Source organism: Phalangium opilio, unplaced genomic scaffold (assembly GCF_054372755.1).
Source record: "Phalangium opilio isolate 3A_F unplaced genomic scaffold, DU_Popi_V2 ptg000390l_1, whole genome shotgun sequence".
Classification (NCBI taxonomy): domain Eukaryota; kingdom Metazoa; phylum Arthropoda; class Arachnida; order Opiliones; family Phalangiidae; genus Phalangium; species Phalangium opilio.
In genome coordinates this window covers 7,262,965-7,335,053 of record NW_028324234.1, presented here as the reverse complement: position 1 = coordinate 7,335,053, position 72,089 = coordinate 7,262,965, and the positions used below count along the sequence as shown (strand labels likewise).

Below are 72,089 nucleotides of genomic sequence, written 5' to 3'. Positions count from 1 at the left end.
TACATCTGAGCCCTCACAACACCGCTCCCGGATGGGCTCGAACCACCAACCTTTCGATTAACAGCCGAACGCGCTAACATTGAGCCACGGAAGCCCAAAAATTAAATGTTCGTCAGGACAATAAATAAAAATGTACCTCGATTTTTAATAACATTTTCAAAATCGACGTTTCACGGCCAAAGAAGCATATTTTGAGTATTTCTTCACTATTTTCAAATATAACCACTGAAACCATTATTTTTATACTTTTTGCTTTAATTCAAGCAATGTAACGATATTCATTCAAAAAACTGTTAAAATTCAATTTTCAATAAGAAATCGTATTCACGGATTTTGTGTCTTGAAGAAGAAAAACCTGCGATTTTTTCGGTACTTTTTTGAATGCATTTTTTTCTGGAGAAATTTTTGACCGAATTCAGCTTAATTCCCTATAAAACACGAATTAAAAGTGATTTCATCTCCAGAAAAAAAATTTCTCCAGAAAAAAATTCATTCAAAAAGTACCGAAAAAATCGCAGGTTTTTCTTCTTCAAGACACAAAATCCGTGAATACGATTTCTTATTGAAAATTGAATTTTAACAGTTTTTTGAATGAATATCGTTACATTGCTTGAATTAAAGCAAAAAGTATAAAAATAATGGTTTCAGTGGTTATATTTGAAAATAGTGAAGAAATACTCAAAATATGCTTCTTTGGCCGTGAAACGTCGATTTTGAAAATGTTATTAAAAATCGAGGTACATTTTTATTTATTGTTCAATCGAGATGAAATCACTTTTATTGAGTGTTTTATAGGGAATTAAGCTGAATTCGGTCAAAAATTTCTCCAGAAAAAAATGCATTCAAAAAAGTACCGAAAAAATCGCATGTTTTTCTTCTTCAAGATACAAAATCCGTGACAACGATTTCTTATTGAAAAATTTAATTTTAACAGTTTTTTGATTGAATATCGTTACATTTGCTTGAATTAAAGCAAAAAGTATAAAAATAATGGTTTCAGTGAACATATTTGAAAATAGTGAAGAAATACTCAAAGTAAGCTTCTTTGGCCGTGAAACGTCGATTTTGAAAATGTTATTAAAAATCGAGGTAAATTTTTAATTATTGTTCAATCGAGATGAAATCACTTTCAATGAGTGTTTTATAGGGAATTAAGCTGAATTCAGTCAAACATTTCTCCAGAAAAAAATGCATTCAAAAGTGTACCGAAAAAATCGCATGTTTTTTTTCTTCAAGATACAAAATCCGTGACAACGATTTCTTATTGAAAATTGAATTTTAACAGTTTGTTGAATGAATATCGTTACATTTGCTTGAATTAACGCAAAAATTACAAAAATAATGGTTTCAGTGGTTATATTTGAAAACAGTGAACAAATACTCAAAATTTTTTTCTTAGTCCGAGCTACGTCGATTTTGAAAATGTTATTAAAAATCGAGGTACATTTTTATTTATTGTTCAATCGAGATGAAATCACTTTTAATGAGTGTTTTATAGGGAATTAAGCTGAATTCGGTCAAAAATTTTTCCAGAAAAAAATTCATTCAAAAAAGTACCGAAAAAATCGCAGGTTTTTCTTCTTCAAGACACAAAATCCGTGAATACGATTTCTTACTGAAAATTGAATTTTAACAGTTTTTTGAATGAATATCGTTACATTGCTTGAATTAAAGCAAAAAGTATAAAAATAATGGTTTCAGTGGTTATATTTGAAAATAGTGAAGAAATACTCAAAATATGCTTCTTTGGCCGTGAAACGTCGATTTTGAAAATGTTATTAAAAATCGAGGTACATTTTTATTTATTGTTCAATCGAGATGAAATCACTTTTATTGAGTGTTTTATAGGGAATTAAGCTGAATTCGGTCAAAAATTTCTCCAGAAAAAAATGCATTCAAAAAAGTACCGAAAAAATCGCATGTTTTTCTTCTTCAAGATACAAAATCCGTGACAACGATTTCTTATTGAAAAATTGAATTTTAACAGTTTTTTGAATGAATATCGTTACATTTGCTTGAATTAAAGCAAAAAGTATAAAAATAATGGTTTCAGTGAATATATTTGTAAATAGTGAAGAAATACTCAAAGTAAGCTTCTTTGGCCGTGAAACGTCGATTTTGAAAATGTTATTAAAAATCGAGGTACATTTTTATTTATTGTTCAATCGAGATGAAATCACTTTTATTGAGTGTTTTATAGGGAATTAAGCTGAATTCGGTCAAAAATTTCTCCAGAAAAAAATGCATTCAAAAAAGTACCGAAAAAATCGCATGTTTTTCTTCTTCAAGATACAAAATCCGTGACAACGATTTCTTATTTAAAATTGAATTTTAACAGTTTGTTGAATGAATATCGTTACATTTGCTTGAATTAACGCAAAAATTACAAAAATAATGGTTTCAGTGGTTATATTTGAAAACAGTGAACAAATACTCAAAATGTTTTTCTTAGGCCGAGTTACGTCGATTTTGAAAATGTTATTAAAAATCGAGGTACATTTTTATTTATTGTTCAATCGAGATGAAATCACTTTTAATGAGTGTTTTATAGGGAATTAAGCTGAATTCGGTCAAAAATTTCTCCTGAAAAAAATGCATTCAAAAAAGTACCGAAAAAATCGCATGTTTTTCTTCTTCAAGATACAAAATCCGTGACAACGATTTCTTATTGAAAAATTTAATTTTAACAGTTTTTTGATTGAATATCGTTACATTTGCTTGAATTAAAGCAAAAAGTATAAAAATAATGGTTTCAGTGAACATATTTGAAAATAGTGAAGAAATACTCAAAGTAAGCTTCTTTGGCCGTGAAACGTCGATTTTGAAAATGTTATTAAAAATCGAGGTAAATTTTTAATTATTGTTCAATCGAGATGAAATCACTTTCAATGAGTGTTTTATAGGGAATTAAGCTGAATTCAGTCAAACATTTCTCCAGAAAAAAATGCATTCAAAAGTGTACCGAAAAAATCGCATGTTTTTTTTCTTCAAGATACAAAATCCGTGACAACGATTTCTTATTGAAAATTGAATTTTAACAGTTTGTTGAATGAATATCGTTACATTTGCTTGAATTAACGCAAAAATTACAAAAATAATGGTTTCAGTGGTTATATTTGAAAACAGTGAACAAATACTCAAAATGTTTTTCTTAGGCCGAGCTACGTCGATTTTGAAAATGTTATTAAAAATCGAGGTACATTTTTATTTATTGTTCAATCGAGATGAAATCACTTTTAATGAGTGTTTTATAGGGAATTAAGCTGAATTCGGTCAAAAATTTCTCCTGAAAAAAATGCATTCAAAAAAGTACCGAAAAAATCGCATGTTTTTCTTCTTCAAGATACAAAATCCGTGACAACGATTTCTTATTGAAAAATTTAATTTTAACAGTTTTTTGATTGAATATCGTTACATTTGCTTGAATTAAAGCAAAAAGTATAAAAATAATGGTTTCAGTGAACATATTTGAAAATAGTGAAGAAATACTCAAAGTAAGCTTCTTTGGCCGTGAAACGTCGATTTTGAAAATGTTATTAAAAATCGAGGTAAATTTTTAATTATTGTTCAATCGAGATGAAATCACTTTCAATGAGTGTTTTATAGGGAATTAAGCTGAATTCAGTCAAACATTTCTCCAGAAAAAAATGCATTCAAAAGTGTACCGAAAAAATCGCATGTTTTTTTTCTTCAAGATACAAAATCCGTGACAACGATTTCTTATTGAAAATTGAATTTTAACAGTTTGTTGAATGAATATCGTTACATTTGCTTGAATTAACGCAAAAATTACAAAAATAATGGTTTCAGTGGTTATATTTGAAAACAGTGAACAAATACTCAAAATGTTTTTCTTAGGCCGAGCTACGTCGATTTTGAAAATGTTATTAAAAATCGAGGTACATTTTTATTTATTGTTCAATCGAGATGAAATCACTTTTAATGAGTGTTTTATAGGGAATTAAGCTGAATTCGGTCAAAAATTTCTCCAGAAAAAAATTCATTCAAAAAAGTACCGAAAAAATCGCAGGTTTTTCTTCTTCAAGACACAAAATCCGTGAATACGATTTCTTACTGAAAATTGAATTTTAACAGTTTTTTGAATGAATATCGTTACATTTGCTTGAATTAAAGCAAAAAGTATAAAAATAATGGTTTCAGTGAACATATTTGAAAATAGTGAAGAAATACTCAAAGTAAGCTTCTTTGGCCGTGAAACGTCGATTTTGAAAATGTTATTAAAAATCGAGGTAAATTTTTAATTATTGTTCAATCGAGATGAAATCACTTTCAATGAGTGTTTTATAGGGAATTAAGCTGAATTCAGTCAAACATTTCTCCAGAAAAAAATGCATTCAAAAGTGTACCGAAAAAATCGCATGTTTTTTTTCTTCAAGATACAAAATCCGTGACAACGATTTCTTATTTAAAATTGAATTTTAACTGTTTGTTGAATGAATATCGTCACATTTGCTTGAATTAACGCAAAAATTACAAAAATAATGGTTTCATTGGTTATATTTGAAAACAGTGAACAAATACTCAAAATGTTTTTCTTAGGTCGAGTTACGTCGATTTTGAAAATGTTATTAAAAATCGAGGTACATTTTTGTTTATTGTTCAATCGAGATGAAATCACTTTTATTGAGTGTTTTATAGGCAATTAAGCTGAATTCGGTCAAAAATTTATCCAGAAAAAAATGCATTCAAAAAAGTTCCGAAAAAATCGCATGTTTTTCTTCTTCAAGATACAAAATCTGTGACAACGATTTCTTATTGAAAAATTTAATTTTAACAGTTTTTTGATTGAATATCGTTATATTTGCTTGAATTAAAGAAAAAAGTATAAAAATAATGGTTTCAGTGGTTATATTTGAAAATAGTGAAGAAATACTCAAAATATGCTTCGTTGGCGGTGAAACGTCGATTTTTAAAATGCTATTAAAAATCGAGGTACATTTTTAATTATTATTCAATCGAGATGAAATCACTTTTAATGAGTGTTTTATAGGGAATAAAGCTGAATTCGTTCAAACATTTCTCCAGAAAAAAATGCATTTAAAAGTGTACCGAAAAAATCGCATGTTTTTTTTCTTCAAGATACAAAATCCGTGACAACGATTTCTTATTTAAAATTGAATTTTAACAGTTTGTTGAATGAATATCGTTACATTTGCTTGAATTAACGCAAAAATTACAAAAATAATGGTTTCAGTGGTTATATTTGAAAATAGTGAACAAATACTCAAAATGTTTTTCTTAGGCCGAGTTACGTCGATTTTGAAAATGTTATTAAAAATCGAGGTACATTTTTATTTATTGTTCAATCGAGATGAAATCACTTTTAATGAGTGTTTTATAGGGAATTAAGCTGAATTCGGTCAAAAATTTCTCCAGAAAAAAATGCATTCAAAAAAGTACCGAAAAAATCGCATGTTTTTCTTCTTCAAGATACAAAATCCGTGACAACGATTTCATATTGAAAAATTGAATTTTAACATTTTTTTGAATGATTATCGTTACATTTGCTTGAATTAAAGCAAAAAGTATAAAAATAATGGTTTCAGTGGTTATATTTGAAAATAGTGAAGAAATACTCAAAATATGCTTCTTTGGCCGTGAAACGTCGATTTTGAAAATGTTATTAAAAATCGAGGTACATTTTTATTTATTGTTCAATCGAGATGAAATCACTTTTAATGAGTGTTTTATAGGGAATTAAGCTGAATTCGGTCAAAAATTTATCCAGAAAAAAATGCATTCAAAAAAGTTCCGAAAAAATCGCATGTTTTTCTTCTTCAAGATACAAAATCTGTGACAACGATTTCTTATTGAAAAATTTAATTTTAACAGTTTTTTGATTGAATATCGTTATATTTGCTTGAATTAAAGAAAAAAGTATAAAAATAATGGTTTCAGTGGTTATATTTGAAAATAGTGAAGAAATACTCAAAATATGCTTCGTTGGCGGTGAAACGTCGATTTTTAAAATGTTATTAAAAATCGAGGTACATTTTTAATTATTATTCAATCGAGATGAAATCACTTTTAATGAGTGTTTTATAGGGAATAAAGCTGAATTCGTTCAAACATTTCTCCAGAAAAAAATGCATTTAAAAGTGTACCGAAAAAATCGCATGTTTTTTTTCTTCAAGATACAAAATCCGTGACAACGATTTCTTATTTAAAATTGAATTTTAACAGTTTGTTGAATGAATATCGTTACATTTGCTTGAATTAACGCAAAAATTACAAAAATAATGGTTTCAGTGGTTATATTTGAAAATAGTGAACAAATACTCAAAATGTTTTTCTTAGGCCGAGTTACGTCGATTTTGAAAATGTTATTAAAAATCGAGGTACATTTTTATTTATTGTTCAATCGAGATGAAATCACTTTTAATGAGTGTTTTATAGGGAATTAAGCTGAATTCGGTCAAAAATTTCTCCAGAAAAAAATGCATTCAAAAAAGTACCGAAAAAATCGCATGTTTTTCTTCTTCAAGATACAAAATCCGTGACAACGATTTCATATTGAAAAATTGAATTTTAACAGTTTTTTGATTGAATATCGTTACATTTGCTTGAATTAAAGCAAAAAGTATAAAAATAATGGTTTCAGTGAACATATTTGAAAATAGTGAAGAAATACTCAAAGTATGCATCTTTGGCCGTGAAACGTCGATTTTGAAAATGTTATTAAAAATCGAGGTAAATTTTTAATTATTGTTCAATCGAGATGAAATCACTTTCAATGAGTGTTTTATAGGGAATTAACCTGAATTCGGTCAAAAAGTCCTCCAGAAAAAAATGAATTCAAAAAAGTACCGAAAAAATCGCATGTTTTTCTTCTTCAAGATACAAAATCCGTGACAACGATTTCTTATTGAAAATTGAATTTTAACAGTTTTTTGAATGAATATCGTTACATTGCTTGAATTAAAGCAAAAAGTATAAAAATAATGGTTTCAATGAATATATTTGAAAATAGTGAAGAAATACTCAAAGTATGCTTCTTTGGCCGTGAAACGTCGATTTTGAAAATGTTATTAAAAATCGAGGTAAATTTTTAATTATTGTTCAATCGAGATGAAATCACTTTCAATGAGTGTTTTATAGGGAATTAAGCTGAATTCGGTCAAAAATTTCTCCAGAAAAAAATGCATTCAAAAAAGTACCGAAAAAATCGCATGTTTTTCTTCTTCAAGATACAAAACCAGTGACAACGATTTCTTATTGAAAAATTGAATTTTAACAGTTTTTTGAATGAATATCGTTACATTTGCTTGAATTAAAGCAAAAAGTATCAAAATAATGGTTTCAGTGGTTATATTTGAAAATAGTGAAGAAATACTCAAAATATGCTTCTTTGGCCGTGAAACGTCGATTTTGAAAATGTTATTAAAAATCGAGGTACATTTTTATTTATTGTTCAATCGAGATGAAATCACTTTTAATGAGTGTTTTATAGGGAATTAAGCTGAATTCGGTCAAAAATTTCTCCTGAAAAAAATGCATTCAAAAAAGTACCGAAAAAATCGCATGTTTTTCTTCTTCAAGATACAAAATCCGTGACAACGATTTCATATTGAAAAATTTAATTTTAACAGTTTTTTGATTGAATATCGTTACATTTGCTTGAATTAAAGCAAAAAGTATTAAAATAATGGTTTCAGTGAACATATTTGAAAATAGTGAAGAAATACTCAAAGTATGCATCTTTGGCCGTGAAACGTCGATTTTGAAAATGTTATTAAAAATCGAGGTAAATTTTTAATTATTGTTCAATCGAGATGAAATCACTTTCAATGAGTGTTTTATAGGGAATTAAGCTGAATTCGGTCAAAAAGTTCTCCAGAAAAAAATGAATTCAAAAAAGTACCGAAAAAATCGCATGTTTTTCTTCTTCAAGATACAAAATCCGTGACAACGATTTCATATTGAAAAATTTAATTTTAACAGTTTTTTGATTGAATATCGTTACATTTGCTTGAAGTAAAACAAAAAGTATAAAAATAATGGTTTCAGTGAACATATTTGAAAATAGTGAAGAAATACTCAAAGTATGCATCTTTGGCCGTGAAACGTCGATTTTGAAAATGTTATTAAAAATCGAGGTAAATTTTTAATTATTGTTCAATCGAGATGAAATCACTTTCAATGAGTGTTTTATAGGGAATTAAGCTGAATTCGGTCAAAAAGTTCTCCAGAAAAAAATGAATTCAAAAAAGTACCGAAAAAATCGCATGTTTTTCTTCTTCAAGATACAAAATCCGTGACAACGATTTCTTATTTAAAATTGAATTTTAACAGTTTTTTGAATGATTATCGTTACATTTGCTTGAATTAAAGCAAAAAGTATAAAAATAATGGTTTCAGTGGTTATATTTGAAAATAGTGAAGAAATACTCAAAATATGCTTCTTTGGCCGTGAAACGTCGATTTTGAAAATGTTATTAAAAATCGAGGTACATTTTTATTTATTGTTCAATCGAGATGAAATCACTTTTAATGAGTGTTTTATAGGGAATTAAGCTGAATTCGGTCAAAAATTTATCCAGAAAAAAATGCATTCAAAAAAGTTCCGAAAAAATCGCATGTTTTTCTTCTTCAAGATACAAAATCTGTGACAACGATTTCTTATTGAAAAATTTAATTTTAACAGTTTTTTGATTGAATATCGTTATATTTGCTTGAATTAAAGAAAAAAGTATAAAAATAATGGTTTCAGTGGTTATATTTGAAAATAGTGAAGAAATACTCAAAATATGCTTCGTTGGCGGTGAAACGTCGATTTTTAAAATGTTATTAAAAATCGAGATACATTTTTAATTATTATTCAATCGAGATGAAATCACTTTTAATGAGTGTTTTATAGGGAATAAAGCTGAATTCGTTCAAACATTTCTCCAGAAAAAAATGCATTTAAAAGTGTACCGAAAAAATCGCATGTTTTTTTTCTTCAAGATACAAAATCCGTGACAACGATTTCTTATTTAAAATTGAATTTTAACAGTTTGTTGAATGAATATCGTTACATTTGCTTGAATTAACGCAAAAATTACAAAAATAATGGTTTCAGTGGTTATATTTGAAAATAGTGAACAAATACTCAAAATGTTTTTCTTAGGCCGAGTTACGTCGATTTTGAAAATGTTATTAAAAATCGAGGTACATTTTTATTTATTGTTCAATCGAGATGAAATCACTTTTAATGAGTGTTTTATAGGGAATTAAGCTGAATTCGGTCAAAAATTTCTCCAGAAAAAAATGCATTCAAAAAAGTACCGAAAAAATCGCATGTTTTTCTTCTTCAAGATACAAAATCCGTGACAACGATTTCATATTGAAAAATTGAATTTTAACAGTTTTTTGATTGAATATCGTTACATTTGCTTGAATTAAAGCAAAAAGTATAAAAATAATGGGTTCAGTGAACATATTTGAAAATAGTGAAGAAATACTCAAAGTATGCATCTTTGGCCGTGAAACGTCGATTTTGAAAATGTTATTAAAAATCGAGGTAAATTTTTAATTATTGTTCAATCGAGATGAAATCACTTTCAATGAGTGTTTTATAGGGAATTAACCTGAATTCGGTCAAAAAGTTCTCCAGAAAAAAATGAATTCAAAAAAGTACCGAAAAAATCGCATGTTTTTCTTCTTCAAGATACAAAATCCGTGACAACGATTTCTTATTGAAAATTGAATTTTAACAGTTTTTTGAATGAATATCGTTACATTGCTTGAATTAAAGCAAAAAGTATAAAAATAATGGTTTCAATGAATATATTTGAAAATAGTGAAGAAATACTCAAAATATGCTTCTTTGGCCGTGAAACGTCGATTTTGAAAATGTTATTAAAAATCGAGGTACATTTTTATTTATTGTTCAATCGAGATGAAATCACTTTTAATGAGTGTTTTATAGGGAATTAAGCTGAATTCGGTCAAAAATTTATCCAGAAAAAAATGCATTCAAAAAAGTACCGAAAAAATCGCATGTTTTTCTTCTTCAAGATACAAAATCCGTGACAACGATTTCATATTGAAAAATTGAATTTTAACAGTTTTTTGATTGAATATCGTTACATTTGCTTGAATTAAAGCAAAAAGTATAAAAATAATGGGTTCAGTGAACATATTTGAAAATAGTGAAGAAATACTCAAAGTATGCATCTTTGGCCGTGAAACGTCGATTTTGAAAATGTTATTAAAAATCGAGGTAAATTTTTAATTATTGTTCAATCGAGATGAAATCACTTTCAATGAGTGTTTTATAGGGAATTAACCTGAATTCGGTCAAAAAGTTCTCCAGAAAAAAATGAATTCAAAAAAGTACCGAAAAAATCGCATGTTTTTCTTCTTCAAGATACAAAATCCGTGACAACGATTTCTTATTGAAAATTGAATTTTAACAGTTTTTTGAATGAATATCGTTACATTGCTTGAATTAAAGCAAAAAGTATAAAAATAATGGTTTCAATGAATATATTTGAAAATAGTGAAGAAATACTCAAAGTATGCTTCTTTGGCCGTGAAACGTCGATTTTGAAAATGTTATTAAAAATCGAGGTAAATTTTTAATTATTGTTCAATCGAGATGAAATCACTTTCAATGAGTGTTTTATAGGGAATTAAGCTGAATTCGGTCAAAAATTTCTCCAGAAAAAAATGCATTCAAAAAAGTACCGAAAAAATCGCATGTTTTTCTTCTTCAAGATACAAAATCAGTGACAACGATTTCTTATTGAAAAATTGAATTTTAACAGTTTTTTGAATGAATATCGTTACATTTGCTTGAATTAAAGCAAAAAGTATCAAAATAATGGTTTCAGTGGATATATTTGAAAATAGTGAAGAAATACTCAAAATATGCTTCTTTGGCCGTGAAACGTCGATTTTGAAAATGTTATTAAAAATCGAGGTACATTTTTATTTATTGTTCAATCGAGATGAAATCACTTTTAATGAGTGTTTTATAGGGAATTAAGCTGAATTCGGTCAAAAATTTCTCCTGAAAAAAATGCATTCAAAAAAGTACCGAAAAAATCGCATGTTTTTCTTCTTCAAGATACAAAATCCGTGACAACGATTTCATATTGAAAAATTTAATTTTAACAGTTTTTTGATTGAATATCGTTACATTTGCTTGAATTAAAGCAAAAAGTATAAAAATAATGGTTTCAGTGAACATATTTGAAAATAGTGAAGAAATACTCAAAATATGCTTCGTTGGCGGTGAAACGTCGATTTTTAAAATGTTATTAAAAATCGAGGTACATTTTTAATTATTATTCAATCGAGATGAAATCACTTTTAATGAGTGTTTTATAGGGAATAAAGCTGAATTCGTTCAAACATTTCTCCAGAAAAAAATGCATTTAAAAGTGTACCGAAAAAATCGCATGTTTTTTTTCTTCAAGATACAAAATCCGTGACAACGATTTCTTATTTAAAATTGAATTTTAACAGTTTGTTGAATGAATATCGTTACATTTGCTTGAATTAACGCAAAAATTACAAAAATAATGGTTTCAGTGGTTATATTTGAAAATAGTGAACAAATACTCAAAATGTTTTTCTTAGGCCGAGTTACGTCGATTTTGAAAATGTTATTAAAAATCGAGGTACATTTTTATTTATTGTTCAATCGAGATGAAATCACTTTTAATGAGTGTTTTATAGGGAATTAAGCTGAATTCGGTCAAAAATTTCTCCAGAAAAAAATGCATTCAAAAAAGTACCGAAAAAATCGCATGTTTTTCTTCTTCAAGATACAAAATCCGTGACAACGATTTCATATTGAAAAATTGAATTTTAACAGTTTTTTGATTGAATATCGTTACATTTGCTTGAATTAAAGCAAAAAGTATAAAAATAATGGGTTCAGTGAACATATTTGAAAATAGTGAAGAAATACTCAAAGTATGCATCTTTGGCCGTGAAACGTCGATTTTGAAAATGTTATTAAAAATCGAGGTAAATTTTTAATTATTGTTCAATCGAGATGAAATCACTTTCAATGAGTGTTTTATAGGGAATTAACCTGAATTCGGTCAAAAAGTTCTCCAGAAAAAAATGAATTCAAAAAAGTACCGAAAAAATCGCATGTTTTTCTTCTTCAAGATACAAAATCCGTGACAACGATTTCTTATTGAAAATTGAATTTTAACAGTTTTTTGAATGAATATCGTTACATTGCTTGAATTAAAGCAAAAAGTATAAAAATAATGGTTTCAATGAATATATTTGAAAATAGTGAAGAAATACTCAAAGTATGCTTCTTTGGCCGTGAAACGTCGATTTTGAAAATGTTATTAAAAATCGAGGTAAATTTTTAATTATTGTTCAATCGAGATGAAATCACTTTCAATGAGTGTTTTATAGGGAATTAAGCTGAATTCGGTCAAAAATTTCTCCAGAAAAAAATGCATTCAAAAAAGTACCGAAAAAATCGCATGTTTTTCTTCTTCAAGATACAAAATCAGTGACAACGATTTCTTATTGAAAAATTGAATTTTAACAGTTTTTTGAATGAATATCGTTACATTTGCTTGAATTAAAGCAAAAAGTATCAAAATAATGGTTTCAGTGGATATATTTGAAAATAGTGAAGAAATACTCAAAATATGCTTCTTTGGCCGTGAAACGTCGATTTTGAAAATGTTATTAAAAATCGAGGTACATTTTTATTTATTGTTCAATCGAGATGAAATCACTTTTAATGAGTGTTTTATAGGGAATTAAGCTGAATTCGGTCAAAAATTTCTCCTGAAAAAAATGCATTCAAAAAAGTACCGAAAAAATCGCATGTTTTTCTTCTTCAAGATACAAAATCCGTGACAACGATTTCATATTGAAAAATTTAATTTTAACAGTTTTTTGATTGAATATCGTTACATTTGCTTGAATTAAAGCAAAAAGTATAAAAATAATGGGTTCAGTGAACATATTTGAAAATAGTGAAGAAATACTCAAAGTATGCATCTTTGGCCGTGAAACGTCGATTTTGAAAATGTTATTAAAAATCGAGGTAAATTTTTAATTATTGTTCAATCGAGATGAAATCACTTTCAATGAGTGTTTTATAGGGAATTAACCTGAATTCGGTCAAAAAGTTCTCCAGAAAAAAATGAATTCAAAAAAGTACCGAAAAAATCGCATGTTTTTCTTCTTCAAGATACAAAATCCGTGACAACGATTTCTTATTGAAAATTGAATTTTAACAGTTTTTTGAATGAATATCGTTACATTGCTTGAATTAAAGCAAAAAGTATAAAAATAATGGTTTCAATGAATATATTTGAAAATAGTGAAGAAATACTCAAAGTATGCTTCTTTGGCCGTGAAACGTCGATTTTGAAAATGTTATTAAAAATCGAGGTAAATTTTTAATTATTGTTCAATCGAGATGAAATCACTTTCAATGAGTGTTTTATAGGGAATTAAGCTGAATTCGGTCAAAAATTTCTCCAGAAAAAAATGCATTCAAAAAAGTACCGAAAAAATCGCATGTTTTTCTTCTTCAAGATACAAAATCAGTGACAACGATTTCTTATTGAAAAATTGAATTTTAACAGTTTTTTGAATGAATATCGTTACATTTGCTTGAATTAAAGCAAAAAGTATCAAAATAATGGTTTCAGTGGATATATTTGAAAATAGTGAAGAAATACTCAAAATATGCTTCTTTGGCCGTGAAACGTCGATTTTGAAAATGTTATTAAAAATCGAGGTACATTTTTATTTATTGTTCAATCGAGATGAAATCACTTTTAATGAGTGTTTTATAGGGAATTAAGCTGAATTCGGTCAAAAATTTCTCCTGAAAAAAATGCATTCAAAAAAGTACCGAAAAAATCGCATGTTTTTCTTCTTCAAGATACAAAATCCGTGACAACGATTTCATATTGAAAAATTTAATTTTAACAGTTTTTTGATTGAATATCGTTACATTTGCTTGAATTAAAGCAAAAAGTATAAAAATAATGGTTTCAGTGAACATATTTGAAAATAGTGAAGAAATACTCAAAGTATGCATCTTTGGCCGTGAAACGTCGATTTTGAAAATGTTATTAAAAATCGAGGTAAATTTTTAATTATTGTTCAATCGAGATGAAATCACTTTCAATGAGTGTTTTATAGGGAATTAAGCTGAATTCGGTCAAAAAGTTCTCCAGAAAAAAATGAATTCAAAAAAGTACCGAAAAAATCGCATGTTTTTCTTCTTCAAGATACAAAATCCGTGACAACGATTTCATATTGAAAAATTTAATTTTAACAGTTTTTTGATTGAATATCGTTACATTTGCTTGAAGTAAAACAAAAAGTATAAAAATAATGGTTTCAGTGAACATATTTGAAAATAGTGAAGAAATACTCAAAGTATGCATCTTTGGCCGTGAAACGTCGATTTTGAAAATGTTATTAAAAATCGAGGTAAATTTTTAATTATTGTTCAATCGAGATGAAATCACTTTCAATGAGTGTTTTATAGGGAATTAAGCTGAATTCGGTCAAAAAGTTCTCCAGAAAAAAATGAATTCAAAAAAGTACCGAAAAAATCGCATGTTTTTCTTCTTCAAGATACAAAATCCGTGACAACGATTTCTTATTTAAAATTGAATTTTAACTGTTTGTTGAATGAATATCGTCACATTTGCTTGAATTAACGCAAAAATTACAAAAATAATGGTTTCATTGGTTATATTTGAAAACAGTGAACAAATACTCAAAATGTTTTTCTTAGGTCGAGTTACGTCGATTTTGAAAATGTTATTAAAAATCGAGGTACATTTTTGTTTATTGTTCAATCGAGATGAAATCACTTTTATTGAGTGTTTTATAGGCAATTAAGCTGAATTCGGTCAAAAATTTATCCAGAAAAAAATGCATTCAAAAAAGTTCCGAAAAAATCGCATGTTTTTCTTCTTCAAGATACAAAATCTGTGACAACGATTTCTTATTGAAAAATTTAATTTTAACAGTTTTTTGATTGAATATCGTTATATTTGCTTGAATTAAAGAAAAAAGTATAAAAATAATGGTTTCAGTGGTTATATTTGAAAATAGTGAAGAAATACTCAAAATATGCTTCGTTGGCGGTGAAACGTCGATTTTTAAAATGTTATTAAAAATCGAGGTACATTTTTAATTATTATTCAATCGAGATGAAATCACTTTTAATGAGTGTTTTATAGGGAATAAAGCTGAATTCGTTCAAACATTTCTCCAGAAAAAAATGCATTTAAAAGTGTACCGAAAAAATCGCATGTTTTTTTTCTTCAAGATACAAAATCCGTGACAACGATTTCTTATTTAAAATTGAATTTTAACAGTTTGTTGAATGAATATCGTTACATTTGCTTGAATTAACGCAAAAATTACAAAAATAATGGTTTCAGTGGTTATATTTGAAAATAGTGAACAAATACTCAAAATGTTTTTCTTAGGCCGAGTTACGTCGATTTTGAAAATGTTATTAAAAATCGAGGTACATTTTTATTTATTGTTCAATCGAGATGAAATCACTTTTAATGAGTGTTTTATAGGGAATTAAGCTGAATTCGGTCAAAAATTTCTCCAGAAAAAAATGCATTCAAAAAAGTACCGAAAAAATCGCATGTTTTTCTTCTTCAAGATACAAAATCCGTGACAACGATTTCATATTGAAAAATTGAATTTTAACAGTTTTTTGATTGAATATCGTTACATTTGCTTGAATTAAAGCAAAAAGTATAAAAATAATGGGTTCAGTGAACATATTTGAAAATAGTGAAGAAATACTCAAAGTATGCATCTTTGGCCGTGAAACGTCGATTTTGAAAATGTTATTAAAAATCGAGGTAAATTTTTAATTATTGTTCAATCGAGATGAAATCACTTTCAATGAGTGTTTTATAGGGAATTAACCTGAATTCGGTCAAAAAGTTCTCCAGAAAAAAATGAATTCAAAAAAGTACCGAAAAAATCGCATGTTTTTCTTCTTCAAGATACAAAATCCGTGACAACGATTTCTTATTGAAAATTGAATTTTAACAGTTTTTTGAATGAATATCGTTACATTGCTTGAATTAAAGCAAAAAGTATAAAAATAATGGTTTCAATGAATATATTTGAAAATAGTGAAGAAATACTCAAAGTATGCTTCTTTGGCCGTGAAACGTCGATTTTGAAAATGTTATTAAAAATCGAGGTAAATTTTTAATTATTGTTCAATCGAGATGAAATCACTTTCAATGAGTGTTTTATAGGGAATTAAGCTGAATTCGGTCAAAAATTTCTCCAGAAAAAAATGCATTCAAAAAAGTACCGAAAAAATCGCATGTTTTTCTTCTTCAAGATACAAAATCAGTGACAACGATTTCTTATTGAAAAATTGAATTTTAACAGTTTTTTGAATGAATATCGTTACATTTGCTTGAATTAAAGCAAAAAGTATCAAAATAATGGTTTCAGTGGATATATTTGAAAATAGTGAAGAAATACTCAAAATATGCTTCTTTGGCCGTGAAACGTCGATTTTGAAAATGTTATTAAAAATCGAGGTACATTTTTATTTATTGTTCAATCGAGATGAAATCACTTTTAATGAGTGTTTTATAGGGAATTAAGCTGAATTCGGTCAAAAATTTCTCCTGAAAAAAATGCATTCAAAAAAGTACCGAAAAAATCGCATGTTTTTCTTCTTCAAGATACAAAACCCGTGACAACGATTTCATATTGAAAAATTTAATTTTAACAGTTTTTTGATTGAATATCGTTACATTTGCTTGAATTAAAGCAAAAAGTATAAAAATAATGGTTTCAGTGAACATATTTGAAAATAGTGAAGAAATACTCAAAGTATGCATCTTTGGCCGTGAAACGTCGATTTTGAAAATGTTATTAAAAATCGAGGTAAATTTTTAATTATTGTTCAATCGAGATGAAATCACTTTCAATGAGTGTTTTATAGGGAATTAAGCTGAATTCGGTCAAAAAGTTCTCCAGAAAAAAATGAATTCAAAAAAGTACCGAAAAAATCGCATGTTTTTCTTCTTCAAGATACAAAATCCGTGACAACGATTTCATATTGAAAAATTTAATTTTAACAGTTTTTTGATTGAATATCGTTACATTTGCTTGAAGTAAAACAAAAAGTATAAAAATAATGGTTTCAGTGAACATATTTGAAAATAGTGAAGAAATACTCAAAGTATGCATCTTTGGCCGTGAAACGTCGATTTTGAAAATGTTATTAAAAATCGAGGTAAATTTTTAATTATTGTTCAATCGAGATGAAATCACTTTCAATGAGTGTTTTATAGGGAATTAAGCTGAATTCGGTCAAAAAGTTCTCCAGAAAAAAATGAATTCAAAAAAGTACCGAAAAAATCGCATGTTTTTCTTCTTCAAGATACAAAATCCGTGACAACGATTTCTTATTTAAAATTGAATTTTAACTGTTTGTTGAATGAATATCGTCACATTTGCTTGAATTAACGCAAAAATTACAAAAATAATGGTTTCATTGGTTATATTTGAAAACAGTGAACAAATACTCAAAATGTTTTTCTTAGGTCGAGTTACGTCGATTTTGAAAATGTTATTAAAAATCGAGGTACATTTTTGTTTATTGTTCAATCGAGATGAAATCACTTTTATTGAGTGTTTTATAGGCAATTAAGCTGAATTCGGTCAAAAATTTATCCAGAAAAAAATGCATTCAAAAAAGTTCCGAAAAAATCGCATGTTTTTCTTCTTCAAGATACAAAATCTGTGACAACGATTTCTTATTGAAAAATTTAATTTTAACAGTTTTTTGATTGAATATCGTTATATTTGCTTGAATTAAAGAAAAAAGTATAAAAATAATGGTTTCAGTGGTTATATTTGAAAATAGTGAAGAAATACTCAAAATATGCTTCGTTGGCGGTGAAACGTCGATTTTTAAAATGTTATTAAAAATCGAGGTACATTTTTAATTATTATTCAATCGAGATGAAATCACTTTTAATGAGTGTTTTATAGGGAATAAAGCTGAATTCGTTCAAACATTTCTCCAGAAAAAAATGCATTTAAAAGTGTACCGAAAAAATCGCATGTTTTTTTTCTTCAAGATACAAAATCCGTGACAACGATTTCTTATTTAAAATTGAATTTTAACAGTTTGTTGAATGAATATCGTTACATTTGCTTGAATTAACGCAAAAATTACAAAAATAATGGTTTCAGTGGTTATATTTGAAAATAGTGAACAAATACTCAAAATGTTTTTCTTAGGCCGAGTTACGTCGATTTTGAAAATGTTATTAAAAATCGAGGTACATTTTTATTTATTGTTCAATCGAGATGAAATCACTTTTAATGAGTGTTTTATAGGGAATTAAGCTGAATTCGGTCAAAAATTTCTCCAGAAAAAAATGCATTCAAAAAAGTACCGAAAAAATCGCATGTTTTTCTTCTTCAAGATACAAAATCCGTGACAACGATTTCATATTGAAAAATTGAATTTTAACAGTTTTTTGATTGAATATCGTTACATTTGCTTGAATTAAAGCAAAAAGTATAAAAATAATGGTTTCAGTGTGGATAAACTTTGGGTTTTTACGTTACATTAGAGATCCCACAACACCGCTCCCGGGTGGGCTCGAACCACCAACCTTTCGGTTAACAGCCGAACGCGCTAACCATTGCGCAACGGAAGCCCAAATATTAAATGGTCGTCAGGTATTGTGGAAAAACTCTGACATTTTACGTAACATCTGAGACGTCACAACACTTCTCCCGGATGGGCTCGAACCACCAACCTATTGGTTAACAGCCGAACGCGCTAACCAGTGAGCCACAGTAGCTCAGAAATTAAATGGTTGTTAGGTATTGTGGATAAACTCTGACATTTTACGTTACATCTGAGACGTCACAACACCGCTCCCGGGAGGGCCCGAACCACCAACCTATTGGTTAACAGCCGAACGCTCTAACCATTGAGCCACGGAAGCCCAAAAATTAAATGTTCGTCAGGTATTGTGGAAAAACTCTGACATTTTACGTTACATCTGAGACGTCACAACACCGCTCCCGGGAGGGCCCGAACCACCAACCTATTGGTTAACAGCCGAACGCGCTAACCAGTGAGCCACAGAAGCTCAGAAATTAAATGGTTGTTAGGTATTGTGGATAAACTCTGACATTTTACGTTACATCTGAGACGTCACAACACCGCTCCCGGGAGGGCCCGAACCACCAACCTATTGGTTAACAGCCGAACGCGCTAACCATTGCGCCAAGGAAGCCCAAAAATTAAATGTTCGTCAGGTATTGTGGAAAAACTCTGACATTTTACGTTACATCTGAGACGTCACAACACTTCTCCCGGATGGGATCGAAGCACCAACCTATTGGTTAACAGCCGAACGCGCTAACCAGTGAGCCACAGAAGCTCAGAAATTAAATGGTTGTTAGGTATTGTGGATAAACTCTGACATTTTACGTTACATCTGAGACGTCACAACACCGCTCCCGGGAGGGCCCGAACCACCAACCTATTGGTTAACAGCCGAACGCTCTAACCATTGAGCCACGGAAGCCCAAAAATTAAATGTTCGTCAGGTATTGTGGAAAAACTCTGACATTTTACGTTACATCTGAGACGTCACAACACCGCTCCCGGGAGGGCCCGAAACACCAACCTATTGGTTAACAGCCGAACGCTCTAACCATTGAGCCACGGAAGCCCAAAAATTAAATGTTCGTCAGGTATTGTAGAAAAACTCTGACATTTTACGTTACATCTGAGACGTCACAACACCGCTCCCGGGAGGGCCCGAACCACCAACCTATTGGTTAACAGCCGAACGCTCTAACCATTGAGCCACGGAAGCCCAAAAATTAAATGTTCGTCAGGTATTGTGGAAAAACTCTGACATTTTACGTTACATCTGAGACGTCCCAACACTTCTCCCGGATGGGCTCGAACCACCAACCTATTGGTTAACAGCCGAACGCGCTAACCAGTGAGCCACAGAAGCTCAGAAATTAAATGGTTGTTAGGTATTGTGGATAAGTTATGACTTTTTACGTTACATCTGAGACCCTACAACACCTCTCCCAGGTGGGCTCGAACCACCAACCTTTCGGTCAACAGCCGAACGCGCTAACCATAGCGCAACGGAAGCCCAAATATTAAATGGTCGTCCGGTATTGAGGTAAAACTTTGACTTTTTACTTCACATCTGAGACCTCACAGCACCGCTCCCGGATGGGCTCGAACCACCAACCTTTCGGTTAACAGCCGAACGAGCTAACCATTGCGCCACGGACGCCCAAAAATTAAATGGTCGTCAGGTATTGTGGAAAAACTTTGGCTATTTACGTTACATTTGAGAACCCAAAACACTGCTCCCGGGTGGGCTCGAACCACCAACCTATTGGTTAACAGCCGAACGCGCTAACAATTGAGCCACGGAAGCTCAGAAAATAAATGGTTATCACGTATTATGGAAAAAGTTTGACTGTTCACGCTACATCTGAGACCTCACAACACCGCTCCCGGATGGGCTCGAACCACCAACCTTTCGATTAACAGCCGAACGCGCTAACCATTGAGCCACGGAAGCCCAAAAATTAAATGTTCGTCAGGTATTGTGGAAAAACTCTGACATTTTACGTTACATCTGAGACGTCCCAACACTTCTCCCGGATGGGCTCGAACCACCAACCTATTGGTTAACAGCCGAACGCGCTAACCAGTGAGCCACAGAAGCTCAGAAATTAAATGGTTGTTAGGTATTGTGGATAAGTTATGACTTTTTACGTTACATCTGAGACCCTACAACACCTCTCCCAGGTGGGCTCGAACCACCAACCTTTCGGTCAACAGCCGAACGCGCTAACCATAGCGCAACGGAAGCCCAAATATTAAATGGTCGTCCGGTATTGAGGTAAAACTTTGACTTTTTACTTCACATCTGAGACCTCACAGCACCGCTCCCGGATGGGCTCGAACCACCAACCTTTCGGTTAACAGCCGAACGAGCTAACCATTGCGCCACGGACGCCCAAAAATTAAATGGTCGTCAGGTATTGTGGAAAAACTTTGGCTATTTACGTTACATTTGAGAACCCAAAACACTGCTCCCGGGTGGGCTCGAACCACCAACCTATTGGTTAACAGCCGAACGCGCTAACAATTGAGCCACGGAAGCTCAGAAAATAAATGGTTATCACGTATTATGGAAAAAGTTTGACTGTTCACGCTACATCTGAGACCTCACAACACCGCTCCCGGATGGGCTCGAACCACCAACCTTTCGATTAACAGCCGAACGCGCTAACCATTGAGCCACGGAAGCCCAAAAATTAAATGTTCGTCAGGTATTGTGGAAAAACTCTGACATTTTACGTTACATCTGAGACGTCACAACACCTCTCCCGGATGGGCTCGAACCACCAACCTATTGGTTAACAGCCGAACGCGCTAACCATTGCACCACTGAAGCCCAAAAATTAAATTTTCGTCAGGTATTGAGGTAAAACTTTGACTTTTTACTTCACATCTGAGACCTCACAACACCGCTCCCGGATGGGCTCGAACCACCAACCTTTCGGTTAACAGCCGAACGCGCTAACCATTCGCCACGGACGCCCAAAAATTAAATGGTCGTCAGGTATTGTGGAAAAACTTTGGCTATTTACGTTACATTTGAGATCCAAAAACACCGCTCCCGGGTGGGCTCGAACCACCAACCTTTCGGTTAACAGCTGAACGCGCTGACCATTGCGCCACTGAAGCCCAAAAATAAAATTTTCGTCAGGTATTGAGGTAAAACTTTGACTTTTTACTTCACATCTGAGACCACACAACACCGCTCCCGGATGGGCTCGAACCACCAACCTTTCGGTTAACAGCCGAACGCGCTAACCATTGCGCCACGGACGCCCAAAAATTAAATGGTCGTCAGGTATTGTGGGAAAATTTGGGTTTTTACGTTACATTAGAGATCCCACAACACCGCTCCCGGGTGGGCTCGAACCACCAACCTTTCGGTTAACAGCCGAACGCGCTAACCATAGCGCAACGGAAGCCCAAATATTAAATGGTCGTCAGGTATTGAGGTAAAACTTCGACTTTTTACTTCACATCTGAGACTTCACAGCACCGCTCCCGGATGGGCTCGAACCACCAACCTTTCGGTTAACAGCCGGACGCGCTAACCATTGCGCCACGGACGCCCAAAAATTAAATGGTCGTCAGGTATTGTGGAAAAACTTTGGCTATTTACGTTACATTTGAGATCCCAAAACACCGCTCCCGGGTGGGCTCGAACCACCAACCTATTGGTTAACAGCTGAACGCGCTGAAAATTGCGCCACTGAAGCCCAAAAATTAAATTTTCGTCAGGTATTGAGGTAAAACTTTGACTTTTTACTTCACATCTGAGACCACACAACACCGCTCCCGGATGGGCTCGAACCACCAACCTTTCGATTAACAGCTGAACGCGCTAACCATTGCGCCACGGAAGCCCAAAAATTAAATGCTCGTCAGGTATTGTGGAAAAACCCTGACATTTTACGTTACATCTGAGACGTCACAACACCGCTCCCGGGAGGACTCGAACCACCAACCTATTGGTTAACAGCCGAACGCTCTAACCATTGAGCCACGGAAGCCCAAAAATTAAATGCTCGTCAGGTATTGTGGAAAAACTCTGACATTTTACGTTACATCTGAGACGTCACAACACTTCTCCCGGATGGGCTCGAACCACCAACCTATTGGTTAACAGCCGAACGCGCTAACCAGTGAGCCACAGAAGCTCAGAAATTAAATGGTTGTTAGGTATTGTGGATAAGGTAAGACTTTTTACGTTACATCTGAGACCCTGCAGCACCTCTCCAAGGTGGGCTCGAACCACCAACCTTTCGGTCAACAGCCGAACGCGCTAACCATTGCGCCAAGGAAGCCCAAAAATTAAATGGTAGTCAGGTTTTGTGGAAAAACTTTGGCTTTCTACGTTACATTTGAGATCCCACAACACCGCTCCCGGGTGGGCTCGAACCACCAACCTTTCGATTAATAGCTGGACGCGCTAATTATTGCGCCACGGAAGCCCAAAAATTAAATGTTCGTCAGGTATTGTGGAAAAACTCTGACATTTTACGTAACATTTGACACGTCACAACACGGCTCCCGGATGGGCTCGAACCACCAACCTTTCGGTTAACAGCCGAACGCGCTAACCATTGCGCCACGGACGCCCAAAAATTAAATGGTCGTCAGGTATTGTGGAAGAACTTTGGCTTTTTACGTTACATCAGAGATCCAACAAAAACGCTGCCGGGTGGGCTCGAACCACCAAACTTTCGGTTAACAGCCGAACGCGCTAACCATTGCGCAACGGAAGCCCAAATATTAAAAGGTCGTCAGATATTGTGGAAAATCCTTGACTTTTTACGTCACATTTGCGACCTCACAACACCGCTCCCGGGAGGGCTCAAACCACCAGTCTTTTGAATAACAGCTGAACGCGCTAACCATTGCGCCAAGGAAGCCCAAAATTTAAATGGTCGTCAGGTGCTGTGGAAAAACTTTGGCTTTCTACGTTACATTTGAGATCCCACAACACCGCTCCCGGATGGGCTCGAACCACCAACCTATTGGTTATCAGCCGAACGCGCTAACCATTGAGCCACGGAAGCTCAGTAATTAATTGGTTGTCAGGTATTGTGGAGAAACTCTGACTTTTTACATTATATCTGAGACCCCACAAAACGCTCCCGGAGGGGCTCGAACCACCAACCTTTTGAATAACAGCTGAGCACACTAACCATTGCGCCACGGAAGCCCAAATATTAATTGGTCGTCAGGTATTGTGGAAAAACCTCGACTTTTTACGTCACATCTGAGACATCACAACACCACTCCCGGGTACGCTCGAACCACCAACCTTTCGGTTAACAGCCGAACGCGCTAACCATAGCGCAACGGAAGCCCAAATATTAAATGGTCGTCAGGTATTGAGGTAAAACTTTGGCTATTTACGTTACATTTGAGATCCCAAAACACCGCTCCCGGGTGGGCTCGAACCACCAACCTATTGGTTAACAGCTGAACGCGCTGAACATTGCGCCACTGAAGCCCAAAAATTAAATTTTCGTCAGGTATTGAGGTAAAACTTTGACTTTTTACTTCACATCTGAGACCACACAACACCGCTCCCGGATGGGCTCGAACCACCAACCTTTCGATTAACAGCTGAACGCGATAACCATTGCCCCACGGAAGCCCAAAAATTAAATGCTCGTCAGGTATTGTGGAAAAACCCTGACATTTTACGTTACATCTGAGACGTCACAACACCGCTCCCGGGAGGACTCGAACCACCAACCTATTGGTTAACAGCCGAACGCTCTAACCATTGAGCCACGGAAGCCCAAAAATTAAATGCTCGTCAGGTATTGTGGAAAAACTCTGACATTTTACGTTACATCTGAGACGTCACAACACTTCTCCCGGATGGGCTCGAACCACCAACCTATTGGTTAACAGCCGAACGCGCTAACCAGTGAGCCACAGAAGCTCAGAAATTAAATGGTTGTTAGGTATTGTGGATAAGGTAAGACTTTTTACGTTACATCTGAGACCCTACAGCACCTCTCCAAGGTGGGCTCGAACCACCAACCTTTCGGTCAACAGCCGAACGCGCTAACCATTGCGCCAAGGAAGCCCAAAAATTAAATGGTAGTCAGGTTTTGTGGAAAAACTTTGGCTTTCTACGTTACATTTGAGATCCCACAACACCGCTCCCGGGTGGGCTCGAACCACCAACCTTTTGAATAACAGCTGAGCGCACTAACCATTGCGCCACGTAAGCCCAAATATTAAATGGTCGTCAGGTATTGTGGAAAAACTATGACATTTTACGTTACATCTGAGACCTCACAACACCGCTTTCGGGTGGGCTCGAACCACCAACCTTTCTGTTAACAGCCGAACGCGCTAACCATTGCGCCACGGAAGCCCAAATATTAAATGGTCGTCAGGTATTGTGGAAAAACCGCGACTTTTTACGTCACATCTGAGACATCACAACACCGCTCCCGGGTACGCTCGAACCACCAACCTTTTGAATAACAGTTGAGCGCGCTAACCATTGCGCCACGGAAGCCCAAAAATTAAATGTTCGTCAGGTATTGTGGAAAAACTTTGGTTTTTACGTTACATTTGAGATCCCACAACACCGGTCCCGGGTGGGCTCGAACCACCAACCTATTGGTTAACAGCCGAACGCGCTAACAATTAAGCCACGGAAGCTCAGAAATTAAATGGTTATCACGTATTGTGGAAAAGTTTTGAATTTTTATGCTACATCTGAGACCCCACAACACCGCTCCCGGGTGGGCTCGAACCACCAACCTATTGGTTAACAGCCGAACGCGCTAACCATTGAGCCACGGAAGCTCAGGAATTAAATGGTTGTCCCGTATTGTGGAAAAGTTTTGACTTTTTACGCTACATCTGAGACCCCACAACACCTCTCCCGGTTGGGCTCGAACCACCCACCTTTCGGTTAACTGCTGAACGCACTAACCATTGCGCCACGGAAGCCCAAAAATTAAATGTTCGTCAGTTATTGTGGAAAAACTCTGACATTTTACGTTACATCTGAGACCTCACAGCACCGCTCCCGGGAGGGCTCAAACCACCACTCTTTTGAATAACAGCTGAACGCGCTAACCATTGCGCCACGGAAGCCCAAAAATTGAATGGTCGTCAGGTATTGTGGAAAAACCTTGACTTTTTACGCCACATCTGAGACCTCACAACACCGATTTCGGGTGGGCTCGAACCACCAACTTACTGGTTAATAGCCGAACGCGCTAACCATTGAGCCACGGAAGTTCAGAAATTATATGGTTGTCTCGTATTGTGGAAAAACTCTGACTTTTTACGTCACATCTGAGACCTCACAACACCGCTCCCGGGAGAGCTTAAACCACCAGCTTTTGAATAACAGCTGAACGCGCTAACCATTGCGCCACGGAAGCCCAAATATTAAACGGTCGTCAGGTATTGTGGAAAACTCTTGACTTTTACGTCACATCTGAGACCTCACAACACCGCTCCCGGATGGGCTCGAACCACCAACCTTTCGGTTAACAGCCGAACGCGCCAAACATTGAGCCACGGAAGCTCAGTAATTAAATGGTTGTCAGGTATTGTGGAGAAACCTTGACTTTTTACGTTACATTTGAGATCCCACAACACCGGTCCCGGGTGGGCTCGAACCACCAACCTATTGGTTAACAGCCGAACGCGCTAACAATTAAGCCACGGAAGCTCAGAAATTAAATGGTTATCACGTATTGTGGAAAAGTTTTGAATTTTTATGCTACATCTGAGACCCCACAACACCGCTCCCGGGTGGGCTCGAACCACCAACCTATTGGTTAACAGCCGAACGCGCTAACCATTGAGCCACGGAAGCTCAGGAATTAAATGGTTGTCCCGTATTGTGGAAAAGTTTTGACTTTTTACGCTACATCTGAGACCCCACAACACCTCTCCCGGTTGGGCTCGAACCACCCACCTTTCGGTTAACTGCTGAACGCACTAACCATTGCGCCACGGAAGCCCAAAAATTAAATGTTCGTCAGTTATTGTGGAAAAACTCTGACATTTTACGTTACATCTGAGACCTCACAGCACCGCTCCCGGGAGGGCTCAAACCACCACTCTTTTGAATAACAGCTGAACGCGCTAACCATTGCGCCACGGAAGCCCAAAAATTGAATGGTCGTCAGGTATTGTGGAAAAACCTTGACTTTTTACGCCACATCTGAGACCTCACAACACCGATTTCGGGTGGGCTCGAACCACCAACTTACTGGTTAATAGCCGAACGCGCTAACCATTGAGCCACGGAAGTTCAGAAATTATATGGTTGTCTCGTATTGTGGAAAAACTCTGACTTTTTACGTCACATCTGAGACCTCACAACACCGCTCCCGGGAGAGCTTAAACCACCAGCTTTTGAATAACAGCTGAACGCGCTAACCATTGCGCCACGGAAGCCCAAATATTAAACGGTCGTCAGGTATTGTGGAAAACTCTTGACTTTTACGTCACATCTGAGACCTCACAACACCGCTCCCGGATGGGCTCGAACCACCAACCTTTCGGTTAACAGCCGAACGCGCCAAACATTGAGCCACGGAAGCTCAGTAATTAAATGGTTGTCAGGTATTGTGGAGAAACCTTGACTTTTTACGCCACATCTGAGACCTCACAACACCGGTTTCGGGTGGGCTCGAACCACCAACTTACTGGTTAACAGCCGAACGCGCTAACCATTGAGCCACGGAAGTTCAGAAATTATATGGTTGTCTCGTATTGTGGAAAAACTCTGACTTTTTACGTTACATCTGAGACCCCACAAAACGCTCCCGGAGGGGCTCGAACCACCAACCTTTTGAATAACAGCTGAGCGCACTAACCATTGCGCCACGGAAGCCCAAAAATTAAATGTTCGTCAGGTATTGTGGAAAAACTCTGACTTTTCACGTTACATCTGAGACACCACAAAACGCTCCCGGATGGGCTCGAACCACCAAACTTTCGGTTCGTCAGTTATTGTGGAAAACGTTTGACTTTTTACGTTACATCTGAGACCTCACAACACCGCTCCCAGATGGGCTCGAACCACCAACCTATTGGTTAACAGCCGAACGCGCTAACCATTGAGCCACGGAAGTTCAGAAATTAAATGTTCGTCAGTTATTGTGGAAAAACTATGACATTTTACGTTACATCTGAGACCTCACAACACCGCTTTCGGGTGGGCTCGAACCACCAACCTTTCTGTTAACAGCCGAACGCGCTAACCATTGCGCCACGGAAGCCCAAATATTAAATGGTCGTCAGGTATTGTGGAAAAACCGCGACTTTTTACGTCACATCTGAGACATCACAACACCGCTCCCGGGTACGCTCGAATAACCAACCTTTTGAATAACAGTTGAGCGCGCTAACCATTGCGCCACGGAAGCCCAAAAATTAAATGTTCGTCAGGTATTGTGGAAAAACTCTGACTTTTTACGTCCAATCTGAGACCTCACAACACCGCTCCCGGATGGGCACGAACCACCAACCTTTCGGTTCATAGCCGAACGCGCTAACCAATGCGCCACGGAAACCCAAAAATTCAATGGTCGTCAGGCATTGTGGAAAAACTTTGGTTTTTACGTTACATTTGAGATCCCACAACACCGGTCCCGGGTGGGCTCGAACCACCAACCTATTGGTTAACAGCCGAACGCGCTAACAATTAAGCCACGGAAGCTCAGAAATTAAATGGTTATCACGTATTGTGGAAAAGTTTTGAATTTTTATGCTACATCTGAGACCCCACAACACCGCTCCCGGGTGGGCTCGAACCACCAACCTATTGGTTAACAGCCGAACGCGCTAACCATTGAGCCACGGAAGCTCAGGAATTAAATGGTTGTCCCGTATTGTGGAAAAGTTTTGACTTTTTACGCTACATCTGAGACCCCACAACACCTCTCCCGGTTGGGCTCGAACCACCAACCTTTCGGTTAACTGCTGAACGCACTAACCATTGCGCCACGGAAGCCCAAAAATTAAATGTTCGTCAGTTATTGTGGAAAAACTCTGACATTTTACGTTACATCTGAGACCTCACAGCACCGCTCCCGGGAGGGCTCAAACCACCACTCTTTTGAATAACAGCTGAACGCGCTAACCATTGCGCCACGGAAGCCCAAAAATTGAATGGTTGTCAGGTATTGTGGAAAAACCTTGACTTTTTACGCCACATCTGAGACCTCACAACACCGATTTCGGGTGGGCTCGAACCACCAACTTACTGGTTAACAGCCGAACGCGCTAACCATTGAGCCACGGAAGTTCAGAAATTATATGGTTGTCTCGTATTTTGGAAAAACTCTGACTTTTTACGTCACATCTGAGACCTCACAACACCGCTCCCGGGAGGGCTTAAACCACCAGCTTTTGAATAACAGCTGAACGCGCTAACCATTGCGCCACGGAAGCCCAAATATTAAACGGTCGTCAGGTATTGTGGAAAACTCTTGACTTTTACGTCACATCTGAGACCTCACAACACCGCTCCCGGATGGGCTCGAACCACCAACCTTTCGGTTCGTCAGTTATTGTGGAAAACGTTTGACTTTTTACGTTACATCTGAGACCTCACAACACCGCTCCCAGATGGGCTCGAACCACCAACCTATTGGTTAACAGCCGAACGCGCTAACCATTGAGCCACGGAAGTTCAGAAATTAAATGTTCGTCAGTTATTGTGGAAAAACTATGACATTTTACGTTACATCTGAGACCTCACAACACCGCTTTCGGGTGGGCTCGAACCACCAACCTTTCTGTTAACAGCCGAACGCGCTAACCATTGCGCCACGGAAGCCCAAATATTAAATGGTCGTCAGGTATTGTGGAAAAACCGCGACTTTTTACGTCACATCTGAGACATCACAACACCGCTCCCGGGTACGCTCGAACCACCAACCTTTTGAATAACAGTTGAGCGCGCTAACCATTGCGCCACGGAAGCCCAAAAATTAAATGTTCGTCAGGTATTGTGGAAAAACTCTGACTTTTTACGTCACATCTGAGACCTCACAACACCGCTCCCGGATGGGCACGAACCACCAACCTTTCGGTTCATAGCCGAACGCGCTAACCAATGCGCCACGGAAACCCAAAAATTCAATGGTCGTCAGGTATTGTGGAAAAACTTTGGTTTTTACGTTACATTTGAGATCCCACAACACCGGTCCCGGGTGGGCTCGAACCACCAACCTATTGGTTAACAGCCGAACGCGCTAACAATTAAGCCACGAAAGCTCAGAAATTAAATGGTTATCACGTATTGTGGAAAAGTTTTGAATTTTTATGCTACATCTGAGACCCCACAACACCGCTCCCGGGTGGGCTCGAACCACAAACCTATTGGTTAACAGCCGAACGCGCTAACCATTGAGCCACGGAAGCTCAGGAATTAAATTGTTGTCCCGTATTGTGGAAAGGTTTTGACTTTTTACGCTACATCTGAGACCCCACAACACCTCTCCCGGGTGGGCTCGAACCACCAACCTTTCGGTTAACTGCTGAACGCACTAACAATTGCTCCACGGAAGCCCAAAAATTAAATGTTCTTCAGTTATTGTGGAAAAACTCTGACATTTTACGTTACATCTGAGACCTCACAGCACCGCTCCCGGGAGGGCTCAAACCACCACTCTTTTGAATAACAGCTGAACGCGCTAACCATTGCGCCACGGAAGCCCAAAAATTGAATGGTCGTCAGGTATTGTGGAAAACCTTGACTTTTTACGCCACATCTGAGACCTCACAACACCGGTTTCGGGTGGGCTAGAACCACCAACTTACTGGTTAACAGCCGAACGCGCTAACCATTGAGCCACGGAAGTTCAGAAATTATATGGTTGTCTCGTATTGTGGAAAAACTCTGACTTTTTACGTCACATCTGAGACCTCACAACACCGCTCCCGGGAGGGCTTAAACCACCAGCTTTTGAATAACAGCTGAACGCGCTAACCATTGCGCCACGGAAGCCCAAATATTAAACGGTCGTCAGGTATTGTGGAAAACTCTTGACTTTTACGTCACATCTGAGACCTCACAACACCGCTCCCGGATGGGCTCGAACCACCAACCTTTCGGTTCGTCAGTTATTGTGGAAAACGTTTGACTTTTTACGTTACATCTGAGACCTCACAACACCGCTCCCAGATGGGCTCGAACCACCAACCTATTGGTTAACAGCCGAACGCGCTAACCATTGAGCCACGGAAGTTCAGAAATTAAATGTTCGTCAGTTATTGTGGAAAAACTATGACATTTTACGTTACATCTGAGACCTCACAACACCGCTTTCGGGTGGGCTCGAACCACCAACCTTTCTGTTAACAGCCGAACGCGCTAACCATTGCGCCACGGAAGCCCAAATATTAAATGGTCGTCAGGTATTGTGGAAAAACCGCGACTTTTTACGTCACATCTGAGACATCACAACACCGCTCCCGGGTACGCTCGAACCACCAACCTTTTGAATAACAGTTGAGCGCGCTAACCATTGCGCCACGGAAGCCCAAAAATTAAATGTTCGTCAGGTATTGTGGAAAAACTCTGACTTTTTACGTCACATCTGAGACCTCACAACACCGCTCCCGGATGGGCACGAACCACCAACCTTTCGGTTCATAGCCGAACGCGCTAACCAATGCGCCACGGAAACCCAAAAATTCAATGGTCGTCAGGTATTGTGGAAAAACTTTGGTTTTTACGTTACATTTGAGATCCCACAACACCGGTCCCGGGTGGGCTCGAACCACCAACCTATTGGTTAACAGCCGAACGCGCTAACAATTAAGCCACGAAAGCTCAGAAATTAAATGGTTATCACGTATTGTGGAAAAGTTTTGAATTTTTATGCTACATCTGAGACCCCACAACACCGCTCCCGGGTGGGCTCGAACCACAAACCTATTGGTTAACAGCCGAACGCGCTAACCATTGAGCCACGGAAGCTCAGGAATTAAATTGTTGTCCCGTATTGTGGAAAGGTTTTGACTTTTTACGCTACATCTGAGACCCCACAACACCTCTCCCGGGTGGGCTCGAACCACCAACCTTTCGGTTAACTGCTGAACGCACTAACAATTGCTCCACGGAAGCCCAAAAATTAAATGTTCGTCAGTTATTGTGGAAAAACTCTGACATTTTACGTTACATCTGAGACCTCACAGCACCGCTCCCGGGAGGGCTCAAACCACCACTCTTTTGAATAACAGCTGAACGCGCTAACCATTGCGCCACGGAAGCCCAAAAATTGAATGGTCGTCAGGTATTGTGGAAAACCTTGACTTTTTACGCCACATCTGAGACCTCACAACACCGGTTTCGGGTGGGCTAGAACCACCAACTTACTGGTTAACAGCCGAACGCGCTAACCATTGAGCCACGGAAGTTCAGAAATTATATGGTTGTCTCGTATTGTGGAAAAACTCTGACTTTTTACGTCACATCTGAGACCTCACAACACCGCTCCCGGGAGGGCTTAAACCACCAGCTTTTGAATAACAGCTGAACGCGCTAACCATTGCGCCACGGAAGCCCAAATATTAAATGGTCGTCAGGTATTGTGGAAAACTCTTGACTTTTTACGTCACATCTGAGACCTCACAACACCGCTCCCGGATGGGCTCGAACCACCAAACTTTCGGTTAACAGCTGTACGAGCTAACCATTGAGCCACGGAAATTCAGAAATTAAATGTTTGTCCCGTATTGTGGAAAAGTTTTGACTTTTTACGCTACATCTGAGACCCCACAACGCCTCTCCTGGGTGGGCTCGAAACACCAACCTTTCGGTTAACTGCTGAACGCGCTAAACATTGCTCCACGGAAGCCCAAATATTAAATGTTCGTCAGTTATTGTGGAAAAACTATGACATTTTACGTTACATCTGAGACCTCACAACACCGCTTTCGGGTGGGCTCGAACCACTAACCTTTCGGTTAACAGCCGAACGCGCTAACCATTGCGCCACGGAAGCCCAAATATTAAATGGTTGTCAGGTATTGTGGAAAAAACTCGACTTTTTACGTCACATCTGAGACATCACAACACCACTCCCGGGTACGCTCGAACCACCAACCTTTTGAATAACAGTTGAGCGCGCTAACCATTGCGCCACGGAAGCCCAAATACTAAATGTTTGTCAGGTATTGTGGAAAAACTCTGACTTTTTACGTCACATCTGAGACCTCACAACACCGCTCCCGGATGGGCACGAACCACCAACCTTTCGGTTCATAGCCGAAAGCGCTAACCAATGCGGCACGGAAACCCAAAAATTAAATGGTTGTCAGGTATTGTGGAAAAACTTTGGTTTTTACGTTACATTTGAGATCCCACAACACCGGTCCCGGGTGGGCTCGAACCACCACTTTCAATGAGTGTTTTATAGGGAATTAAGCTGAATTCGGTCAAAAATTTCTCCAAAAAAAAAAATGCATTCAAAAAAGTACCGAAAAAATCGCAGGTTTTTCTTCTTCAAGACACAAAATCCGTGAATACGATTTCTTATTGAAAATTGAATTTTAAGTTTTTTGAATGAATATCGTTACATTGCTTGAATTAAAGCAAAAAGTATAAAAATAATGGTTTCAATGAATATATTTGAAAATAGTGAAGAAATACTCAAAGTATGATTCTTTGGCCGTGAAACGTCGATTTTGAAAATGTTATTAAAACTCGAGGTACATTTTTATTTATTGTTCAATCGAGATGAAATCACTTTTATTGAGTGTTTTATAGGGAATTAAGCTGAATTCGGTCAAACATTTCTCCAGAAAAAAATGCATTCAAAAGTGTACCGAAAAAATCGCATGTTTTTCTTCTTCAAGATACAAAATCCGTGACAACGATTTCTTATTGAAAAATTGAATTTTAACAGTTTTTTGAATGAATATCGTTATATTTGCTTGAATTAAAGCAAAAAGTATAAAAATAATGGTTTCAGTGGTTATATTTGAAAATAGTGAAGAAGTACTCAAAATATGCTTCTTTGGCCGTGAAACGTCGATTTTGAAAATGTTATTAAAAATCGAGGTACATTTTTATTTATTGTTCAATCGAGATGAAATCACTTTTAATGAGTGTTTTATAGGGAATTAAGCTGAATTGGGTCAAAAATTTCTCCAGAAAAAAATGCATTCAAAAAAGTACCGAAAAAATCGCATGTTTTTCTTCTTCAAGATACAAAATCCGTGACAACGATTTCTGATTGAAAAATTTAATTTTAACAGTTTTTTGATTGAATATCGTTACATTTGCTTGAATTAAAGCAAAAAGTATAAAAATAATGGTTTCAGTGAACATATTTGAAAATAGTGAAGAAATACTACAGTCACTGGTAACAAGATCTAACTGCATTCTCGACGCTCCCACTACCGTGATTATTGCTATTTTTCTGTTGTGCCCTACTTGTGAGAAGTCAGTTCGCTTTCGCTCGTGATCGATTAGTTTTGTTGCCAAATCCGGCCCCATCAAAAACGAGTAACTAGCAAACCGTGTTAAAAAATCTTCTGTTATTGCGTCGCAACCCAAAAAAAATGGCGTGTAAATTCAAGACCAACGTACTTTCGTGAAACATTCAACGCCCGCTATATAAAAAATAAAATCGAATATCTCTTATTTTATCAGCAACCGACGAAAAATTTGGAATCTCAATTTTTCACTCTTCAGAGCACCAGCCACTGTGAACAAGGACTAACTGTATTCTATCTTTCAGGTATGAATGATCACCTTTAACGTATTCAACGTCTCGCCTTCCACTGTGATCGCTACCGTCGGCTTAGCTACTTGCAAATCGTCGTAAGTCATCCCGCTTTTGCTGGTGGACAGCTTTCTCCAAGACCCGTATTTGCCTCGTGATAAGTACCATTAACGCATAACTTACAATCCGTGCTGAAACAAAAAACATCCGTTCTTGCGTCGCTTAAAAAGACCTGGCGTGCAAAGCCAAGAGCTTCGGTCTTCTTAAAAAAATCAACGCCCGCTTCTAAAAAAAAAGAAAGGAACTACTCTCGCTTATCTCATCTACAACCGAGGATTTAAATTGTGATCTCAACGCTTTGGAGCTTCAGTCACTGGTAACAAGATCTAACTGCATTCTCGACGCTCCCACTACCGTGATTATTGCTATCTTGCTGTTGTGCCCTACTTGTGAGAAGTCAGTTCGCTTTCGCTCGTGATCGATTAGTTTTGTTGCCAAATCCGGCCCCATCAAAAACGAGTAACTAGCAAACCGTGTTAAAAAATCTTCTGTTATTGCGTCGCAACCTAAAAAAACTGGCGTGTAAATTCAAGACCAACGTACTTTCGTGAAACATTCAACGCCCGCTATATAAAAAATAAAATCGAATATCTCTTATTTTATCAGCAACCGACGAAAAATTTGGAATCTCAATTTTTCACACTTCAGAGCACCAGCCACTGTGAACAAGGAGGGGTTTGTTTGTTCATGTATTGCTTAATTACTTGAACCTGTTCTTTCAATTAAAAATAATAACATATCTTTAGTGTAGCGGTTATCGCATCCGCCTCACTCCCGGAAGGCCACAGGTTCGAAACCGCGAAGTTTTTTTTTGCTTGGAACATGCAAAGACCTTTATAATTATCCGAACATTTGTGTCAAGGTCACATTATTTACATCCCCGTATCTCTGGTAGAACCAGAGTTACGAGCCTGCAAAGTTTATTTTCAAAAATCAAAAGTAACCTTCTAACAATAAGTGAGACAAAAAATAAGTTGACGACGATATTGAGGTAGCCTCAAGTTTAAAGTATCCTTGTATGGGGAGCAAAGAGTACTATAACATATCCAAAGGAGATCCCACTATCTCTTGTAGAACAAGAGTTATGAGCCTCCAAAGTTTAGTGCAAAAATCATAAGTAACATAATAAAAATAAGTGAGACGATACCAAAGTTGACGAACATTTTGCTTAATATCTCGGCCCTTGTTTGTCGTAGCTCAATGTTTTTAATATGGTTAGATGGGGGACAATTTGGACTATAACATATCCTAAGGACATCCCCGTATCTCTAAAAGACACAGAGTTATGGGCCTGCAAAGTATAGTCTAATGCATTTCCTATGGACGGGTTGTTTGTTTACGTTTAGCTTAATTACTCGGCCCCTGTTTGTCGTAGCTCAATGTTTTTAGTATGGTTAGATGGGGGACAAATTGGACTATAACATACTCAAAGGACATCCCCGTATCTCCAGTGGAAACAGAGTTACGAGCCTGCAAAATATAGTCTAACTCATTTCCTATGGAGGGGGTTTGTTTCTTTTCGTTTTGCTTAAGTACTCGGCCCCTGTTTGTCGTAGCCCAAAGTTTTTAGTATGGTTAGCTGAAGGACAATTTGGACTATAACATATCCTAAGGACATCCCGGTATCTCTAGTAGACACAGAGTTATGGGCCTGCAAAGTATAGTCTAATGCATTTATGGAGGGGTTTGTTTGTTCACGTATTGCTTAATTACTTGACCCTGTTCTTTCGATTAAAAATAATAACATATCTTTAGTGTAGCGGTTATCGCATCCGCCTCACTCCCGGAAGGCCACAGGTTCGAAACCGCGAAGTTTTTTTTTTTTGCTTGGAACATGCAAAGACCTTTATAATTATCCGAACATTTGTGTCAAGGTCACATTATTTACATCCCCGTATCTCTGGTAGAACCAGAGTTACGAGCCTGCAAAGTTTATTTTCAAAAATCAAAAGTAACCTTCTAACAATAAGTGAGACAAAAAATAAGTTGACGACGATATTGAGGTAGCCTCAAGTTTAAAGTATCCTTGTATGGGGAGCAAAGAGTACTATAACATATCCAAAGGAGATCCCAGTATCTCTTGTAGAACAAGAGTTATGAGCCTCCAAAGTTTAGTGCAAAAATCATAAGTAACATAATAAAAATAAGTGAGACGATACCAAAGTTGACGAACATTTTGCTTAATATCTCGGCCCTTGTTTGTCGTAGCTCAATGTTTTTAGTATGGTTAGATGGGGGACAAATTGGACTATAACATACTCAAAGGACATCCCCGTATCTCCAGTAGAAACAGAGTTACGAGCCTGCAAAGCATAGTCTAATGCATTTTCTATGGAGGGGTTTGTTTGTTCACGTATTGCTTAATTACTTGACCCTGTTCTTTCGATTAAAAATAATAACATATCTTTAGTGTAGCGGTTATCGCATCCGCCTCACTCCCGGAAGGCCACAGGTTCGAAACCGCGAAGTTTTTTTTTTATAATTATCCGAACATTTGTGTCAAGGTCACATTATTTACATCCCCGTATCTCTGGTAGAACCAGAGTTACGAGCCTCCAGAATTTAGTCTAATGGATTTCCTATGGAGGGGTTTGTTTGTTTACGATTAGCTTAATTACTCGACTACTGTTTGTCGTAGCTCAATGTTTTTAGTATGGTTAGATGGGGGACAAATTGGACTATAACATACTCAAAGGACATCCCCGTATCTACAGTAGAAACAGAGTTACGAGCCTGCAAAGTATAGTCTAATGCATTTTCTATGGAGGGGTTTGTTTGTTCACGTATTGCTTAATTACTTGACCCTGTTCTTTCGATTAAAAATAATAACATATCTTTAGTGTAACGGTTATCGCATCGTGGCTCAATGGTTAGCGCGTTCGGCTGTTAACCAATAGGTTGGTGGTTCGAGCCCACCCGGGAGCGGTGGTGTGGGATCTCAAATGTAACGTAGAAAGCCAAAGTTTTGCCACAATACCTGACGACCATTAAATTTTTGGGCTTCCTTGGCGCAATTGTTAGCGCGTTCAGCTGTTAATCGAAAGGTTGAAGGTTCGAGCCCACCCGGGAGAGGTGTTGTAGGGTCTCAGATGTAACGTAAAAAGTCTTAACTTATCTACAATACCTGACAACCATTTAATTTCTGAGCTTCCGTGGCTCAAAGGTTAGCGCGTTCGGCTGTTAACCAAAAGGTGTGTGGTTCGAGCCCATCCGGGAGCGGTGTTTTGGGATCTCAAATGTAACGTTGAAAGCCAAAATTTTTCCACAATACCTGACGACCATTTAATTTTTGGGCTTCCGTGGCGCAATGGTCAGCGCGTTCAGCTGTTAACCGAAAGGTTAATGTTCGAGCCCATCCGGGAGCGGTGTTGTGACGTCTCAGATGTAACGTAAAATGTCAGAGTTTTTCCACAATACCTGACGAACATTTAATTTTTGGGCTTCCTTGGCGCAATTATTAGCGCGTTCAACTGTTAATCGAAAGGCTGGTGGTTCAAGCGCACCCGGAAGAGGTGTTGTGGGGTCTCAGATGTAGCGTAAAAAGTCAAAACGTATCCACAATACGTGACAACCATTTAATTTCTGAGCTTCCGTGGCTCAAAGGTTAGCGCGTTCGGCTGTTAACCAATATGTGTGTGGTTCGAGCCCATCCGGGAGCGGTGTTGTGACGTCTCAGATGTAACGTAAAATGTCAGAGTTTTTCCACAATACCTGTCGAACATTGAATTTTTGGGCTTCCGTGGCGCAATGGTTAGCGCGTTCAGCTGTTAATCGAAAGGTTGGTGGTACGAGCCCACCCGGGAGAGGTGTTGTGGGGTCTCAGATGTAGCGTAAAAAGTCAAAACTTTTCCACAATACGTGACAACCATTTAATTTCTGGGCTTCCGTGGCTCAATGATTAGCGCGTTCGGCTGTTAACCAATAGGTTGGTGGTTCGAGCCCACCCGGGAGCGGTGTTGTGGGATCTCAAATGTAACGTAAAAATTCAAGGTTTTTCCACAATACCTGACGAACATTTAATTTTTGGGCTTCCTTGTGGCAATGGTTAGCGCGTTCGGCTGTTAACCTAAAGGTTGGTGGTTCGATCCCAACCGGGAGAGGTGTTGTAGGGTATCAGATGTAACGTAATAAGTCATAACTTATCCACAATACCTGACAACCATTTAATTTCCGAGCTTCCGTGGCTCAATGGTTATCGCGTTCGGCTGTTAACCAATAGGTTTGTGGTTCGAGCCCATCCGGGATGCGGTGTTGTGAGGTCTCAGATGTAACGTAAAATGTCAGAGTTTTTCACAATACCTGACGAACATTTAATTTTTGGGCTTCCGTGGCGCAATGATTAGCGCGTTCAGCTGTTAATCGAAAGGTTGAAGGTTCGAGCCCACCCGGGAGAGGTGTTGTGGGGTCTCATATGTAGCGTAAAAAGTCAAAACTTATCCACAATACGTGACAATCATTTAATTTCTGAGCTTCCGTGGCTCAATGGTTAGCGCGTTCGGCTGTTAACCAATAGGTTGGTGGTTCGAGCTCATCCGGGAGCGGTGTTGTGAGGTCTCAGATGTGACGTAAAAAGTCAAGGTTTTTACGCAAAACCTGACGAGCATTTAATTTTTGGGCTTCCGTGGCGCAATGGTCAGCGCGTTCAGCTGTTAACCGAAAGGTTAATGTTCGAGCCCATCCGGGAGCGGTGTTGTGACGTCTCAGATGTAACGTAAAATGTCAGAGTTTTTCCACAATACCTGACGAACTTTTAATTTTTGGGCTTCCTTGGCGCAATTATTAGCGCGTTCAACTGTTAATCGAAAGGCTGGTGGTTCAAGCGCACCCGGAAGAGGTGTTGTGGGGTCTCAGATGTAGCGTAAAAAGTCAAAACTTATCCACAATACGTGACAACCATTTAATTTCTGAGCTTCCGTGGCTCAAAGGTTAGCGCGTTCGGCTGTTAACCAATAGGTGTGTGGTTCGAGCCCATCCGGGAGCGGTGTTGTGACGTCTCAGATGTAACGTAAAATGTCAGAGTTTTTCCACAATACCTGACGAATATTTAATTTTTGGGCTTCCGTGGCGCAATGATTAGCGCGTTCAGCTGTTAATCGAAGGGTTGAAGGTTCGAGCCCACCCGGGAGAGGTGTTGTGGGGTCTCAGATGTAGCGTAAAAAGTCAAAACATTTCCACAATACGTGACAACCATTTAATTTCTGAGCTTCCGTGGCTCAATGGTTAGCGCGTTTGGCTGTTAACCAATAGGTTGGTGGTTCGAGCCCATCCGGGAGCGGTGTTGTGAGGTCTCAGATGTGACGTAAAAAGTCAAGGTTTTTACACAATACCTGACGAGCATTTAACTTTGGGCTTCCGTGGCTCAATGGTTAGCGCGTTCGGCTGTTAACCAATAGGTTGGTGGTTCGAGCCCATCCGGGAGCGGTGTTGTGAGGTCTCAGATGTGACGTAAAAAGTCAAGGTTTTTACACAATACCTGACGAGCATTTAACTTTGAGCTTCCGTGGCTCAATGGTTAGCGCGTTCGGCTGTTAACCAATAGGTTGGTGGTTCGAGCCCATCCGGGAGCGGTATTGTGACGTCTTAGATGTGACGTTAAAAGTCAAGGTTTTTCCAAAATACTTGAAGACCATTTAATTTTTGGGCTTCCGTGGCGCAATGGTTAGCGCGTTCAGCTGCTATTCAAAAGACTGGTGGTTTGAGCTCTCCCGGGAGCGGTGTTGTGACTTCTCAAATGTAACATAAAATGTCAGAGTTTTTCCACAGTACCTGTCGAACATTGAATTTTTGGGCTTCCGTGGCGCAATGGTTAGCGCGTTCAGCTGTTAATCGAAAGGTTGGTGGTACGAGCCCACCCGGGGGAGGTGTTGTGGGGTCTCAGATGTAGCGTAAAAAGTCAAAACTTTTCCACAATACGTGACAACCATTGAATTTCTGGGCTTCCGTGGCTCAATGATTAGCGCGTTCGGCTGTTAACCAATAGGTTGGTGGTTCGAGCCCACCCGGGAGCGGTGTTGTGGGATCTCAAATGTAACGTAAAAATTCAAGGTTTTTCCAAAATACCTGACGAACATTTAATTTTTGGGCTTCCTTGGGGCAATGGTTAGCGCGTTCGGCTGTTAACCGAAAGGTTGGTGGTTCGATCCCAACCGGGAGAGGTGTTGTAGGGTATCAGATGTAACGTAATAAGTCATAACTTATCCACAATACCTGACGACCATTTAATTTCTGAGCTTCCGTGGCTCAATGGTTAGCGCGTTCGGCTGTTAACCAATAGTTTGGTAGTTCGAGCCCATCCGGGAGCGGTGTTGTGAGGTCTCAGATGTGACGTAAAAAGTCAAGGTTTTTCCACAATACCTGACGACCATTTAATTTTTGGGCTTCCGTGGCGCAATGATTAGCGCGTTCAGCTGTTAATCGAAAGGTTGAAGGTTCGAGCCCACCCGGGAGAGGTGTTGTGGGGTCTCATATGTAGCGTAAAAAGTCAAAACTTATCCACAATACGTGACAATCATTTAATTTCTGAGCTTCCGTGGCTCAATGGTTAGCGCGTTCGGCTGTTAACCAATAGGTTGGTGGTTCGAGCTCATCCGGGAGCGGTGTTGTGAGGTCTCAGATGTGACGTAAAAAGTCTAGGTTTTTACGCAAAACCTGACGAGCATTTAATTTTTGGGCTTCCGTGGCGCAATGGTTAGCGCGATCTGCTGTTGACCCATAGGTTGGTGGTTCGAGCCCACCCGGGAGCGGTGTTGTGGGATCTCAAATGTAACGTAAAAATTCAAGGTTTTTCCAAAATACCTGACGAACATTTAATTTTTGGGCTTCCTTGGGGCAATGGTTAGCGCGTTCGGCTGTTAACCGAAAGGTTGGTGGTTCGATCCCAACCGGGAGAGGTGTTGTAGGGTATCAGATGTAACGTAATAAGTCATAACTTATCCACAATACCTGACAACCATTTAATTTCTGAGCTTCCGTGGCTCAATGGTTAGCGCGTTCGGCTGTTAACCAATAGTTTGGTAGTTCGAGCCCATCCGGGAGCGGTGTTGTGAGGTCTCAGATGTGACGTAAAAAGTCAAGGTTTTTCCACAATACCTGACGACCATTTAATTTTTGGGCTTCCGTGGCGCAATGATTAGCGCGTTCAGCTGTTAATCGAAAGGTTGAAGGTTCGAGCCCACCCGGGAGAGGTGTTGTGGGGTCTCATATGTAGCGTAAAAAGTCAAAACTTATCCACAATACGTGACAATCATTTAATTTCTGAGCTTCCGTGGCTCAATGGTTAGCGCGTTCGGCTGTTAACCAATAGGTTGGTGGTTCGAGCTCATCCGGGAGCGGTGTTGTGAGGTCTCAGATGTGACGTAAAAAGTCTAGGTTTTTACGCAAAACCTGACGAGCATTTAATTTTTGGGCTTCCGTGGCGCAATGGTTAGCGCGATCTGCTGTTGACCCATAGGTTGGTGGTTCGAGCCCACCCGGGAGCGGTGTTGTGGGATCTCAAATGTAACGTAGAAAGCCAAAGTTTTTCCACAATACCTGACGACCATTTAATTTCTGAGCTTCCGTGGCTCAATGGTTAGCGCGTTCAGCTGTTAATCGAAAGGTTGGTGGTTGTGGGGTCTCAAATGTAACGTAGAAAGCCAAAGTTTTTCCACAATACCTGACAACCATTTAATTTCTGAGCTTCCGTGGCTCAATGGTTAGCGCGTTCGGCTGTTAGCTAATAGGTTGGTGGTTCGAGCCCACCCGGGAGCGGTGTTGTGGGATCTCAAATGTAACGTAGAAAGCCAAAGTTTTTCCACAATACCTGACGACCATTTAATTTTTGGGCTTCCGGGGCGCAATGGTTAGCGCGTTCAGCTGTTATTCAAAAGACTGGTGGTTTGAGCCCTTTCGGGAGCGGTGTTGTGAGGTCTCAGATGTGACGTAAAAAGTCTAGGTTTTTACGCAAAACCTGACGAGCATTTAATTTTTGGGCTTCCGTGGCGCAATGGTTAGCGCGTTCTGCTGTTGACCCATAGGTTGGTGGTTCGAGCCCACCCGGGAGCGGTGTTGTGGGATCTCAAATGTAACGTAGAAAGCCAAAGTTTTTCCACAATACCTGACGACCATTTAATTTCTGAGCTTCCGTGGCTCAATGGTAAGCGCGTTCAGCTGTTAATCGAAAGGTTGGTGGTTGTGGGGTCTCAAATGTAACGTAGAAAGCCAAAGTTTTTCCACAATACCTGACAACCATTTAATTTCTGAGCTTCCGTGGCTCAATGGTTAGCGCGTTCGGCTGTTAGCCAATAGGTTGGTGCTTCAAGCATACCCGGGAGCGGTGTTGTGGGATCTCGAATGTAACGTAGAAAGCCAAAGTTTTTCCACAATACCTGACGACCATTTAATTTTTGGGCTTCCGTGGCGCAATGGTTAGCGCGTTCGGCTGTTAACCGAAAGGTTGGTGGTTCAAGCCCATCCGGGAGCGGTGTTGTGACGTCTCAGATGTTACGTAAAAAGTCAAGGTTTTTCCACAATACCTGACGACCATTTAAATTTTGGGCTTCCGTGGCTCAATGGTTAGCGCGTTCGGCTGTTAACCAATAGGTTGGTGGTTCGAGGCCACCCGGGAGCGGTGTTGTGGGATCTCACATGTAACGTAGAAAGCCAAAGTTTTTCCACAATACCTGACGACCATTCAATTTTTGGGCTTCCGTGGCGCAATGGTTAGCGCGTTCGGCTGGTAACCGAAAGGTTGGTGGTTCAAGCCCACCCGTGAGCGGTGTTGTGGGATCACCAATGTAACGTAGAAAGCCAAAGTTTTTCCAGAATACCTGACGACCATTTAATTTTTGGGCTTCCGTGGCGCAATAATTAGCGCGTTCAGCTGTTAATCGAAAGGTTGGTGGTTCGAGCCCACCCGAGAGAGGTGTTGTGGGGTCTCAGATGTAGCGTAAAAAGTCAAAACTTTTCCACAATACGTGACAACCATTTAATTTCTGAGCTTTCGTGGCTCAATGGTTAGCGCGTTCGGCTGTTAGCCAATAGGTTGGTGGTTCGAGCCCACCCGGGAGCGGTGTTGTGGGATCTCAAATGTAACGTAGAAAGCCAAAGTTTTTCCACAATACCTGACGACCATTTAATTTTTGGGCTTCCGGGGCGCAATGGTTAGCGTGTTCAGCTGTTATTCAAAAGACTGGTGGTTTGAGCCCTTTCGGGAGCGGTGTTGTGAGGTCTCAGATGTGACGTAAAAAGTCAAGGTTTTTCCACAATACCTGACGACCATTTAATTTTTGAGCTTCCGTGGCGCAATGGTTAGCGCGTTCTTCTGTTAATCGAAAGGTTGGTGGTTCGAGCCCACCCGGGAGAGGTGTTGTGGGGTCTCAGATGTAGCGTAAAAAGTCAAAACTTTTCCATAATACGTGACAACGATTTAATTTCTGAGCTTCCGTGGCTCAATGTTTAGCGCGTTCGGCTGTTAGCCAATAGGTTGGTGGTTCGAGCCCACCCGGGAGCGGTGTTGTGGGATCTCAAATGTAACGTAGAAAGCCAAAGTTTTTCCACAATACCTGACGACCATTTAATTTCTGAGCTTCCGTGGCTCAATGGTTAGCGCGTTCGGGTGTTAACCAATAGTTTGGTAGTTCGAGCCCATCCGGGAGCGGTGTTGTGAGATCTCAGATGTGACGTAAAAAGTCAAGGTTTTTCCACAATACCTGACGACCATTTAATTTTTGAGCTTCCGTGGCGCAATGGTTAGCGCGTTCTTCTGTTAATCGAAAGGTTGGTGGTTCAAGCCCACCCGTGAGCGGTGTTGTGGGATCACGAATGTAACGTAGAAAGCCAAAGTTTTTCCAGAATACCTGACGACCATTTAATTTTTGGGCTTCCGTGGCGCAATATATAGCGCGTTCAGCTGTTAATCGAAAGGTTGGTGGTTCGAGCCCATCGAGAGAGGTGTTGTGGGGTCTCAGATGTAGCGTAAAAAGTCAAAACTTTTCCACAATACGTGACAACCATTTAATTTCTGAGCTTTCGTGGCTCAATGTTTAGCGCGTTCGGCTGTTAGCCAATAGGTTGGTGGTTCGAGCCCACCCGGGAAAGGTGTTGTGGGATCTCAAATGTAACGTAGAAAGCCAAAGTTTTTCCACAATACCTGACGACCATTTAATTTCTGAGCTTCCGTGGCTCAATGGTTAGCGCGTTCGGGTGTTAACCAATAGTTTGGTAGTTCGAGCCCATCCGGGAGCGGTGTTGTGAGATCTCAGATGTGACGTAAAAAGTCAAGGTTTTTCCACAATACCTGACGACCATTTAATTTTTGAGCTTCCGTGGCGCAATGGTTAGCGCGTTCTTCTGTTAATCGAAAGGTTGGTGGTTCAAGCCCACCCGTGAGCGGTGTTGTGGGATCACGAATGTAACGTAGAAAGCCAAAGTTTTTCCAGAATACCTGACGACCATTTAATTTTTGGGCTTCCGTGGCGCAATAATTAGCGCGTTCAGCTGTTAATCGAAAGGTTGGTGGTTCGAGCCCACCCGAGAGAGGTGTTGTGGGGTCTCAGATGTAGCGTAAAAAGTCAAAACTTTTCCACAATACGTGACAACCATTTAATTTCTGAGCTTTCGTGGCTCAATGGTTAGCGCGTTCGGCTGTTAGCCAATAGGTTGGTGGTTCGAGCCCACCCGGGAGCGGTGTTGTGGGATCTCAAATGTAACGTAGAAAGCCAAAGTTTTTCCACAATACCTGACGACCATTTAATTTTTGGGCTTCCGGGGCGCAATGGTTAGCGCGTTCAGCTTTTATTCAAAAGACTGGTGGTTTGAGCCCTTTCGGGAGCGGTGTTGTGAGGTCTCAGATGTGACGTAAAAAGTCAAGGTTTTTCCACAATACCTGACGACCATTTAATTTTTGAGCTTCCGTGGCGCAATGGTTAGCGCGTTCTTCTGTTAATCGAAAGGTTGGTGGTTCGAGCCCACCCGGGAGAGGTGTTGTGGGGTCTCAGATGTAGCGTAAAAAGTCAAAACTTTTCCACAATACGTGACAACGATTTAATTTCTGAGCTTCCGTGGCTCAATGTTTAGCGTGTTCGGCTGTTAACCAATAGGTTGGTGGTTCGGGCCCACCCGGGAGCGGTGTTGTGAGTTCTCAGATGTGACGTAAAATGTCAGAGTTTTTCCACAATACCTGACGAATATTTAATATTTGGGCTTCCTTGGCGCAATGGTTAGCGCGTTTGGCTGTTAACAGAAAGGTTGGTGGTTCGAGCACACCCGGGAGCGGTGCTATGAGGTCTCAGATGTTACGTAAAAAGTCAAAGTTTTTCCACAATACCGGACGACCATTTAATTTCAGAGCTTCCGTGGCTCAATGGCTAGCGCTTTCGGCTTTTAACCGAAATTTTGGTTTTTCGAGCCCATCCGGGAGCGTTTTGTGAGGTCTCAGATGTAACGTAAAAAGTCAGAGTTTTTCCACAATACATGACGACCATTTAATATTTAGGCTTCCGTGGCGCAATGGTTAGCGCGTTCAGCTGCTATTCAAAAGACTGGTGGTTTGAGCCCTCCCGGGAGCGGTGTTGTGACGTCTCGAATGTAACGTAAAATGTCAGAGTTTTTCCACAATACCTGACGAACATTTAATTTTTGGGCTTCCGTGGCGCAATAATTTGCGCGTTCAGCTGTTAATCGAAAGGTTGGTGGTTCGAGCCCACCCGGGAGAGGTTTTGTGGGGTCTCAGATATAGCGTAAAATGTCAAAACTTTTCCACAATACGTAACAACCATTTAATTTCTGAGCTTCCGTGGCTCAATGCTTAGCGCGTTCGGCTGTTAGCCAATAGGTTGGTGGTTCTAGCCCACCCGGGAGCGGTGTTGTGGGATCTCAAATGTAACGTAGAAAGCCAAAGTTTTGCCACAATACCTGACGACCATTAAATTTTTGGGCTTCCTTGGCGCAATGGTTAGCGCGTTCGGCTGTTAACCGAAAGGTTGGTGGTTCGAGCCCAACCGGAATAGGTGTTGTGACGTCTCAGATGTGACGTAAAAAGCCAAGGTTTTTTCCACAACACCTGACGACCATTTAATTTTTGGGCTTCCGTGGCGCAATGGTTAGCGCGTTCGGCTTTTAACCAATAGGTTGGTGGTTCGAGCCCATCCGGGAGCGGTGTAGTGAGGTCTCAGATGTAACGTAAAATGTCAGAGTTTTTCCACAATACCTGACGAACATTTAATTTTTGGGCTTCCGTGCCGCAATGACTAGCGCGTTCAGCTGTTAATCGAAAGGTTGAAGGTTCGAGCCCACCCGGGAGAGGTGTTGTGGGGTCTCAGATGTAGCGTAAAAAGTCAAAACTTTTCCACAATACGTGACAACCATTTAATTTCTGAGCTTCCGTGGCGAATCGTTAGCGCGTTCGGCTGTTAAGAGAAAGGTTGGTGGTTCGAGCACACCCGGGAGCGGTGCTATGAGGTCTCAGATGTTACGTAAAAAGTCAAAGTTTTTCCACAATACGGGACGACCATTTAATTTTTGGGCTTCCGTGGCGCAATGGTTAGCGCGTTCAGCTGCTATTCAAAAGACTGGTGGTTTGAGCCCTCCCGGGAGCGGTGTTGTGACGTCTCAGATGTAACATAAAATGTCAGAGTTTTTCCACAATACCTGACGAACATTGAAATTTTGGGCTTCCGTGGCGCAATGGTTAGCGCGTTCAGCTGTTAACTAATAGGTTGGTGGTTCGAGCCCACCCGGGACCGGTGGTGTGGGATCTCAAATGTAACGTAGAAAGCCAAAGTTTTGCCACAATACCTGACGACCATTAAATTTTTGGGCTTCCTTGGCTCAAAGGTTAGCGCGTTCGGCTGTTAACGAATAGGTGTGTGGTTCGAGCCCATCCGGGAGCGGTGTCGTGACGTCTCAGATGTGACGTAAAAAGTCAAGGTTTTTTCCACAGCACCTGACGACCATTTAATTTTTGGGCTTCCGTGGCGCAATGATTAGCGCGTTCAGCTGTTAATCGAAAGGTTGAAGGTTCGAGCCCACCCGAGAGAGGTGTTGTGGGGTCTCAGATGTAGCGTAAAAAGTCAAAACTTTTCCACAATACGTGACAACCATTTAATTTCTGAGCTTCCGTGGCGAATCGTTAGCGCGTTCGGCTGTTAAGAGAAAGGTTGGTGGTTCGAGCACACCCGGGAGCGGTGCTATGAGGTCTCAGATGTTACGTAAAAAGTCAAAGTTTTTCCACAATACGGGACGACCATTTAATTTTTGGGCTTCCGTGGCGCAATGGTTAGCGCGTTCAGCTGCTATTCAAAAGACTGGTGGTTTGAGCCCTCCCGGGAGCGGTGTTGTGACGTCTCAGATGTAACATAAAATGTCAGAGTTTTTCCACAATACCTGACGAACATTGAAATTTTGGGCTTCCGTGGCGCAATGGTTAGCGCGTTCAGCTGTTAACTAATAGGTTGGTGGTTCGAGCCCACCCGGGACCGGTGGTGTGGGATCTCAAATGTAACGTAGAAAGCCAAAGTTTTGCCACAATACCTGACGACCATTAAATTTTTGGGCTTCCTTGGCTCAAAGGTTAGCGCGTTCGGCTGTTAACGAATAGGTGTGTGGTTCGAGCCCATCCGGGAGCGGTGTCGTGACGTCTCAGATGTGACGTAAAAAGTCAAGGTTTTTTCCACAGCACCTGACGACCATTTAATTTTTGGGCTTCCGTGGCGCAATGATTAGCGCGTTCAGCTGTTAATCGAAAGGTTGAAGGTTCGAGCCCACCCGAGAGAGGTGTTGTGGGGTCTCAGATGTAGCGTAAAAAGTCAAAACTTTTCCGCAATACGTGACAACCATTTAAATTCTGAGCTTCCGTGGCTCAATGGTTAGCGCGTTCGCCTGTTAACCATTAGGTTGGTGGTTCGAGCCCATCCGGGAGCGGTGTTGTGACGTCTCAGATGTGACGTAAAAAGTCAAGGTTTTTCCACAATACCGGACGACCATTTAATTTTTGGGCTTCCGTGGCGCAATCGTTAGCGCGTTCGGCTGTTAACAGAAAGGTTGGTGGTTCGGGCACACCCGGGAGCGGTGCTATGAGGTCTCAGATGTTACGTAAAAAGTCAAAGTTTTTCCACAATACCGGACGACCATTTAATTTTTGGGCTTCCGTTGCGCAATGGTTAGCGCGTTCAGCTGCTGTTCAAAAGACTGGTGGTTTGAGCCCTCCCGGGAGCGGTGTAGTGACGTCTCAGATGTAACATAAAATGTCAGAGTTTTTCCACAATACCTGACGAACATTGAATTTTTGGGCTTCCGTGGCGCAATGGTTAGCGCGTTCAGCTGTTAATCGAAAGGTTGCTGGTTCGAGCCCACCCGGGAGAGGTGTTGTGGGGTCTCAGATGTAGCGTAAAAAGTCAAAACTTTTCCACAATACGTGACAACCATTTAATTTCTGAGCTTCCGTGGCGCAATCGTTAGCGCGTTCGGCTGTTAACAGAAAGGTTGGTGGTTCGAGCACACCCGGGAGCGGTGCTATGAGGTCTCATATGTTACGTAAAAAGTCAAAGTTTTTCCACAATACGGGACGACCATTTAATTTTTGGGCTTCCGTGGCGCAATGGTTAGCGCGTTCAGCTGCTATTCAAAAGACTGGTGGTTTGAGCCCTCCCGGGAGCGGTGTTGTGACGTCTCAGATGTAACATAAAATGTCAGAGTTTTTCCACAATACCTGACGAACATTGAAATTTTGGGCTTCCGTGGCGCAATGGTTAGCGCGTTCAGCTGTTAACTAATAGGTTGGTGGTTCGAGCCCACCCGGGACCGGTGGTGTGGGATCTCAAATGTAACGTAGAAAGCCAAAGTTTTGCCACAATACCTGACGACCATTAAATTTTTGGGCTTCCTTGGCTCAAAGGTTAGCGCGTTCGGCTGTTAACGAATAGGTGTGTGGTTCGAGCCCATCCGGGAGCGGTGTTGTGACGTAAAAAGTCAAGGTTTTTTCCACAGCACCTGACGACCATTTAATTTTTGGGCTTCCGTGGCGCAATGATTAGCGCGTTCAGCTGTTAATCGAAAGGTTGAAGGTTCGAGCCCACCCGAGAGAGGTGTTGTGGGGTCTCAGATGTAGCGTAAAAAGTCAAAACTTTTCCGCAATGCGTGACAACCATTTAAATTCTGAGCTTCCGTGGCTCAATGGTTAGCGCGTTCGCCTGTTAACCAATAGGTTGGTGGTTCGAGCCCATCCGTGAGCGGTGTTGTGACGTCTCAGATGTGACGTAAAAAGTCAAGGTTTTTCCACAATACCGGACGACCATTTAATTTTTGGGCTTCCGTGGCGCAATCGTTAGCGCGTTCGGCTGTTAACAGAAAGGTTGGTGGTTCGGGCACACCCGGGAGCGGTGTAGTGACGTCTCAGATGTAACATAAAATGTCAGAGTTTTTCCACAATACCTGACGAACATTGAATTTTTGGGCTTCCGTGGCGCAATGGTTAGCGCGTTCAGCTGTTAATCGAAAGGTTGGTGGTTCGAGCCCACCCGGGAGAGGTGTTGTGGGGTCTCAGATGTAGCGTAAAAAGTCAAAACGTTTCCACAATACGTGACAACCATTTATTTTCTGAGCCTCCGTGGCTCAATGGTTAGCGCGTTCGGCTGTTAACCAATAGGTTAGTGGTTCGAGCCCACCCGGGAGCGGCGTTGTGGGATCTCAAATGTAACGTAGAAAGCCAAAGTTTTTCCACAATACCTGACGATCATTTAATTTTTGGGCTTCCGTGGCGCAATTGTTAGCGCGTTCAGCTGTTAATCGAAAGGTTGAAGGTTCGAGCCCACCCGGGAGAGGTGTTGTGGTGTCTCAGATGTAGCGTAAAAATTCAAAACTTTTCCACAATACGTGACAACCATTTAATTTCTGAGCTTCCGTGGCTCAATGGTTAGAGCTTTCGGCTGTTAACCAATAGGTTGGTGGTTCGAGCCCATCCGGGAGCGGTGTTGTGAGGTCTCAGATGTGACGTAAAAAGTCAAGGTTTTTACACAATACCTGACGAGCATTTAATTTTTGGGCTTCCGTGGCGCAATGGTTAGCGCGTTCGGCTGTTAACCAATAGGTTGGTTTTCGAGCCCACCCGGGAGCGGTGTTGTGGGATCTCAAATGTAACGTAGAAAGCCAAAGTTTTTCCACAATACGTGACGACCATTTAATTTCTGAGCTTCCGTGGCTCAATGGTTAGCGCGTTCGGCTGTTAACCAATAGGTTGGTGGTTCGAGCCCATCCGGGAGCGGTGTTGTGAGGTCTCAGAAGTGACGTAAAAAGTCAAGGTTTTTCCACAATACCTGACGAACATTTAATTCTTGGGCTTCCTTGGCGCAACGGTTAGCGCGTTCGGCTGTTAACCGAAAGGTTGGTGGTTCGAGCCCAACCGGGAGAGGTGTTGTAGGGTCTCAGATGTAACGTAATAAGTCATAACTTATCCACAATACCTGACAACCATTTAATTTCTGAGCTTCCGTGGCTCAATGGTTAGCGCTTTCGGCTGTTAACCAATAGGTTGGTGGTTCGAGCCCATCCGGGAGCGGTGTTGTGAGGTCTCAGATGTGACGTAAAAAGTCAAGGTTTTTACACAATACCTGACGAGCGTTTAATTTTTGGGCTTCCGTGGCGCAATGGTTAGCGCGTTCAGCTTTTAACCAATAGGTTGGTGGTTCGAGCCCACCCGGGAGCGGTGTTTTGGGATCTCAAATGTTACGTTGAAAGCCAAAATTTTTCCACAATACCTGACGACCATTTAATTTTTGGGCTTCCGTGGCGCAATGGTCAGCGCGTTCAGCTGTTAACCGAAAGGTTGGTGGTTCGAGCCCATCCGGGAGCGGTGTTGTGACGTCTCAGATGTAACGTAAAATGTCAGAGTTTTTCCACAATACCTGACGAACATTTAATTTTTGGGCTTCCGTGGCGCAATTATTAGCGCGTTCAACTGTTAATCGAAAGGCTGGTGGTTCAAGCGCACCCGGAAGAGGTGTTGTGGTGTCTCAGATGTAGCGTAAAAAGTCAAAACTTATTCACAATACGTGACAACCATTTAATTTCTGAGCTTCCGTGGCTCAATGGTTAGCGCGTTCGGCTGTTAACCAATAGGTTGGTGGTTCGAGCCCACCCAGGAGCGGTGGTGTGGGATCTCAAATGTAACGTAGAAAGCCAAAGTTTTGCCACAATACCTGACGACCATTAAATTTTTGGGCTTCCTTGGCGCAATGGTTAGCGCGTTCGGCTGTTAACCGAAAGGTTGGTGGTTCGAGCCCAACCGGAAGAGGTGTTGTAGGGTCTCAGATGTAACGTAAAAAGTCATAACTTATCCACAATACCTGACAACCATTGGATTTCTGAGCTTCCGTGGCTCAAAGGTTAGCGCGTTCGGCTGATAACAAATAGGTTGGTGGTTCGAGCCCATCCGGGAGCGGTGTTGTGAGGTCTCAGATGTGACGTAAAAAGTCAAGGTTTTTTCCACAACACCTGACGACCATTTAATTTTTGGGCTTCCGTGGCGCAATGGTTAGCGCGTTCGGCTGTTAACCAATAGGTTGGTGGTTCGAGCCCACCCAGGAGCGGTGGTGTGGGATCTCAAATGTAACGTAGAAAGCCAAAGTTTTGCCACAATACCTGACGACCATTAAATTTTTGGGCTTCCTTGGCGCAATGGTTAGCGCGTTCGGCTGTTAACCGAAAGGTTGGTGGTTCGAGCCCAACCAGAAGAGGTGTTGTAGGGTCTCAGATGTAACGTAAAAAGTCATAACTTATCCACAATACCTGACAACCATTGGATTTCTGAGCTTCCGTGGCTCAAAGGTTAGCGCGTTCGGCTGATAACAAATAGGTTGGTGGTTCGAGCCCATCCGGGAGCGGTGTTGTGAGGTCTCAGATGTGACGTAAAAAGTCAAGGTTTTTTCCACAACACCTGACGAACATTTAATTTTTGGGCTTCCGTGGCGCAATGGTTAGCGCGTTCGGCTGTTAACCAATAGGTTGGTGGTTCGAGCCCATCCGGGAGCGGTGTTGTGAGGTCTCAGATATAACGTAAAATGTCAGAGTTTTTCCACAATACCTGACGAACATTTAATTTTTGGGCTTCCGTGGCGCAATGATTAGCGCGTTCAGCTGTTAATCGAAATTTTGAAGGTTCGAGCCCACCCGGGAGAGGTGTTGTGGGGTCTCAGATGTAGCGAAAAAAGTCAAAACTTTTCCACAATACGTGACAACCATTTAATTTCTGAGCTTCCGTGGCTCAATGGTTAGCGCGTTCGGCTGTTAACCAATAGGTTGGTGGTTCGAGCCCATCCGGGAGCGGTGTTGTGAGGTATCAGATGTGAAGTAAAAAGTCAAAGTTTTACCTCAATACCTGACGACCATTTAATATTTGGCCTCCGTTGCGCAATGGTTAGCGCGTTCGGCTGTTAACCGAAAGGTTGGTGGTTCGAGCCCACCCGGGAGCGGTGTTGTGGGATCTCTAATGTAACGTAAAATGTCAGAGTTTTTCCACAATACCTGACGAACATTTAATTTTCGGGCTTCCGTGGCGCAATAATTAGCGCGTCCAGCTGTTAATCGAAAGGTTGGTGGTTCGAGCCCACCCGGGAGCGGTGTTGTGGGATCTCAAATGTAACGTAGAAAACCAAAGTTTTTCCACAATACCTGACTACCATTTAATTTTTGGGCTTCCGTGGCGTAATGGTTAGCGCGTTCGGCTGTTAACCAATAGGTTGGTGGTTCGAGCCCACCCAGGAGCGGTGGTGTGGGATCTCAAATGTAACGTAGAAAGCCAAAGTTTTGCCACAATACCTGACGACCATTAAATTTTTGGGCTTCCTTGGCGCAATGGTTAGCGCGTTCGGCTGTTAACCGAAAGGTTGGTGGTTCGAGCCCAACCAGAAGAGGTGTTGTAGGGTCTCAGATGTAACGTAAAAAGTCATAACTTATCCACAATACCTGACAACCATTGGATTTCTGAGCTTCCGTGGCTCAAAGGTTAGCGCGTTCGGCTGATAACAAATAGGTTGGTGGTTCGAGCCCATCCGGGAGCGGTGTTGTGAGGTCTCAGATGTGACGTAAAAAGTCAAGGTTTTTTCCACAACACCTGACGACCATTTAATTTTTGGGCTTCCGTGGCGCAATGGTTAGCGCGTTCGGCTGTTAACCAATAGGTTGGTGGTTCGAGCCCATCCGGGAGCGGTGTTGTGAGGTCTCAGATATAACGTAAAATGTCAGAGTTTTTCCACAATACCTGACGAACATTTAATTTTTGGGCTTCCGTGGCGCAATGATTAGCGCGTTCAGCTGTTAATCGAAATTTTGAAGGTTCGAGCCCACCCGGGAGAGGTGTTGTGGGGTCTCAGATGTAGCGAAAAAAGTCAAAACTTTTCCACAATACGTGACAACCATTTAATTTCTGAGCTTCCGTGGCTCAATGGTTAGCGCGTTCGGCTGTTAACCAATAGGTTGGTGGTTCGAGCCCATCCGGGAGCGGTGTTGTGAGGTATCAGATGTGAAGTAAAAAGTCAAAGTTTTACCTCAATACCTGACGACCATTTAATATTTGGCCTCCGTTGCGCAATGGTTAGCGCGTTCGGCTGTTAACCGAAAGGTTGGTGGTTCGAGCCCACCCGGGAGCGGTGTTGTGGGATCTCTAATGTAACGTAAAATGTCAGAGTTTTTCCACAATACCTGACGAACATTTAATTTTCGGGCTTCCGTGGCGCAATAATTAGCGCGTCCAGCTGTTAATCGAAAGGTTGGTGGTTCGAGCCCACCCGGGAGCGGTGTTGTGGGATCTCAAATGTAACGTAGAAAACCAAAGTTTTTCCACAATACCTGACTACCATTTAATTTTTGGGCTTCCTTGGTGCAATGGTTAGCGCGTTCGGCTGTTAACCGAAAGGATGGTGGTTCGAGCCCACCTGGGAGAAGTGTTGTAGGGTCTCAGATGTAACGTAAAAAGTCATAACTTATCCACAAAACCTAACAACCATTTAATTTCTGAGCTTCTGTGGCTCAATGGTTAGCGCGTTCGGCTGTTAACCAATTGGTTGGTGGTTCGAGCCTATCCGGGAGAAGTGTTGTGACGTCTCAGATGTAACGTAAAATGTCAGAGTTTTTCCACAATACCTGACGAACATTTAATTTTTGGGCTTGCGTGGCGCAATGGTTAGCGCGGTCAGCTGTTAATCGAAAGGTTGGTGGTTCGAGCCCACCCGGGAGAGGTGTTGTTGGGTCTCATATGTAGCGTAAAAAGACAAAACTTTTCCACAATACGTGACAACCATTTATTTTCTGAGCTTTCGTGGCTCAATGGTTAGCGCGTTCGGCTGTTAACCAATAGGTTGTGGTTCGAGCCCACCCGGGAGCGGTGTTTTTGGATCTCAAATGTAACATAAATAGCCAAAGTTTTTCCGCAATACCTGACGACCATTTAATTTTTGGGCGTCCGTGGCGAATGGTTAGCGCGTTCGGCTGTTAACCGAAAGGTTGGTGGTTCGAGCCCATCCGGGAGCGGTGTTGTGAGGCCTCAGATGTGAAGTAAAATGTCAGAGTTTTTCCACAATACCTGACGAACATTTAATTTTTGGGCGTCCGTGGCGAATGGTTAGCGGGTTCGGCTGTTAACCGAAAGGTTGGTGGTTCGAGCCCTCCCGGGAGCGGTGTTGTGACGTCTCAGATGTAACGTAAAATGTCAGAGTTTTTCCACAATACCTGACGAGCATTTAATATTTGGGCTTCCGTGGCGCAATGGTTAGCGCGTTCAGCTGTTAATCGAAAGGTTGGTTGTTCGAACCCACCCGGAAGAGGTGTTGTGGGGTCTCAGATGTAGCGTAAAAAGTCAAAACTTTTCCACAATACGTGACAACCATTTAATTTCTGAGCTTCCGTGGCTCAATGGTTAGCGCGTTCGGCTGTTAATCGAAAGGTTGGTGGTTCGAGCCCATCCGGGAGCGGTGTTGTGACGTCTCAGATGTTACGTAAAATGTCAGAGTTTTTCCACAATACCTGACGAACATTTAAATTTCGGGCTTCCGTGGCGCAATAATTAGCGCGTCCAGCTGTTAATCGAAAGGTTGGTGGTTCGAGCCCACCCGGGAGCGGTGTTGTGGGATCTCAAATGTAACGTAGAAAACCAAAGTTTTTCCACAATACCTGACTACCATTTAATTTTTGGGCTTCCTTGGCGCAATGGTTAGCGCGTTCGGCTGTTAACCGAAAGGATGGTGGTTCGAGCCCACCTGGGAGAAGTGTTGTAGGGTCTCAGATGTAACGTAAAAAGTCATAACTTATCCACAAAACCTAACAACCATTTAATTTCTGAGCTTCTGTGGCTCAATGGTTAGCGCGTTCGGCTGTTAACCAATTGGTTGGTGGTTCGAGCCTATCCGGGAGAAGTGTTGTGACGTCTCAGATGTAACGTAAAATGTCAGAGTTTTTCCACAATACCTGACGAGCATTTAATATTTGGGCTTCCGTGGCGCAATGGTTAGCGCGTTCAGCTGTTAATCGAAAGTTTGGTGGTTCGAGCCCACCCGGGAGAGGTGTTGTGAGGTCTCAGATGTAGCGTGTAAAGTCAAACTTTTTCCATAATACGTGATAACCATTTATTTTCTGATCTTTCGTGGCTCAATGGTTAGCGCGTTCGGCTGTTAACCAATAGCTTGGTGTTTCGAGCCCACCCGGGAGCGGTGTTTTTACCTCTCCGTGTGACGTAGTCCAGGAGAGGTTCTGTAACGGCCGTGTCTGTCTGTGTGTCTGTGTGTGTGTCTGTCTGTCTGTCCGTTGTTACACCCACGTGACCGCGTTCGCAGTTTGCGTATCGGAGCAAACGTGTTCCCAATTTCCGGACCGCATTGACAGTTCACAGAAATTTGGAAAATTGTATTTCTCTCCGTTTGCTACTCTATACTTGAGTACTCACACCACCATGTTTGGTCTTCGTCCATCCCATATGAACACCAGCCTGGTACTTTTCTGGCTTCCACCACCACCATCTTCTATTCTTTGTCAATCCCACATTGACACCAGTCTGCACTTACACTAGCTTCAAACACCACCATCCACTGGTCTTCCGTCTATTCCACATAGACACCAATCTGTATCATTGGCTTCTAACAACACCATCCACTGGTCTTCCGTCCATTCTACATAGACACCAATCTGTATCATTGGCTTCAAACACCACCATCCACTGGTTTTCCGTCTATTCCACATAGACACCAATCTGTATCATTGGCTTCTACTCCATTATCATCGTTTGGTTTTAGGATATACGCGGCGATCAGCTAGGGTTACGAGAAACGTCTAGCCTCCCTAAGGTGGGATCGCCACCAAAGGTTTTCGCAATTGCGCTTTTTCCTTACTATTATAATGGAAACGAATCGTATATATACCCCAAATTTGAAAAAAGCGGGCAAGAGGGGTACCCTTCACTTTAAACGTCAATATTAGCAAAGTTTGATAAGATAATAGGTATAACTTTATTTTAAACGATTTAACTATTACTAATGTTAATTATTGAAGATTAAAATAATTAAAAATAATTATATTTATTTAAATATTAAAGATAAACCTCTCGTGCAAAGAGAGAGATTATCATTGCCTCCTATATCTACCAAGGCCCGTGCATGCGATATATTTCATTCATTGCCTCCTATATCTATCAAGGCCCGTGCATTGTGATATATTTCATTCATTGCCTCCTATATCTATCAAGGCCCGTGCATTGCGATATATTTTTCAAAACAACAACAAAAATTTGAAACCCCAACTCAGAAACATAATAACGTTTTCATTGGATACTTAAGTTTATATAATCTTCTTGACACGGAGAGGTAATATTTTGGTTTTCCCAACTTGTTGGATCTCAAATGTAACGTAAATAGCCAAAATTTTTCCGCAATACCTGACGACCATTTTTTTTGGGCGTCCGTGGTGCAATGGTTAGCGCGTTCGGCTGTTAACCGAAAGGTTGGTGGTTCGAGCCCATCCGGGAGCGGTGTTGTGAGGCCTCAGATGTGAAGTAAAAAGTCAAAGTTTTACCTCAATACCTGACGAAAATTTAATTTTTGGGCTTCAGTGGCGCAATGGTTAGCGCGTTCAGCTGTTAATCGAAAGGTTGGTGGTTCGAGCCCACCCAGGAGAGGTGTTGTGGGGTCTCAAATGTAACGTAGAAAGCCAAAGTTTTTCCACAATACCTGACAACCACTTAATTTCTGAGCTTCCGTGGCTCAATGGTTAGCGCGTTCGGCTGTTAACCAATAGGTTGGTGGTTCGAGCCCATCCGGGAGCGGTATTGTGACGTCTCAGATGTGACGTTAAAAGTCAAGGTTTTTCCAAAATACCTGACGACCATTTAATTTTTGGGCTTCCGTGGCGCAATGGTTAGCGCGTTCAGCTGCTATTCAAAAGACTGGTGGTTTGAGCCCTCCCGGGAGCGGTGTTGTGACGTCTCAAATGTAACATAAAATGTCAGAGTTTTTCCACAATACCTGTCGAACATTGAATTTTTGGGCTTCCGTGGCGCAATGGTTAGCGCGATCAGCTGTTAATCGAAAGGTTGGTGGTACGAGCACACCCGGGAGAGGTGTTGTGGGGTCTCAGATGTAGCGTAAAAGGTCATAACTTTTCCACAATACGTGACAACCATTTAATTTCTGAGCTTCCGTGGCTCAATGGTTAGCGCGTTCGGCTGTTAACCAATAGGTTAGTGGTTCGAGCCCATCCGGGAACGGTGTTGTGAGGTCTCAGATGTGACGTAAAAAGTCAAGGTTTTTACACAATACCTGACGAGCATTTAATTTTTGGGCTTCCGTGGCGCAATGGTTAGCGCGTTCGGCTGTTAACCAATAGGTTGGTGGTTCGGCCCCTGTTTGTCGTAGAGCCGAGATATTAAGCAAAATGTTCGTCAACTTTGGTATCGTCTCACTTATTTTTATTATGTTACTTATGATTTTTGCACTAAACTTTGGAGGCTCATAACTCTTGTTCTACAAGAGATACTGGGATCTCCTTTGGATATGTTATAGTACTCTTTGCTCCCCATACAAGGATACTTTAAACTTGAGGCTACCTCAATATCGTCGTCAACTTACTTTTTGTCTCACTTATTGTTATAAGGTTACTTTTGATTTTTGAAAATATACTTTGCAGGCTCGTAACTCTGTTTCTACTGGAGATACGGGGATGTCCTTTGAGTATGTTATAGACCAATTTGTCCCCCATCTAGCCATACTAAGAATTAGGGCTACGACAAACAGTAGTCGAGTAATTAAGCTAATCGTATACAAACAAACCCCTCCATAGGAAATACATTAGACTAAATTCTGGAGGCTCGTAACTCTGGTTCTACCAGAGATACGGGGATGTAAATAATGTGACCTTGACACAAATGTTCGGATAATTATAAAAAAAAACTTCGCGGTTTCGAACCTGTGGCCTTCCGGGAGTGAGGCGGATGCGATAACCGCTACACTAAAGATATGTTATTATTTTTAATCGAAAGAACAGGGTCAAGTAATTAAGCAATACGTGAACAAACAAACCCCTCCATAGAAAATGCATTAGACTATACTTTGCAGGCCCATAACTCTGTGTCTACTAGAGATACCGGGATGTCCTTAGGATATGTTATAGTAAAAATTTGTCTTTCATCTAACCATACTAAAAACTTTGGGCTACGACAAACAGGGGCCGAGTACTTAAGCAAAACGTAACGAAACAAACCCCCTCCATAGAAAATGCATTAGACTATACTTTGCAGGCTCCTAACTCTGTTTCTACTGGAGATACGGGGATGTCCTTTGAGTATGTTATAGTCCAATTTGTCCCCCATCTAACCATACTAAAAACATTGAGCTACGACCAACTGGGGCCGAGTAATTAAGCTAAACGTAAACAAACAACCCGTCCATAGGAAATGCAGTAGACTATATTTTGCAGGCCCATAACTCTGTGTCTACTAGAGATACGGGGATGTCCTTAGGATATGTTATAGTCCAAATTGTCCCCCATCTAACCATACTAAAAACATTGAGCTACGACAAACATTGGCCGAGATATTAAGCAAAATGTTCGTCAACTTTGGTATCGTCTCACTTATTTTTATTATGTTACTTATGATTTTTGCACTAAACTTTGGAGGCTCATAACTCTTGTTCTACAAGAGATACTGGGATCTCCTTTGGATATGTTATAGTACTCTTTGCTCCCCATACAAGGATACTTTAAACTTGAGGCTACCTCAATATCGTCGTCAACTTATTTTTTGTCTCACTTATTGTTAGAAGGTTACTTTTGATTTTTGAAAATAAACTTTGCAGGCTCGTAACTCTGGTTCTACCAGAGATACGGGGATGTAAATAATGTGACCTTGACACAAATGTTCGGATAATTATAAAGGTCTTTGCATGTTCCAAGCAAAAAAAAAAACTTCGCGGTTTCGAACCTGTGGCCTTCCGAGAGTGAGGCGGATGCGATAACCGCTACACTAAAGATATGTTATTATTTTTAATCGAAAGAACAGGGTCAAGTAATTAAGCAATACGTGAACAAACAAACCCCTCCATAGAAAATGCATTAGACTATAATTTGCAGGCTCGTAACTCTGTTTCTACTGGAGATACGGGGATGTCCTTTGAGTATGTTATAGTCCAATTTGTCCCCCATCTAACCATACTAAAAACATTGAGCTACGACAAACAGTAGTCGAGTAATTAAGCTTATCGTAAACAAACAAACCCCTCCATAGGAAATGCATTAGACTATACTTTGCAGGCCCATAACTCTGTGTCTACTAGAGATACGGGGATGCCCTTAGGATATGTTATAGTCCAAATTGTCCCCCATCTAACCATACTAAAACCTTTGGGCTACGACAAACAGGGGCCGAGTACTTAAGCAAAACGTAACGAAACAAACCCCCTCCATAGGAAATGCATTAGACTATAGTTTGCAGGCTCGTAACTCTGTTTCTATTGGCGATACGGGGATGTCCTTTGAGTATGTTATAGTCCAATTTGTCCCCCATCTAGCCATACTAAAAACATTGAGCTACGACAAACAGGGGCCGAGTAATTAAGCTAAACGTAAACAAACAACCCGTCCATAGCAAATGCATTAGACTATACTTTGCAGGCCCATAACTCTGTGTCTACTAGAGATACGGGGATGTCCTTAGGATATGTTATAGTCCAAATTGTCCCCCATCTAACCATACTAAAAACATTGAGCTAGGACAAACAGGGTCCGAGATATTAAGCAAAATGTTCGTCAACTTTTGTATCGTCTCACTAATTTTTATTAGGTTACTTATGATTTTTGCACTAAACTTTGGAGGCTCATAACTCTTGTTCTACAAGAGATACTGGGATCTCCTTTGGATATGTTATAGTACTCTTTGCTCCCATTACAAGGATACTTTAAACTTGAGGCTACCTCAATATCGTCGTCAACTTATTTTTTGTCTCACTTATTGTTAGAAGGTTACTTTTGATTTTTGAAAATAAACTTTGCAGGCTCGTAACTCTGGTTCTACCAGACATACGGGGATGTAAATAATGTGACCTTGACACAAATGTTCGGATAATTATAAAGGTCTTTGCATGTTCCAAGCAAAAAAAAAACTTCGCGGTTTCGAACCTGTGGCCCTCCGAGAGTGAGGCGGATGCGATAACCGCTACACTAAAGATATGTTATTATTTTTAATCGAAAGAACAGGGTCAAGTAATTAAGCAATACGTGAACAAACAAACCCCTCCATAGAAAATGCATTAGACTATACTTTGCAGGCTCGTAACTCTGTTTCTACTGGAGATACGGGGATGTCCTTTGAGTATGTTATAGTCCAATTTGTCCCCCATCTAACCATACTAAAAACATTGAGCTACGACAAACAGTAGTCGAGTAATTAAGCTAATCGTAAACAAACAAACCCCTCCATAGGAAATGCATTAGACTATACTTTGCAGGCCCATAACTCTGTGTCTACTAGAGATACGGGGATGTCCTTAGGATATGTTATAGTCCAAATTGTCCCCCATCTAACCATACTAAAACCTTTGGGCTACGACAAACAGGGGCCGAGTACTTAAGCAAAACGTAACGAAACAAACCCCCTCCATAAGAAATGCATTAGACTATAGTTTGCAGGCTCGTAACTCTGTTTCTATTGGCGATACGGGGATGTCCTTTGAGTATGTTATAGTCCAATTTGTCCCCCATCTAACCATGCTACAAATAATGAGCTACGACAAACAAGGGCCGAGTAATTAAGCTAAACGTAAACAAACAACCCGTCCTTAGGAAATGCATTAGACTATACTTTGCAGGCCCATAACTCTGTGTCTACTAGAGATACGGGGATGTACTTAGGATATGTTATAGTCCAAATTGTCCCCCATCTAACCATACTAAAAACATTGAGCTACGACAAACAAGGGCCGAGATATTAAGCAAAATGTTCGTCATTTTTGGTATCGTCTCACTTATTTTTATTATGTTACTTATGATTTTTGCACTAAACTTTGGAGGCTCATAACTCTTGTTCTACAAGAGATACTGGGATCTCCTTTGGATATGTTATAGTACTCTTTGCTCCCCATACAAGGATACTTTAAACTTGAGGCTACCTCAATATCGTCGTCAATTTATTTTTTGTCTCACTTATTGTTAGAAGGTTACTTTTGATTTTTGAAAATAAACTTTGCAGGCTCGTAACTCTGGTTCTACCAGAGATACGGGGATGTAAATAATGTGACCTTGACACAAATGTTCGGATAATTATAAAGGTCTTTGCATGTTCCAAGCAAAAAAAAAAACTTCGCGGTTTCGAACCTGTGGCCTTCCGAGAGTGAGGCGGATGCGATAACCGCTACACTAAAGATATGTTATTATTTTTAATCGAAAGAACAGGGTCAAGTAATTAAGCAATACGTGAACAAACAAACCCCTCCATAGAAAATGCATTAGACTATAATTTGCAGGCTCGTAACTCTGTTTCTACTGGAGATACGGGGATGTCCTTTGAGTATGTTATAGTCCAATTTGTCCCCCATCTAACCATACTAAAAACATTGAGCTACGACAAACAGTAGTCGAGTAATTCAGCTTATCGTAAACAAACAAACCCCTCCATAGGAAATGCATTAGACTATACTTTGCAGGCCCATAACTCTGTGTCTACTAGAGATACGGGGATGTCCTTAGGATATGTTATAGTCCAAATTGTCCCCCATCTAACCATACTAAAACCTTTGGGCTACGACGAACAGAAGCCGAGTACTTAAGCAAAACGTAACGAAACAAACCCCCTCCATAGGAAATGCATTAGACTATAGTTTGCAGGCTCGTAACTCTGTTTCTATTGGCGATACGGGGATGTCCTTTGAGTATGTTATAGACCAATTTGTCCCCCATCTAACCATACTAAAAACATTGAGCTACGACAAACAGGGGCCGAGTAATTAAGCTAAACGTAAACAAACAACCCGTCCATAGCAAATGCATTAGACTATACTTTGCAGGCCCATAACTCTGTGTCTACTAGAGATACGGGGATGTCCTTAGGATATGTTATAGTCCAAATTGTCCCCCATCTAACCATACTAAAAACATTGAGCTAGGACAAACAGGGTCCGAGATATTAAGCAAAATGTTCGTCAACTTTTGTATCGTCTCACTTATTTTTATTAGGTTACTTATGATTTTTGCACTAAACTTTGGAGGCTCATAACTCTTGTTCTACAAGAGATACTGGGATCTCCTTTGGATATGTTATAGTACTCTTTGCTCCCCATACAAGGATACTTTAAACTTGAGGCTACCTCAATATCGTCGTCAATTTATTTTTTGTCTCACTTATTGTTAGAAGGTTACTTTTGATTTTTGAAAATAAACTTTGCAGGCTCGTAACTCTGGTTCTACCAGAGATACGGGGATGTAAATAATGTGACCTTGACACAAATGTTCGGATAATTATAAAGGTCTTTGCATGTTCCAAGCAAAAAAAAAAACTTCGCGGTTTCGAACCTGTGGCCTTCCGAGAGTGAGGCGGATGCGATAACCGCTACACTAAAGATATGTTATTATTTTTAATCGAAAGAACAGGGTCAAGTAATTAAGCAATACGTGAACAAACAAACCCCTCCATAGAAAATGCATTAGACTATAATTTGCAGGCTCGTAACTCTGTTTCTACTGGAGATACGGGGATGTCCTTTGAGTATGTTATAGTCCAATTTGTCCCCCATCTAACCATACTAAAAACATTGAGCTACGACAAACAGTAGTCGAGTAATTCAGCTTATCGTAAACAAACAAACCCCTCCATAGGAAATGCATTAGACTATACTTTGCAGGCCCATAACTCTGTGTCTACTAGAGATACGGGGATGTCCTTAGGATATGTTATAGTCCAAATTGTCCCCCATCTAACCATACTAAAACCTTTGGGCTACGACGAACAGAAGCCGAGTACTTAAGCAAAACGTAACGAAACAAACCCCCTCCATAGGAAATGCATTAGACTATAGTTTGCAGGCTCGTAACTCTGTTTCTATTGGCGATACGGGGATGTCCTTTGAGTATGTTATAGACCAATTTGTCCCCCATCTAACCATACTAAAAACATTGAGCTACGACAAACAGGGGCCGAGTAATTAAGCTAAACGTAAACAAACAACCCGTCCATAGCAAATGCATTAGACTATACTTTGCAGGCCCATAACTCTGTGTCTACTAGAGATACGGGGATGTCCTTAGGATATGTTATAGTCCAAATTGTCCCCCATCTAACCATACTAAAAACATTGAGCTAGGACAAACAGGGTCCGAGATATTAAGCAAAATGTTCGTCAACTTTTGTATCGTCTCACTTATTTTTATTAGGTTACTTATGATTTTTGCACTAAACTTTGGAGGCTCATAACTCTTGTTCTACAAGAGATACTGGGATCTCCTTTGGATATGTTATAGTACTCTTTGCTCCCCATACAAGGATACTTTAAACTTGAGGCTACCTCAATATCGTCGTCAACTTATTTTTTGTCTCACTTATTGTTAGAAGGTTACTTTTGATTTTTGAAAATAAACTTTGCAGGCTCGTAACTCTGGTTCTACCAGACATACGGGGATGTAAATAATGTGACCTTGACACAAATGTTCGGATAATTATAAAGGTCTTTGCATGTTCCAAGCAAAAAAAAAACTTCGCGGTTTCGAACCTGTGGCCCTCCAAGAGTGAGGCGGATGCGATAACCGCTACACTAAAGATATGTTATTATTTTTAATCGAAAGAACAGGGTCAAGTAATTAAGCAATACGTGAACAAACAAACCCCTCCATAGAAAATGCATTAGACTATACTTTGCAGGCTCGTAACTCTGTTTCTACTGGAGATAAGGGGATGTCCTTTGAGTATGTTATAGTCCAATTTGTCCCCCATCTAACCATACTAAAAACATTGAGCTACGACAAACAGTAGTCGAGTAATTAAGCTAATCGTAAACAAACAAACCCCTCCATAGGAAATGCATTAGACTATACTTTGCAGGCCCATAACTCTGTGTCTACTAGAGATACGGGGATGTCCTTAGGATATGTTATAGTCCAAATTGTCCCCCATCTAACCATACTAAAACCTTTGGGCTACGACAAACAGGGGCCGAGTACTTAAGCAAAACGTAACGAAACAAACCCCCTCCATAAGAAATGCATTAGACTATAGTTTGCAGGCTCGTAACTCTGTTTCTATTGGCGATACGGGGATGTCCTTTGAGTATGTTATAGTCCAATTTGTCCCCCATCTAACCATGCTACAAATAATGAGCTACGACAAACAAGGGCCGAGTAATTAAGCTAAACGTAAACAAACAACCCGTCCTTAGGAAATGCATTAGACTATACTTTGCAGGCCCATAACTCTGTGTCTACTAGAGATACGGGGATGTACTTAGGATATGTTATAGTCCAAATTGTCCCCCATCTAACCATACTAAAAACATTGAGCTACGACAAACAAGGGCCGAGATATTAAGCAAAATGTTCGTCATTTTTGGTATCGTCTCACTTATTTTTATTATGTTACTTATGATTTTTGCACTAAACTTTGGAGGCTCATAACTCTTGTTCTACAAGAGATACTGGGATCTCCTTTGGATATGTTATAGTACTCTTTGCTCCCCATACAAGGATACTTTAAACTTGAGGCTACCTCAATATCGTCGTCAACTTATTTTTTGTCTCACTTATTGTTAGAAGGTTACTTTTGATTTTTGAAAATAAACTTTGCAGGCTCGTAACTCTGGTTCTACCAGAGATACGGGGATGTAAATAATGTGACCTTGACACAAATGTTCGGATAATTATAAAGGTCTTTGCATGTTCCAAGCAAAAAAAAAAACTTCGCGGTTTCGAACCTGTGGCCTTCCGAGAGTGAGGCGGATGCGATAACCGCTACACTAAAGATATGTTATTATTTTTAATCGAAAGAACAGGGTCAAGTAATTAAGCAATACGTGAACAAACAAACCCCTCCATAGAAAATGCATTAGACTATAATTTGCAGGCTCGTAACTCTGTTTCTACTGGAGATACGGGGATGTCCTTTGAGTATGTTATAGTCCAATTTGTCCCCCATCTAACCATACTAAAAACATTGAGCTACGACAAACAGTAGTCGAGTAATTCAGCTTATCGTAAACAAACAAACCCCTCCATAGGAAATGCATTAGACTATACTTTGCAGGCCCATAACTCTGTGTCTACTAGAGATACGGGGATGTCCTTAGGATATGTTATAGTCCAAATTGTCCCCCATCTAACCATACTAAAACCTTTGGGCTACGACAAACAGGGGCCGAGTACTTAAGCAAAACGTAACGAAACAAACCCCCTCCATAGGAAATGCATTAGACTATAGTTTGCAGGCTCGTAACTCTGTTTCTATTGGCGATACGGGGATGTCCTTTGAGTATGTTATAGTCCAATTTGTCCCCCATCTAACCATACTAAAAACATTGAGCTACGACAAACAGGGGCCGAGTAATTAAGCTAAACGTAAACAAACAACCCGTCCATAGCAAATGCATTAGACTATACTTTGCAGGCCCATAACTCTGTGTCTACTAGAGATACGGGGATGTCCTTAGGATATGTTATAGTCCAAATTGTCCCCCATCTAACCATACTAAAAACATTGAGCTAGGACAAACAGGGTCCGAGATATTAAGCAAAATGTTCGTCAACTTTTGTATCGTCTCACTTATTTTTATTAGGTTACTTATGATTTTTGCACTAAACTTTGGAGGCTCATAACTCTTGTTCTACAAGAGATACTGGGATCTCCTTTGGATATGTTATAGTACTCTTTGCTCCCCATACAAGGATACTTTAAACTTGAGGCTACCTCAATATCGTCGTCAACTTATTTTTTGTCTCACTTATTGTTAGAAGGTTACTTTTGATTTTTGAAAATAAACTTTGCAGGCTCGTAACTCTGGTTCTACCAGACATACGGGGATGTAAATAATGTGACCTTGACACAAATGTTCGGATAATTATAAAGGTCTTTGCATGTTCCAAGCAAAAAAAAAACTTCGCGGTTTCGAACCTGTGGCCCTCCAAGAGTGAGGCGGATGCGATAACCGCTACACTAAAGATATGTTATTATTTTTAATCGAAAGAACAGGGTCAAGTAATTAAGCAATACGTGAACAAACAAACCCCTCCATAGAAAATGCATTAGACTATACTTTGCAGGCTCGTAACTCTGTTTCTACTGGAGATACGGGGATGTCCTTTGAGTATGTTATAGTCCAATTTGTCCCCCATCTAACCATACTAAAAACATTGAGCTACGACAAACAGTACTCGAGTAATTAAGCTAATCGTAAACAAACAAACCCCTCCATAGGAAATGCATTAGACTATACTTTGCAGGCCCATAACTCTGTGTCTACTAGAGATACGGGGATGTCCTTAGGATATGTTATAGTCCAAATTGTCCCCCACCTAACCATACTAAAACCTTTGGGCTACGACAAACAGGGGCCGAGTACTTAAGCAAAACGTAACGAAACAAACCCCCTCCATAGGAAATGCATTAGACTATAGTTTGCAGGCTCGTAACTCTGTTTCTATTGGCGATACGGGGATGTCCTTTGAGTATGTTATAGTCCAATTTGTCCCCCATCTAACCATGCTACAAATAATGAGCTACGACAAACAAGGGCCGAGTAATTAAGCTAAACGTAAACAAACAACCCGTCCTTAGGAAATGCATAAGACTATACTTTGCAGGCCCATAACTCTGTGTCTACTAGAGATACGAGGATGTACTTAGGATATGTTATAGTCCAAATTGTCCCCCATCTAACCATACTAAAAACATTGAGCTACGACAAACAAGGGCCGAGATATTAAGCAAAATGTTCGTCATTTTTGGTATCGTCTCACTTATTTTTATTATGTTACTTATGATTTTTGCACTAAACTTTGGAGGCTCATAACTCTTGTTCTACAAGAGATACTGGGATCTCCTTTGGATATGTTATAGTACTCTTTGCTCCCCATACAAGGATACTTTAAACTTGAGGCTACCTCAATATCGTCGTCAACTTATTTTTTGTCTCACTTATTGTTAGAAGGTTACTTTTGATTTTTGAAAATAAACTTTGCAGGCTCGTAACTCTGGTTCTACCAGAGATACGGGGATGTAAATAATGTGACCTTGACACAAATGTTCGGATAATTATAAAGGTCTTTGCATGTTCCAAGCAAAAAAAAAAAACTTCGCGGTTTCGAACCTGTGGCCTTCCGAGAGTGAGGCGGATGCGATAACCGCTACACTAAAGATATGTTAATATTTTTAATCGAAAGAACAGGGTCAAGTAATTAAGCAATACGTGAACAAACAAACCCCTCCATAGAAAATGCATTAGACTATACTTTGCAGGCTCGTAACTCTGTTTCTACTGGAGATACGGGGATGTCCTTTGAGTATGTTATAGTCCAATTTGTCCCCCATCTAACCATACTAAAAACATTGAGCTACGACAAACAGTAGTCGAGTAATTAAGCTTATCGTAAACAAACAAACCCCTCCATAGGAAATGCATTAGACTATACTTTGCAGGCCCATAACTCTGTGTCTACTAGAGATACGGGGATGTCCTTAGGATATGTTATAGTCCAAATTGTCCCCCATCTAACCATACTAAAACCTTTGGGCTACGACAAACAGGGGCCGAGTACTTAAGCAAAACGTAACGAAACAAACCCCCTCCATAGGAAATGCATTAGACTATAGTTTGCAGGCTCGTAACTCTGTTTCTATTGGCGATACGGGGATGTCCTTTGAGTATGTTATAGTCCAATTTGTCCCCCATCTAACCATGCTACAAATAATGAGCTACGACAAACAAGGGCGGAGTAATTAAGCTAAACGTAAACAAACAACCCGTCCTTAGGAAATGCATTAGACTATACTTTGCAGGCCCATAACTCTGTGTCTACTAGAGATACGGGGATGTACTTAGGATATGTTATAGTCCAAATTGTCCCTCATCTAACCATACTAAAAACATTGAGCTACGACAAACAAGGGCCGAGATATTAAGCAAAATGTTCGTCATTTTTGGTATCGTCTCACTTATTTTTATTATGTTACTTATGATTTTTGCACTAAACTTTGGAGGCTCATAACTCTTGTTCTACAAGAGATACTGGGATCTCCTTTGGATATGTTATAGTACTCTTTGCTCCCCATACAAGGATACTTTAAACTTGAGGCTACCTCAATATCGTCGTCAACTTATTTTTTGTCTCACTTATTGTTAGAAGGTTACTTTTGATTTTTGAAAATAAACTTTGCAGGCTCGTAACTCTGTTTCTACTGTAGATACGGGGATGTCCTTTGAGTATGTTACAGTCCAATTTGTCCCCCATCTAACCATACTAAAAACATTGAGCTACGACAAACAGGGGCCGAGTAATTAAGCTAAACGTAAACAAACAACCCGTCCATAGGAAATGCATTAGACTATACTTTGCAGGCCCATAACTCTGTGTCTACTAGAGATACGGGGATGTCCTTAGGATATGATATAGTCCAAATTGTCCCCATCTAACCATACTAAAAACTTTGGGCTACGACAAACAGGGGCCGAGTAATTAAGCTAAACGTAAACAAACAACCCCTCCATAGGAAATGCATTAGACTATACTTTGCAGGCTCGTAACTCTGTTTCTACTGGAGATACGGGTATGTCCTTTGAGTATGCTTTAGTCCAATTTGTCCCCCATCTAACCATACAAAAACATTGAGCTACGACAAACAGGGGCCGAGATATTAAGCAAAATGTTCGTCAACTTTGGTATCGTCTCACTTATTTTTATTATGTTACTTATGATTTTTGCACTAAACTTTGGCGGCTCATAACTCTTGTCGTAGCTCAATGTTTTTAGTATGGTTAGATGGGGGACAAATTGGACTAAAACATATTCAAAGGACATCCCCGTATCTCCAGTAGAAACAGAGTTACGAGCCTGCAAAGTATAGTCTAATGAATTTCCTATGGAGGGGTTGTTTGTTTACGTTTAGCTTAATTACTCGGCCCCTGTTTGTCGTAGCTCAATGTTTTTAGTATGGTTAGATGGGGGACAAATTGGACTGTAACATACTCAAAGGACATCCCCGTATCTACAGTAGAAACAGAGTTACGAGCCTGCAAAGTATAGTCTAATGCATTTTCTATGGAGGGGTTTGTTTGTTCACGTATTGCTTAATTACTTGACCCTGTTCTTTCGATTAAAAATAATAACATATCTTTAGTGTAGCAGTTATCGCATCCGCCTCACTCCCGGAAGGCCACAGGTTCGAAACCGCGAAGTTTTTTTTATAATTATCCGAACATTTGTGTCAAGGTCACATTATTTACATCCCCGTATCTCTGGTAGAACCAGAGTTACCAGCCTCCAGAATTTAGTCTAATGTATTTCCTATGGAGGGGTTTGTTTGTTTACGATTAGCTTAATTACTCGACTACTGTTTGTCGAAGCCCTAATTCTTAGTATGGCTAGATGGGGGACAAATTGGTCTATAACATACTCAAAGGACATCCCCGTATCTCCAGTAGAAACAGAGTTACGAGCCTGCAAAGTATATTTTCAAAAATCAAAAGTAACCTTCTAACAATAAGTGAGACAAAAAGTAAGTTGACGACGATATTGAGGTAGCCTCAAGTTTAAAGTATCCTTGTATGGGGAGCAAAGAGTACTATAACATATCCAAAGGAGATCCCAGTACCTCTTGTAGAACAAGAGTTATGAGCCTCCAAAGTTTAGTGCAAAAATCATAAGTAACATAATAAAAATAAGTGAGACGATACCAAAGTTGACGAACATTTTGCTTAATATCTCGGCCCCTGTTTGTCGTAGCTCAATGTTTTTAGTATGGTTAGATGAAGGACAAATTGGACTATAACATATCTTAAGGACATCTTGGTATCTTTAGTAGACACAGAGTTATGGGCCTGCAAAGCATAGTCTAATGCATTTCCTATGGAGGGGTTTGTTTGTTCACGTATTGCTTAATTACTTGACCCTGTTCTTTCGATTAAAAATAATAACATATCTTTAGTGTAGCGGTTATCGCATCCGCCTCACTCCCGGAAGGCCACAGGTTCGAAACCGCGAAGTTTTTTTTTTTAACTTGGAACATGCAAAGACCTTTATAATTATCCGAACATTTTTGTCAAGGTCACATTATTTACATCCCCGTATCTCTGGTAGAACCAGAGTTACGAGCCTGCAAAGTTTATTTTCAAAAATCAAAAGTAACCTTCTGACAATAAGTGAGACAAAAAATAAGTTGACGACGATATTGAGGTAGCCTCAAGTTTAAAGTATCCTTGTATGGGGAGCAAAGAGTACTATAACATATCCAAAGGAGATCCCAGTATCTCTTGTAGAACAAGAGTTAATTATGAGCCTCCAAAGTTTAGTGCAAAAATCATAAGTAACATAATAAAAATAAGTGAGACGATACCAAAGTTGACGAACATTTTGCTTAATATCTCGGCCCTTGTTTGTCGTAGCTCAACATTTTTAGTATGGTTAGATGGGGACAATTTGGACTATAGCATATCCTAAGGACATTCCCTTATCTTTAGTAGACACAGAGTTATGGGCCTGCAAAGTATAGTCTAATGCATTTCCTATGGAGGGGTTTGTTTGTATACGATTAGCTTAATTACTCGACCACTGTTTGTCGTAGCCCTAATTCTTAGTATGGCTAGATGAAGGACAAATTGGTCTATAACATACTCAAAGGACATCCCCGTATCTCCAGTAGAAACAGAGTTACGAGCCTGCAAATTATATTTTCCAAAATCAAAAGTAACCTTCTAACAATAAGTAAGACAAAAAGTAAGTTGACGACGATATTGAGGTAGCCTCAAGTTTAAAGTATCCTTGTATGGGGAGCAAAGAGTACTATAACATATCCAAAGGAGATCCCAGTATCTCTTGTAGAACAAGAGTTAATTATGAGCCTCCAAAGTTTAGTGCAAAAATCATAAGTAACATAATAAAAATAAGTGAGACGATACCAAAGTTGACGAACATTTTGCTTAATATCTCGGCCCTTGTTTGTCGTAGCTCAATATTTTTAGTATGGTTAGATGGGGGACAAT

At 39.9% G+C, this 72,089-nt stretch overlaps 5 non-coding genes across 5 annotated transcripts; 1 reads left to right on the top strand and 4 right to left on the bottom strand.

Moving 5' to 3' along the window:
* Positions 1-23,615: 23,615 nt before the first annotated feature.
* TRNAI-GAU (transfer RNA isoleucine (anticodon GAU)) lies at positions 23,616-23,688 on the bottom strand. The gene has a single exon. It is a non-coding gene; the product is annotated as a tRNA-Ile (tRNA).
* A 4,424-nt stretch (positions 23,689-28,112) lies between these two features.
* On the bottom strand, positions 28,113-28,185 carry TRNAH-AUG (transfer RNA histidin (anticodon AUG)). The gene has a single exon. It is a non-coding gene; the product is annotated as a tRNA-His (tRNA).
* Positions 28,186-29,674: 1,489 nt separating this feature from the next.
* Positions 29,675-29,747, bottom strand: TRNAH-AUG (transfer RNA histidin (anticodon AUG)). Its single transcript has one exon. It is a non-coding gene; the product is annotated as a tRNA-His (tRNA).
* Positions 29,748-31,235: 1,488 nt separating this feature from the next.
* Positions 31,236-31,308, bottom strand: TRNAH-AUG (transfer RNA histidin (anticodon AUG)). The gene has a single exon. It is a non-coding gene; the product is annotated as a tRNA-His (tRNA).
* An 11,787-nt stretch (positions 31,309-43,095) lies between these two features.
* TRNAT-GGU (transfer RNA threonine (anticodon GGU)) lies at positions 43,096-43,168 on the top strand. Its single transcript has one exon. It is a non-coding gene; the product is annotated as a tRNA-Thr (tRNA).
* The last annotated feature ends 28,921 nt before the right edge of the window (positions 43,169-72,089 follow it).